The sequence below is a fragment of the Molothrus aeneus genome, chromosome 3 (genome assembly GCF_037042795.1).
Source record: "Molothrus aeneus isolate 106 chromosome 3, BPBGC_Maene_1.0, whole genome shotgun sequence".
NCBI lineage: Eukaryota > Metazoa > Chordata > Aves > Passeriformes > Icteridae > Molothrus > Molothrus aeneus.
The window spans coordinates 82,749,808-82,821,896 of record NC_089648.1 but is presented as its reverse complement, the minus strand read 5'-3'; positions in this window follow the sequence as shown (position 1 = coordinate 82,821,896).

Below are 72,089 nucleotides of genomic sequence, written 5' to 3'. Positions count from 1 at the left end.
AAAGTGGAATGGCTGAGTAGATCTAACTATTACATGAATAGATATAATAAAATAGTACATAAAATTTTAGAAAAATAAGAATTAGGGAAGTGAAATGAAAACAAGAAGAAAAAATAGCATATTTACTGAATCAGAATTCAAGAAGATCTGTGGGACTTCAACATACTGGAACTATTCAATTAATCTTTTTATTTTCTGGCAATGTAAGGTGACATTCAGACTAACATGAGAATTTTCAAAATCTATTACTCATGTAACGATCATGGACAGACAGATATCTTAGATTTAATTTGTCCTACAAATTAGGTGATGCTAATTGTAGATTTTTAACTACTGGCAGGAAAGAAAGTTTAGGCATACATGCCAGAGAAAGCAATTTTTCATAACTTATTTACCACCTTCTGAAATATGGTTTACTACATTCCTTCCTTCCTTCCTTCCTTCCTTCCTTCCTTCCTTCCTTCCTTCCTTCCTTCCTTCCTTCCGCCACTTCTGCCACTTCCGCCACTTCCGCTACTTCCGCCACTTCCTTCCTTCCCTCTCAGATTTCATGTCTATACTTTCAAAATTGATTTAAAATATGTTTTATTTAAAATTGGTTCCCACTTCAACTGTGATACTTCCCGTTTACACAATCCCATCCTTTGTTGTTGTGTACAATATGGTCATCTTTCTTGAATGTAGAAACAAATGTTCACTCTAGTTCTGGATTCTGACTAGATTATCTTTGGTACCTGTCATCAAGCTAATTCTTTCTTTCTTTCTTTCTTTCTTTCTTTCTTTCTTTCTTTCTTTCTTTCTTTCTTTCTTTCTTTCTTTCTTTCTTTCTTTCTTTCTTTCTTTCTTTCTTTCTTTCTTTCTTTCTTTCTTTCTTTCTTTCTTTCTTTCTTTCTTTCTTTCTTTCTTTCTTTCTCTCTTTCTTTCTTTCTCTCTTTCTCTCTTTCTTTCTCTCTTTCTCTCTCTCTTTCTCTCTCTCTTTCTCTCTTTCTTTCTCTCTTTCTTTCTCGTCCTTCCTTTCCTTCCCTTTGTCAGTCTGGCCACCATACAATCTGTTTGCGCTGTTGCTTTAATTCTGAAATATTTTTTCAAATAAATTTTCATCCCTCTATTTCTCATTTGCAATAGGAAAGAAGCAGAGTTGTATGTGATGTACAGTAGGAAATAAAAAATCCTCAAGAGCAATTTGTAAAAGTCTTCTGGTTCAGCATCTACAGCATTATACCTCTTGACTCTTAATTTCCCAGAGGAATTGACAGTGAAAAGAAAACTTGGAAAATTTGGAAAATTGCCATAGACACCAAACTTTAGCTGAAAATTACTTCTGGGGAAAACAGAATTTTTAAATTCAATCTTAATTTTACCCATAGAGTAGATAGAGTAAAGCTAATATTTCAGAATATATTTCACCCTCACTGGATTTAATATCTACTAAGAAATATGCAGCACTATTACTTTTTATTTTGTGCTACAACTGACTGTAAAACATATTTACTGTTTAGATTTACGGTAAGCTTTCAGACAATATTATTGCCTGAAATCTTTGCTGTGGTAAACAAAACCATAGAAAAAGGGGCGTGTTGCGAAGTGGCATAGTAAATTAAACTACAGCTAAGAGTCTAATCATAATTATATGAAGAAATTATCAGAAGTAGAAATGATTCTCCTAATACATTAGTGTTCAGGAATTCAAACCTATAAATTGGCTACTACTTATGATTATAGACTTCTTATTCTGCACATAAGCAAGTAATTAACTTTACGTTCCCTTCTTACGACTCTCAGGCTCTTGTCCTTTTAATTATAAGATCCAGAGGGTAGCTTTTATGTTACTCTTATCTCTACTAAATTTTGAATAAAAGCTGCATTGAAACTTGATCTATTAGTCATAGGTAATAGCCTGATAGCTTCTTAAAAGATGTAAAGTGCTATTCTGATAAAGTAGCCAGACACTAGGTACTTTTGTTTCCCCTTTGTACACATACAAATATTCACTTTTTAAAATGCCAGATTGATAATTTTAAGTAAAAGTTTTATGTGGATTTTCTATATTGGCATGTTATAGAAGGGCAATCTAAACTTGTTGATTTCTCATGTTTCTTTATGTTTCTATTCATGTTATCATAGGCCAAATTTCTACACTGAAATACTCAATCATTCAGTATGATATTACAGATTTGTGGAAAAGGACAATGAAAAGTTAAACTTCTTCATATGTCTGAAATACATTAATCTTTTTTTAACCTATTATATGCCATACATATATTACAAATAGAAATCATACATTGCAGAGCTGCATACCATTGCCTTTTTAAAAAAAAATGTAAATTTATTATTATTTGTTAAAGGTTTGTCATTGCTACTTTTGTTAAAAGGAGAAAAAGAGTAAATAGAAATATCTAAAAGTGTTTTTAAACTAAAGAAAAAGAACTCTATGAAATGTGAGCAGCTCTGAAGTGCGGAACATTTTCAATCTTAGTTTTTTCCTAACTAGTTTCTTGAATTCCCACAGATGCAGAGCAAACACATTTCTCAACATTCTTGGGACTGTTCCACTTGCTGAGACTATTGCTGTTTGCACTTGTGTTAGAGGGGCCTGGTAGGTGGCAAGTTCCTATCAGAAAAATAATCAAAGAACACCAAGAAAAAGCTTCCATTTTGTAACTTTCAAATGATTAAGATGTTCCTTCCATTTCTTAAAGACGAGAGACCAAAGGACAGCAAACATAAACAAGACAGCTTTAGCAGCTTCGTGGCTGGAAATTGCTACCAGAATGCCCAGAGTCTGGGTCCTAGTTCAAGGAATGCCTTTGCATTTCATGTGAAAAAAAAGATCTTCTGAAATACTTTTGTAACAGGGAGCAGTATCCATGCCTCCTATCCTTTAGCCAGATGTATTCTTCATTAGACTGTGCCACATGCTCCTTTCTTTGATCTTCTGTGTCTGTGACTCCTGCAATTTTCTTTTCAGGGTAGACAGTTTCATCAGAAGAGGCACAGAGATGAATAGACAGGCCCTCTGTATCCCTCAGAGGGCTCAAATGACAGAAGTAGCTGGGAAGTGAGCTGATCCCCCTTTCAGAGGCTTGAGGATTCCACAGGGCAACCAACCATCTGCAAACTCCACACGGAGGGTGCCAAATCCCAGACGTGTGCTCAGTTCTGTGCTTTGTGTGAATTAACTGCAGCAACTTCTGGGGACTATACATGGGACCTGACATCAGGATATAAGATCAGTAGGTATTGTGACTAGATAAACCAATCTTTCCTAAAATGCTAACAGCACCATGAGAAAACATGAAAAAGATGGTAAAACTAAAAGTATTAATGCTGTCTGCACCAAAACACTGTATAATCAGCTCTGGAGAGGGGGAAAGGTTACCTGAGGCCTTTTATTTACTGCTATAACTCATATAAAGCGTACTTAAACCAGCAGTGCTTGTCAAAACCATCCACAAAACCACTAAGTCACAATAAATACATGTCTACAGTGCCAACCACTGTTAGGGGAAGGGGAGTAGGAATATGAAGATCACAGAATGAAAATAGTCAGTTGTGCACCAGCCAAAATTCTCTTGATACTGAAGCTGTTCACTTGTGTTTTGACAGCTTTTGGGGCTGCAATGCCCTCCAGATTTAGGGCTGGATTGAGTCTCTGCTGAGCACTGATTTTACAATTTATGGTGTTTGCAGCAATTACATTATTTAGTATCAGTGGTGAAAATATGGGAGAGAAAGGAGAAATACAGCTAACCTTAGTATTGTATTTTTTACCTCATGAGAAAAATGCTTCAATAAATAATTGAAGTATGTTAGGAGAAGAGGAAGATTGCCAGGATAAAAGTTGTTGTTTTAATCAGAACCATACTGCTTTTAGTACTGCTTGATGGCAAAACACTTTAAATAAACAGATATAATTTAGATGAGTGTTCAAATGGTGGCCCTGTTGCTTGACTGTATCATATTTTCAGGTAGGTGAATTAAATAATTGAAGAAATCCCTGGCTGCCTTGGTCCTTTTAATATCTCGTAGTTTAAAGGGTAAGATCACTAAATTATTTATCTTAGTTCTCATATTTTTTCACTGGAGTAATAATGAACAGAATAAAATCACCACATAGTTTTGTTAATATGTATCATAAAAGGAGAAATTAAAGAAATGTATATCAGAGCTATACAATTATGAGGAAAACTCTGAACAGAAACACAATTTTACTTTCCCCAAAAGTATTTTGTACATACAGTCCCATGTATGTATTTCTTTGCCTTATATTTTTATGATTTTTTGAAGCAAGACTAAAAGAATATAAATGCCTTAGGACTACTTTAGGCATGTTTTAAATGCTGACTTTTAGCAAAGCAAAAAAATGAACACTCCATGCCTACCTCCCTTAGTATCTTTTGATGTCTACAATTTTTGTGCATCAGCACTTTATCTGGCAAGGGACATCAGGGCTATTAAGGAGTCACAAAATAGATATTGCCAGGGCTGTCCCCAAAGGGATCTTTGTTGATGGACATATTCAGAATCTCTTAGAAGACACTGATAACACTGACTTCGGAATGATGGGCATGCTGGGACTATCAGAATTTGGGAGATCTCGGTATTAAGCTACCTTTTGTTCAAACCTCCAAGGCTGAAACTCATGTGGCAGCATGTCTTGGTAGTACCTGGCCAGACTGAAGTGTTTGAGCACTTTCCCTATCCTCTGTGCTGAACCTGGCCTCTGCCACTTCATTCAAGATTTCTGCAGAAATCATTGCAGCCAAAGGATGAAAAAACGTAATTCTCAGGAACTAGGTCTGACTGCCACTACATTTTGCACAAGTATTCCTTAATGCAAAAGACAAGTGTTCTTCCTAGCACCTTTCTCACTGGAGGATGCTAGGAACAGCTTCACATTAATCTTATTGCAGTTAGTAATTATGCTCTCCCTGAGGACCCTAGGTTTGCTAATGTGCGGCTGTCCAAATTCTGCAGGTTTTCTTCTGGTGTTTCTGATCACCCACTTTCTGATCCCTGCTGTCTGCTGGGAGAGGAGAGCTGACTCACAGAGAGAGAAACGCCTCAAGCTTTGGTGTCTCATTTCTGGATGAATCAATTAGTCAATGGAACTGAAAAATACACATTGGTCCTGAGCCTTTGCCCATTATATTTCCAGTAGGCAGCATAGCTTCTACAGGAGCATTAGAAAAGGGGCCAAAAGCCACATATGTATATGCTGATTTTGGCTGAGATAGAGTTGCTTTCTTTCACAATAGCCAGTATGTGGCTGTGGTTTGGATTTGTTGAAAACAGCACAACCTGTTGATAATCCAGAGATGTTTTTGTTTATGTTGATCAGTGCTCACACACCATCAAGGCCTTTCCTGTTTCTTACCTCCCCCCAATGAGTGGGCTGGTCATGCACCAGGAGTTGGGAGGGGACTCTCCCGGGACAGCTGATCCCAACTGACCATGTGGATATTCCACACCATATGACATCGTGTTCTGCAATAAAACTAGTGGAAATGGTTGCTGGGGTGATGAGCTGCTCAGGAACTGAATTGGCATAGGCTGGTTAATACTGAGATATCATTTTCATTTTTATCACCTGCTTTTCTTGGATTTTATTACTCTGTGTTATATTATTAGTAGTAGTATTATTGGTTTTTTGTTGTTTTGTTGTTGTTATTGCTTATTATTATTTAATGTCAGTTTTTAAACTGTCTTTGTCTCTACCCATGAGTTTTATCACTTTTACCCTTCCAATTCTCCTTCCTATCCCACAGGGATGGAGTGAGTGAACAGCCATGTGCAGCTTAGTTGCTGTCTGGGGTTAAACCATGGCAATATAGAATGTGCCGGTAATTTCTTTACATGGTGTTCATATATTTTCTTTAAACTTTCAGTACTGTAAGTAAAAGCATATTCTCCAATGCACTGTGTGATAGCTTGTGTTTCTTACAGCATCAAAGAACCTTGAAAGGAATACAGAAGAACACAAGAGGACTTATGATCAAAGGTTGTGATTACATGCAAGTTCAAGAGATGCATATCTGAATTTTCTCACCAGACTGTGGGGTTTACTGTTCTGTCATCTGTGGAGTTGTTCTTGATGGTTAACTTTCAGCAGACTGATGCTTTAGAAATTATTTTGTTTGGTCACTTGTAGGAGGCTTCTCACATTGTGTCCTGGTACCAAAAAATTGTATATTGTGTTCCATATCTTTCATATGCCCATCTATTATATTTGTGGGGTGCCTCAAGGAAGGGAGCAATGATGAATCTGACTCTATGTTCTCAGAAGGCTAATTTATTATTTTATGAACTATATTATATAAAAGAATACTAAACTAAACTATACTAAAGAATACAGAAAGGATACTTACAGAAAGCTTAAAAGATAATAATGAAATCTTGTGATTCTCTCCAGAGCACCCACACAGCTTGATGCTAATTGGCCAGTAAGTCAAAATAATTCACAGCAGAAACCAATAAAACAATCACCTGTTGGATAAACAATCTCCAAACACATTCCACATGTGAGCACAACACAGGAGAAACAAATGAGATAAGAATTTGTCTTCCTTTTTCTCTGCAGCTTCTTAGCTTCCCAGGAGAAAATCCTGGGTGAAGGGATTTTTCTGAAAATATGAATGTGACACCCATCTGCCCAAGATTGTTACTGTCCCTTTAAGCTCCAGGGGCTAAAACCAGAATTGGAGTGTCCTGCCCAGTTTTGCAGAGATAAGGGATGCTGGGGTTCCTCTTAGAGTCAGGAACACTCAAGGAGGGCTTTCTTTTCATTCTTGCAGGGCTGCTGAGGGAGTTGCTTCTCTAAGCAAAGGCAGCACAAGGCAGAAGCCTTTAGTTTCTCTCTGAACCCCTTCCCTGGCCCAGGCCTCCAAGGAACTGCATTTCACAGTCTTAAACTGTTTCAGGGAAAATTTCCCAAACACTTGTCCAGCCAGGACTGGTGGGGTCGGGGCTGCTGTTTCTGGTGCCCTGGGAGCTGCTTCTCCCTGCCTTGATCCACAACATGGTAACAACTCAGACCTGCAGTGCGATGCCAGCAGGCCCCAGTGGCCAAAGAAGAGCAGAGAAATTGACACTGCAGGTCCAGGGCTGCTGCCACTGGGAGAGGCCCTGTCGGGTGGTGTGGAGCCAACATCTCAGTAGCCCTTGACTGGGTTTGGACTCCAGGTTTCCTTTGCTTTTGTACTTGTTCCCTCTTGGTTGCTGTTTGGAGGAAGAGGGAGTTTTGTTATTGTGGAAGTTTGGCTGCTGTGTTGTTTTATTTTTAACTCTCTCCCGCCACATGACTGGGAGATCTGCTATTTTGCCTTTGTCCCCTGGACCACACAGTCTTCTACAGAGGCCTCCATTTTGGGGAGGGACTTCTATGCCATCTTGTTTTCTTCGTTCCTGGGAGTCCAGGCCATGCCATCATGTTTATTTTAGTTAAACTCATATGCCTAGAGATGTACAGCATTGCAGCACAGTTTTAGATAAGCCAAGAGATAAATGAATTTACTAAAATAAAAGCTTATCAGATTAAGGTAAAAGCTTGAAGATGGACCAGGATACCTGAATTCTACAACATGGTGATCTTACTACAACACTGATGCTGGAAATTTTTACAGTATATTTTGTTCAATTAATGTAGAATTTTTTTTTCCCTATAAATCAAACAGCCCCAGTCCAAATTTGCAAGCTGAAACAATGGGATATGTTCATGTGGCCCTCAGGCACCAGGTGCTGAGTTTTACTCCAGCTAAGGTAAACCCCTGAGCCAACATCCAGCAACGTAGATGATTCAGTTCTTAGCCTCCTGAATTTCAATTATAGAAGTGATGCGTGTCAATTGTAGTGATGATCCTCAATACCTTTCTGCATTATTACTTTTTTCCAACTAGAGCCATTAAAAAAATAATTAGCAGTCTGTTTTTGGCAGCTGCACACTATTACCTCAGCAGAGAGGTTCAGAAATCTGATTTGTGTGTACTGTTTGCGCAGTATAGGCAGCCTTTATAAAATGAAGATTCGTGCTGTGTACTGCTTGACTTCTGCTGCGTTATTCCAATGCCATAAGAAATATTCATCAAGAATGACCTTCATTTAATTAGTCCTTTCAGTTTCCTCTTGGTATTATTTTTTTACTATATATATATGTATATGGGGTCTACATGAGTCAGCCTGCAGACTCTGGTACTTGCTGTAACCTGATATTTTAATTTTTTTTCTTTTGCTGCTTTCACAAAATTCATGCATTCTCTCTTTGGTTCTGGTTCCTCATACACTTTTTGTGTTGTTAAAGATTTAGGTCCACAAAGGCTTTAGGATGATAGAAGTCTTGCCTGGGAGAAAAAAAATTCTTTTACAAGTTAGGCAATTATAGTAATGTATCTCACACATAGTTTTTCTTACTGAACAAGAATAACAACAGGTGCAAAACAGCATCAACTTCAACTTCTACTTTCTCATGCAAACAGCAGGTTTGACTTTATAACAAACATGTGTAAGGCATTTGCAACCAGTTTAGGGGGGAAAAATGCAGATTGTCATTAGGACCAGATGACCTTAAGAGTGTCTTTTCAACTTCCCACAGTGTCTGAGCTTCCTAATTAATAATTTGGATATGTTAAAAAAGGACCAGAGGAATATTTGTGTGAATTGCTCACAAATGAGGAAATATCAAATGATGACAGAGAATGACAACATGAGTTAGAAAAGAAATCAAGTTAACTGGAAAATTTCCAACAAATGAGATTATATTTACATTGAGAATGCAAATATATGCCTATACTGATATCAGCATTCTTATAAGTCTCAGAATCATAGTATGCCAATATCAACTGTATCATGGTATCACATGTCATGAAAAAGAGAAGCATATTACAATAGATATTTTTGGACTGTAGGTCATGCTAAAAGAATACAGATTTAATTTCAATGTATACAACTCTGTATGTATAAAACTAGCTGTCTTAAAGATCTTGACTGCATTAAACATAAACACAATGTTTCCACATGACCAGCTTTCTTCACAAGCCCTGGGAACAGTTCGCTAATGTCACTTCCAGTCCAAACTTTAAAGACATGAATCTTATGTTTCCTTTTCTGTCATCGCAGATTTTTGACCACCTAAGGCCTCTTTTTCAGCAGTGGACATAGCAATTTGGTTTGCTGAAACATACCAAGAAATGCTGTGAGCCAGACTCCCTGCTCCCCTAGTTAGGCAGAGCTAGCTGCAAAAAAAAAGTGTGAAATAATCAAAACAGCTGAGAAAACACAACACAGTCTCCCTGGTCAAATCATATTTGCTCTTTGAAAGCAAAGAGTTGTGTTTCAGGAGCTGCTGGCTATATACAGACAGAAAAATGGCAGAAAAGTGCTTTTCCTTTACAGAGGCCCCATCTCTGCCACCTTTAACTCCCTGCAGCAGAGTAAACACACACACACACACACACACACACACAGTCGCACTTAGAAAAAAAAGAGTTTTAGTAAAAATGTTTTGTCTCAGCTACATTCTATATAACTACTTTTAAAGTGAAAAAAGGCATGGACAAGTCTGTGGAGAGCAGTGCCCCTTTCTTGAGTGAGCAGCTATATACTGCCACATTAGGAAGACAAGCGCACCCAAAATTTTCTTCTTGCCACTCCCCTCTCAGGTTGAAAATTTTGCATCTTTCTGTCCAGAAGTGTAAGTTTCTATCCCCAGCTTCTCTGGACTCCCCACTGAGGAAAGTTTTAACCCTAGAGCTGGATATTAGACTTCCAATCATGTTTGTAAATAAAATGGACTCTGTGTGCATTACATAGTCATCATTAGTTTATGCTTACCAGACTGTATTTTGAGGTGGTAGTTCAATACCTGCAGAGAAGTTTACCCTTTTAAAATTTTCTGGGGAAAACACAGGAGCTATGAGCTTTCTGGTATCAAAGAGCTTAAAATTTCTGGGTCTCATCTTTGACCTTGAATGCCTCGTAGTGCTTGTATTCTACCTTAAATACCAAGGGTATTTTCATGTTCAGTGCAATCAATATGTAGTTTGTTTGATTTTAACTGCAGCCAAAACACTGAGCTGCTTCTCAGATTGAGAAAGGGCAGAAATAGAGTAATGCATATTTTTTCTCTATTTAACTGAAAGTGATTTGTAAGAGATTTAGAATTATGTAATGCTAAAGTGACAGAAAGTGCATTCAGCATATAAGCACCTTTCTAATCCTACCCGGGATTGCAATGTTATTTGCACCAATGAAGATAAAATGTAATTCTACTGAAATCAGATGAGTTATTCTCAGGTACGTGGGTGGCTGTAAAGCACATAGAATGGTGTCATGGCCTCCAGACAACCAGATTTTTAGTATTTAGTACTTGATAGGATACAAAAGCAAGACTAGCTACGCTTTGCTATTTCCATAGTCAGAATTAGATGCTCTTATTGTAGCAGAACAAAATGAGAATAAGAGAACTAGAAGAACAATGTTTTCCTCCCCACAAAAATATTTCCAGATATGGTTTTGAGATTTAAAGAGAAATCATAGCAAATTTATAAACCAAACAGAAGAAATGCAAGTAACAAAGAATTTAAAACAAAATTACTCTCCTGTTTTTGAAACTTTTCCGTGAGACCAAGTTCTGAACTTCTATTAATGTTTCAGTGTGTCAGTGCAGACCTTTGAAGGCTCTTTAGGGGAGGAAAAAATTACAAATGGCTTGACTAGGAAAGATGTTTCTGGTTTCCCTTTCTTAGTAATTTAACAGAGAGTGTTTGATAAAAGGATACTATAAATGTAGGGCCAGGAGTGGAAGGAAGAGAAAAATCCCTTTTTTGAGACTTATTATGTCCACAACTGAGCTTCCCAGGAACATGAGAGCCTTGTTCACATGTATCACAAGCTGACAATTAAAGCCTGACCTGTGCTGGCTGTGTAGGAGACATAGCAGACCTGAAGCCAGAACAGGACAGAGAAAAAAGGACGAGCTGAACCCAATGACATGCACAGCAATAACTTTCACCACTCTCAGGTATGAAGATTACAAAAATATTGGATTCTGCTGATGCTGGGGCTCCCCCATGCTTAACAGTATGTTAGTAGAAGCCAGGAGATTTTTATTTTAAAGTCATGTCTGAATATTCAACTGAACAAAAACTTCAGGGCCTAATGCTCTGTTAGTCTTCCAGAATAGCAGAGTTACTGATGCATACAGAAGCTAAAGAAATCTAAAAGATAAATTGCCTGGGAACTGAAGCAGAGATAGTTATGAAAACTAAAGCCTTTGCTTTTAGTAGTGATTCTCTCTGAGAGACTCTTTAATTGCTTTGTTGAGCAATTCTGCAGGACAGTAATGTCTAACATGTGTTGGCTTGCACAATTAAGACATTTTGCTTGTACTTCTAGTACCTGGGAAAGCTGACTGAGTCTAAGCAACTGATTTCTAATTCAATTATATATGACAATATTAGCAGCCCAGATGTTTATTCTATATATTTAAATTTGTTTATACTTTCTTCGGACATAACCAGGATGCAGTGGAAACATGGCAAGTTTAATTAATTTCAAACTTTCAGCTTATTTCCTCTGTTGACGCTCAGCCTGATGTTAGAAGTAATGTACTGTGTTGTTCTTGGAACCCATTATTAGTTAAAGTATCTGATACTTATTTTCTTCTACTTTATTTTTCCTTGCTATTCTCAGATATAAACAGGCTGTCTTTCAGAGGCATGGGTTCAAATCCAGCCATATAGTTACATCATTTGCAATATGTCAAGATTTGCTCCACATTCTCTTCTGAAATAGTTTGTCTGGATGTTTGGATTCCTGTTTCATATTAGCCTCATTAATAGGCATGTAATTGTAAGATAATTAAGCAATAACTCTTCTATCTCAGAGCAAGTTGTATACATGCATTCCACTTCTATGTTTTTTTAATTATCCTATAAGAAATCCTGCAGTTATCATCCTCACTTTATTAGAGTAATTTGTTTTCCTTTTACATCAATCAAATGGAATTTACATGGAATAAATAATAGACAACTTTTTTTTCAATTAATTATCAAGTACTGTTTTCACAAAAATGTTTTTTCCTACTCAACTAACTCTATAGATGGTCAGACTGTATTAATAAAATTAATTATTTGCAATTCTGCCCATTATTTTGTGAATAATTTATCTGGAAATAAATGGTCCAGATTCTCAGATGCTTTTAATCAGAAGAGCTCTACTGGAACCCAGAGAATTTTACTGATTAAAACCAGCTGAAAATTTGATCCATCTGCTGTCATGGTGGCCTTAATGTTGAACATAGGCTTTAGAATAGTATTAATTTGTATAAGCTAAACTTGCTTTACTTTTATTTCTTATTAACTTTCTTAGCATGAGTACTCTCAAAACCATAATGGTATCTTAAAAATATAGCATTCATTTGAGTTCTAAATGGCTAAATCTTGAAAATCTTTTCAATAAGGCATCAGTTGCTCAAGAAAACATTCACTTCAAAGAAAACCACAGACATACCATGTCTTAGGAGCAGCATAAGGACAGTCCCTTTCATATACTGATCATGACACTCAATGTCGATGATAAATCCCATGCTTTCAGTTCCTGCTCTCCATTCTGTAGTTACTGTTGCAAGATTCACAATCAAAATAGTTTTGTCCTGGCCTTCCCCCGGCAGCACAGTGAGGAACATCACAGCTGAGAGTGTCTTTGTCCCAAATGTCTTCATTCTACCAGTAACAAATGCTGTCACTGAGCAGCTGCTCCTGTGGATAGCAGGTGTATCAGCATCTCAGCGTGTGCATTAGCTAATGAAGCTGGGTGATAATTTTAGCATGTAATTCAAAAAGATCACAAAATTCAGATCATGAGCTTTCTGGGTAATGCTATAACTTGCAAGCAGACTAGCAAAAGTCTGCTTTTGGATTTAATTGTGTAGATTTCTATTATATAGTAAAAACTTTTCAAACAAAAATGGAATAGTAAATAGTTTAAGAGAAGTGAAAGGATATTTTTGACCAAGACTTCTAGAATGTTCTCCTTCATTAAATTTCAATAAATTTCTTTTTCTGTCCCATTGTCACAACAATGGTGAAAGTGAAATAAACCATGGCATGAAGAACTTTTAACAGCATTTTTAAGGCTCCATTTTTGCTTCAGCAGGAAGGACAATATTCCTGCAAAGAAATGCTGAGATTGAAAGTGTCAGAATTTATTTATAAATGCTCTTCCTCAGTTTTATTCATGACGCGGGAAACTATTTTGTGGGACTTCAAAATAATGAAGTGAGTAGGGAGAGGAGAAGACAGTAGGATTCTACAGAACGGGGCACCAGAAAATAATTTTTTAAGAGGTAATTGATAGCCAGGGTATCGATGGTATCCAATTTCCATGTTCTTTCCTGTAATAGGAGCTTAGCACAAATTAGCAGTATCATCCAACTATTTTGTTTAAGAGTGACCTGCTAAATATTGAATAATTTTTTGTATTGTTGACCAATGGCAACTTAGTGATTACCAATGGCACAGTTAAAATTTCTGATTTCTATTACTTAAAATGAATTAACTTAATGATGACATTTATTGATGCATTTGATATTGAACATATCTCCTCCTTCATATTGGATGTCAGGTAGAAGGAACTGAATAATATTTTTGTTTTATCTGTAAATGTTTTCCTTCTTTTTTCTTCAAGGAAGGGGGTTCTTTCTCCTTTCTCCACTGTGTTAGCATCCTTAAGGACAACTTTCTTGTAGTAAAAGAATATCCTGATACTTAGGAACATAATTTTATGTGTCAGGACCTCAGCTTGATTAAACAGAAGCTATCAACATAGACCTGTATAAAATAGTTGTATTCAGCTGAGAAGCTGAATCTGGACAATCCAATGATGTTGCTTTTTTTTTTATTATTTAGAATGAAATAAAACCTTTTAATTTTTGTAACTGTATTTTGTTTTTGTCTTTTCAATTGAAAATAATTTTGTCTAATAATATGAGGCTTTCTCAAAATATGTGGTCAGAGAACGAGAATAACTTGGTAGTGGAAGGAAGTGAAAGACCAGAAATGCTTCCCAGGAGTCTTACTGAATTCACCTTTCATTTCACTGTGTTTCTGAGGATTTGGGATAGAAAATATTTTGCACTGATCTTTTTTGCATTAGCTAACTGCACTGCAGTAGAATTTTGCCCACTTCAGTACCACATATCTCAAGAAATTTCATTTGACTTTCAGTGAGTGAGAATTATCCCAATTACTCTGTTTTTGGAATGAAAAGTCAGCGAACTTTTCATCAAAAAACATGCTCCATAAATACCTGATATGGTAGTTTCAAACTTTTCAGCCCTGAAGCTTAATCCCAAACTGATTTTAATTTTCCCTTTATAAATGTCGTAGCTATAGACTCCTGTACTGTAGGAAACTTGCTTTCCCTTGTTCCTTTCTGTAACAGTTCAAGAACTGGTGACCTCATCATTACCAATGTAGGATGTTGGAATTTACTGTTTGGAACTGGTTGACTGAAAATTCGTGCCATCTAAACAATTTTGTTTTTAAATTTATTTTTTTAGCAATATATTCTTCATCCTAGACATCTGTAATAAAGGTGCTATCTAATGAGATTTCTGGTATTAAATAGTAGAGAAATTGTAGTCTGTTTTAAAGCATCACTCACTGCAGAAAGTGATGGTAGAGCTTCTAGAAGAATTAAGTTTACCAGAAGAATCTGAAACCTGCTTATTTGGCAAACAAATTACTGCCCGTGCAAGACAAGAACAGTAGGTTTCAGAAACAGGTGATCAAAAATGAAAAATAGGGCAGAGAAAGTATCTGAGAGGGTGCAATAATGAGCTACTTTTCAAAATATTTTCATGGTTGGGGGATTTACAGATGGACTGTTTCTAACTTTCTGGGTAGATCTTAACAAAATACCTGCTGACAATGTCAAAGCCAAGTATTATAAAAGATTTAATTGATAGAAGTAACATTACCTGTGTGTATTTTCCATTGTGAAAGGTTTTATTGAAATACAGTAATTCCTTTTTCTGTGCCTTCATGAACATGATAGAACTTTTCTGCTGGTAGACTTGTAAATGTGGGGAAAATACAGAAAATATTAAGAGATGTCAAAGATTTTTCTGTAAATCATGTGGTTAATAAATGAGCAAACCAATACGTACCTTGGTACTGGCAAAAAGTATTTCTGAAAATTGTATTCATGCTCTTCACTTTATCAGTATATTCTCAGAACCTAGTTTTGTGATGTTCTTCTGAACCTGTTTTGCATTCTTTCTTGCTTTGATACATGACTTTGTCAGTTTAAAAAACTACTCTGATTTTCCAGATCACTTAATATCTTTTTCTCTGAAAAACTCTTTATTAGAAACTTTCTGAGAAATCCTAAAAAGCACCAGACTTTTAAAATAATGCAAGTGTATAAGACCTATCAATTATAGTTTTGAGGAACAGTGAAAATTAAGCTCTTTTTTTTTGTGTGCTTAAGATTGAATTTCTAAAAAAATATAGGAAATTATATATGAAAAAAAGTGAAACAATATATCCTATAAGTCACTTTATGTATAATGTAGGAATTATGATGTCAGCCTCTATGGCTGTTACAATTCAGTTATTAAAATTGCTAGAGAGGTGCCTCTGCCTGAATTAAGGTGTAAACAGGACTGCTGAAGTCAATAGCATGGATTTCATTCAACACTAAATGTGAGGGAGAGAGAGAGAGAGAGAGGAGAGAGAGAAATAAGAAAAGGCAGGGGGGTTGGGGAGGGTGGAGAGAGAGTGACAGGAAGACTAATTAAGTAGAAAATATCACCACTCTGTGGATCCTGACGATCCTGTTGATTCACTTCTGATCTTCTCAGTGGTGAGGGTCCCACAAAACACAGAGTTCAAAGGGTTAATGTGTATTCAGGCTTGCTGGCAACACCCAGTGCCATCTCTTGCTGTGGATTCTGGATTGGTTGCATCACTTTGCATCATGTGCAGTCATGGACACCTGGAGCAAGGCATCAGGAATGAGTCCGGGGGTGCTTTGGGGGTCTTCGATGGTTTATGATCCCTCCTCAGCTGCCTCTCATGTGAATGACCCAGGTGTGTGCATGGCCTTCCCAGGATGGGGGATTTTACAGCCAGTAAGAAAATCCAGTCTGTGCAAGGGAGGATGGGTGTTTGCCACATCCCCAAAAGCTCTCTTCCTCTCCCCTTGGTTTGAGGGGAATGTGTGCAAACCTGGCCTCAGCAAATGAGTCTGTGGGCTATGGCCTCCCCGACTCCAGCTGAGAGCTGGTTTTCAGGACAGCTGCTGGGTCTGCCTTTCCTTGTGCATACATTCTTCTCCCTCAGCCTTGTTTACTTTTCCCCAACCTGAGATAACTGGACAATAGAGTCACTGTTAGGTGGCATAATTCACAGTCCAGTTCCAGTCAGGAGGCATATTCAGGGAAGAGTGGGCTTCGGTGGCCACAGCTCCTCTATACAGTTTTGCCATAATGGACACAAGTCCTTCTTAACAATGCTTAAACCAGTAATTTTCAGTCAACAAGCAGTCAACAGCAGTGATGTAATATTACAGATATGTGCTGCTGTGGTTTTGGCTAAGATATACAAGTGCCAAAGGGGATAACAAGGGAGAGTTGTTTGTACACACACTTATTAAAGATGATCTCTAAATGACTGCCACATTTATACTTCATCTTGATACAAAGAATGAGCTTCCCTATCAGCTACAGAAAGCAGTACAATTCTACTAGGCAGTCACTAATTTTAGACTGACCTTTGATTTTATATCCTTAACACAAATGCACATGCATTCCATGCTGGAATATATATAGACCAACAAATGTGGTAGTAATTCCATTGAGCATTTTTATACACTTTGCTCAGAATATTTAACCTAAGCTTGAAAAGACCATGCTGAACATGTATTTTCTTGGGCTGAGTATTATATGTGTGTATAACTTCAGACCACTTCAGAGTACTTTTAGAAATACAGCTATTTCTGTGTCTGCCTAGTGAGGTGAGCTGTTGATATTGAATGTAATGAATGTACAGGAGGAATGAACTCCTGATTTTTAAGTAATAGAGGTAATACTTCAATTTTTTAAATTCTGTTTCAGTGGGACCTGACTTTTTCCCAAGGTCTGTCTCCTGTTTGTTGTGTAATCCTTATTGAATCAACAATACTTTTTCACATTTAAATTGCTTACTGTATTCTTACCTCTTTCACACAGGTGATACACACATACAGTTAAATTTGGACTTTGGAGGAACCTGCTAACTTTAACGTAGCTCTTTTAAAGACTCATAGACTCATGGAGTATCTCAAGTTGGAAAGGGCCCACAGGGATCATCGAGTCCAACTCCTTGCTTCATATAGGACTGCCTAAAAGTAAACCCCAAGCTGGACTGAGGAGTCATCTGGTGGATTCTGTGTCTGCTTAAACATCATATTGACAGGTTTCTGTCAATTTGTGTCTAGTCATTTCTTGTGATGCAGTCTCACCTGAAGCACGTCACCTCCTTGGGCCCGTGGCTGAATGCCTCCATTAATCATGATATCCGCATTAGTCAGACACTTAGGTCACCCTTGCTAACAGCTAAATGTCAGCAGAGAAAATTCCCTGGGCCTAATGGAACTTGCATTTAGAACAGTAATATCTAAAAAACCCTTCTGATTCCCAATGTTATGGATTTTCTCTGTCAGTAAAAAACCCCATCTTTTAATACTTAAACACCGACATATTTAACCTTCCTTTAGCTAAATGGAAATGCATTGTTTTCTGTGAGTATGTATTAGCTGTGGTTAACAAATATTACTTATTATCTGTGTTTTAAAGCTAAGCCTAACGTTGTACAAGTATATAAAGGAGAATCGTGGAGAAACAGTTCTTGTAAATCAGAGGAAATATGCATGGGTATCTCCAAAACCGGGGCACACCCATAAAATACGCAGTGTCTGAATTATATCAATTATACCAGTCAAATTTGATTTGCTGTACATTCAACATGTATTTCAGTAATATACCAGTTTAGAGAAAATACAGTAACTGATCATTTATTACACTAACAAAACCACTTTTATTTGTGCCAGGAATAACTGCGTATTTTCAGCAAGAAAAAAAGGGAATGGTTTTCTGTGTAAATAATAGATAAAGAACAACAAAAAAAGCATAATCCAGCTATCTTCTCTGCAGGGAAAAATAAACCCATATAAGCCAAATTTGTGTAGAAAGACCCATTAGGCAGGAAGTTAGTAAGCCAGAGTCTGTCATATGGCTCTGAAGGGAATAAGTTAATGTTGGGAGTTTGGTGCCTTAAATAAGAAATTGCGGAAGGAAGAATTTTCATCATTTCATTATTTCTCATTAGCAATTTACTCTAAAAACACTTTGGACCAGAATTTTGCAATACTAGTGTATAAGCTAGAAGAACGCTGATTGTTGTAATAAAGTTATTGCTATCAAGAGGCTACCCTCTGACTCCCAGCACTTCCACTCCAGAGTGTTCCACATTCCCAGGGGATGGTGTCACTGCAGGGGTGCATCACTTCAATAGACACCAGGAAAAAAGAATGAAGTCTTGAGTATCATCTGAATGAAGGATGAATTCTCAATGTGGTTATGTACAAGGAGATTTGTAAGCTTCAGAAGCCTTACACTTTCTGGGTACCCATATGGTAATTTACCATTTCTGTTCCATTAAGCACTGTGGTCCATGCTCCCTCATTTTTAGGCACAAATCTGTATTTTGAATGCCTGAAGGAGTTAAGATGCATGTCCTTCCTGGATAGCAAAATGTGAAAGTAGTGGAATGCTCTGGGTATCCTGACACATTGTGTACAGAAAGTGTACCTCCCAAAACTTAAAAAAAGTGAGTAGGGTTTGTTTGTCATATAATATCGAGCTGTAAACCTAGCACTGCCAAGTGCAGCACTAAATTGTGTGCCTAAGTGTCAAATGTACATGTGGCTTATAAGCACACACAGTTCTTAATCTTTTCCACTGAAGATATTGCCAACTTTTCCACTTAGCTAATGCTGGCTGACTGAGACCATATATACATGTATGCTCATTCACAAGATGCTTTTAACTAGTGGATGTCTGATATTTATAATATGGCTGGCGTCTGTATTTTCTAATTATTCTTGTCTTTGTCTTTATCTCCTTTCAATCAGGAAATGGAACCTGAAAGAACTCTTAAATGAAGCAAGGTAAAGTGAGAATGGGATCAGGGATCATAAATGAGAAAAAAAATCAGTGCTGAAAAAGCTTTGTACAGCAAAAGCCCTTTATCTTGTAATTTAGGACAGGTTTCTCTAACCCAGTAGAAGTCAGATCCCCTTAGGTATTTTGAAAATCCCACTTTATCTGTCTCTACAAGGCTGCTCTCAGAGATAGGTATGATGTACTGCTGATTGCTTATGAAGACCTAAGGACTCCAAAAGGAACATGCCTTATAGAAAGCTTTTGTGAAAATTACACAGCTCAGATTTCCTGGAAATACAGTCACAGTAGTACACAGAAGTGTAAAGGACTACTGGTGTGATGCAACTCTCATCAAAATTACACAGTGATGGATCACTCCATAGAAATACAGTGGCAATATTCTCAAGAGAGATTCAGTGATGCATGTATTACAAATCAGTCCTGCAAGGATGACTGTGCATGGCAAACTTCTGCAGCATAAAGTTCAAAATATCACAAAATGGTCTTTGATATTTGTTGTGGACTGTTCAAATATTTAATGGTTTTACTCACAGTTACTGTACATTGTGTTTCTTCAAAAGGAGTAGGCCAGGCTGATGGGAGGAAGGCTGGGGGGTTATTTTGTTTTGCTGCTGCACACTGGATTGCTGTGCTGCATGCTGGGTTGCACTGGGAGCTGCCTGCAAGAAGGGAGATGTTCTTTGCAGACAGTAACAGGGCTGCTTTGTGGGAGGTCCCTTCAGATTGGTGAGGTGGGATGGGCAGAGTGAAAAGGGAGGAGTATAAATTATCTCAGCAGGTTGAATGCCAGAAAGGGCAGGAGTCATCTCAGCAAAGGAGATTGCAGGGGACAGCAAAAAGCAGAGGGGTGGATGGCTGCTCTGGAGTTAGGACAAGCCATGGGTTACTGTAGGACTTGAAGGCTGAGAAGGGTTGAACTTCTGTTCTTCGCAGACGACCACAAGTATAGTTCAAGAAGAAAAATTCAGCAGCCATGCATCTTCTCTTCTCAAACTGGTGTTAAACAGGACATAGGCTTGAACTCTTGGTGGTCAGTGTCACTGACAGGGAAGGGAGCTTTTGCCTTCCCTTTGTGCTTTGTCTGGCTCTAGCTTCTGGTTTTAAAGGAGCCTATACTCCTGTGTGTGGGATTAGCAGATTAACATGCTCCTTTCAGCCTTACATTTAGACTTGGAGTCCTTTTTCCACCATCTTCAGGACATTCTTGGTATTTTTACACCATGGAAAACTAGTAATCGATAGTAATGACACTTGTCTTTCCCCTGCTTTATTTTTAGGGGTAGTTTTTGTCAAAAAAATTTCAAAATGTAAGCATATTCTGGCTTCCACATGCATATCTTTTATACTGTATTGCTGACCTCCAACATACGAAATGTATTTCTGCCTTTTGACTCTTTCTATTGTATCTATGAAGGGGAACAGAGAAAACAAACAAACAGAAAAGATTTTGTTGTATCTTTGACACTTTCCCTGAGCTTTTTCTCTCTCAGTTTCACCTCCAATTATATCTGGAAAGTGGCAAGAGCCAATCCAACACTACTGTCAAACAATGCAGGGATGTAAGTCTGTGCTCACTGCATAGGATCCAGAATATGTTTTTCTTTAGGCAAAGAGCAAAGCAAAGCAGTTTGACATAAGGATAACTCAGTGGAGAAAAGAAACAGGAAAAAGTAAAAAGGAAACAGCAAGGACCAAAATTAAATCATTGGGGCAGAGAGATTAGAGCTAAAAGTAGATTAAAACCAAGAACACAAAATGAAAAGGTGAGCATATTTTTAGGGGAAAATTTTAATAATTTTACTGTATATATTCATTTGTAGTCATGTTTTGTAGGATCATAAAAATGCAAGTCAGAGTTGGACTAAATAAACAGAATGCTGACAGAAAGCAGGAATATTTGAAAAAGTCAAAACCTCAATGACATCCAAGACTGTACCAGGTGTTTTCCCATATTGCATATATTTTTTGTCTGGAATGACTAGCGTGCAGGCAATCTCAGAGAATTCAGGTACCTGTGATATTTTTTCCCTTTGAGGCCATTAGGGAGTCTTTAATTTCTCTGTCTTCCCAGTCTATGAAGCCTCTGGAATAAAAGTCCAATGTCTAGATGGAAAGACAGATGTGCAAACACTTCACAAATCAGTATCAACCATAATTTCAAAACAGACATGGTCTAACTATTCACAGATAGATGGACATCACACACCATTTCTTTGTACAGGCAATACATCAAGATTTCTCTCTGAAACTTCTAGCAATGGTGGTACAGTCTTTAAATGTATCTCATTTTTATGTTGGCAGCAATTAGGTCCCACACTTCAGGTAAGGACATAACAGCGTAGAGCTGGTTCTTAGTAAGAATTTTGTTTGTCCACACTTGGACCTATTGTATACAGCTAGATATGACTCAGCCTCAGTGTTCAGTTCAGAAAGCTGGAAACTTTTTGTAAGTGGCAGATCAGCTCTCTGCTAGAGGAAGTTTGTCAGCAAATGGTCCTTTGTTATGAGGACATCTTGCAGAGACAATTTTGTTACACAATAATAAACACACCATACTGAAATGATATTATCCTGCTTTTCCTGTCTTGGTAAATGCAAGAATGCTCTTCATCTTGCACTCTGAGAGGTATTTTGTTTGAAATTTGCATGTAAAACAAATATTGTTCTGCCTCCGGTTTCACCAGGGTGAATTTCCATTTGCTACATGAAGAGATGACCCTATACAGATGCAACTATTCTTTTATCAGCAATAGTATAAATTGAAATTAATTATGTTTGGTACTCATGAATTGAGACTAATGCTTACATAGGTTAATTGTTCCTTAAACCTCCACAAATATATCTCCTAGTGAAAGAAGTTTCAAGGAAAAAGATATCAGCAAGCCAAAATGAACTAATCCCAGAAGGTCTTTGCAAAGAACTTCTTGTTAACTTTTAGTAAAGAAATTAGTATGTTGGCTTTAGCTTTTAATAATGTTATATACAAAATAACATGAGGAGTGGAAACAGTTCCTTTAAGAAAAGAAGAATGAAGGTAGAGATTAATGTCAGTGACAGCTAGAGGGGTGTTGAACCATGAACCATGGTGGTCACAATCCATGAAAAACTTGTTAAAAATAAGTCAAAACCCAACAGATTCCTATCCCAGTATAAAAAAACCAATTCCTTAAATAGCTGGGTTTAACACATCTGAAAGCTCCAATAATGTTGTTTGTTCTAGAGGAATACAGCTGAATAAGCCATGCAATGGTGAAGATTGAAATTTTTTTCCCTGAGATGAGAGTAGGCTGTCCTAGCACTGACTGTGTCCTTGTTCATCACAAGGTGTGATCAAGCAACTGTAAGCTGCAGAAATTTCCTTTACTGTTAGCTGTGGCAGAAATAGTCTGTTTCCACAAAGGTTAAAAAATGCCCAGGTTCCTCTTTCTGGATCATCATAGACAGAATCAGTTCTTACAAACTACACATCTTGTAAAGAGCTATGTGGGAAGGAAGTGTGAGTCTTGCTGACAAGAAAAGTTTTGTAATTTTTCAGACTACGAGAGGTAGGATGATCACAAGTGACAGAAAAACACTATAGGAGTAAAGATTATAGAAACTGAAGTGATGAAATGAAATTGATGAATTGATGAAACCTATGGAAAATTGAAGCCCTGGACAGAAAACCTCAGAAAATGTCAAGTCTGCCAAGATCTTGTTTAGAAGATCACAGGATCACAGGCGGTTTGACAATTCTACACAAGAAGGCAAGGTAAACTTTATTAGACTGGGATATCTAAAAGGAAGCAGAACCAGCTGGGGTTCTTGAAAACTAGAAATATACATGTGATTCCATGTGACTAGTCCAAGGTTGGAACACCTAAACTGAATAGAGACATGATTCCTCATTGTTTAAATTTAGAAGAATCCTAAGATTTTACTACTTAGAACATAAAGCTATCTATATAAATCTAAAAAATAGCTCAAGAAACCAAAAGAACTGAACCAGATTTTCTAGTATGTGCAATGGATCCCCTGGAAAGTTTAGGTTTTCATCACAGCATACAGAATCCATATTTAGGTCCAAAGTGTCAATCTCAATTGTTCCTTTTAAACATTTTTTCCCTCATCTGCCCCATGAGAGTATTAGGGCTGACCTGAACATGTTCTTAAAAAGTGTAGTTTATAAAAAATCCTATTTTGAAAAAAAAAAAGAACTTTGCTTGTGACATAGAAATGAAGCAATAGTAAAAGGAATAAAATAAATAAAACCAGGAAAAATGAAAATGCTTAAGACTACTCTAAGTAAACATCAGGCAATCTGTTTATAAAGAGAAAGAAACAAGATTTTACCATCATGAAGTAAAATAAATTGCCCAAGCAAAATAAATTCACTCCTTGGATGAATGAAAAAAAGGAAGCAATTTGATAACTATAAATTGAAATTGTCTGTTCTTAAAGAAAGAGTAACTTCAGGCAATACTTATATTTATTTCCCAAATATTGTGATTTTGAGAATATAAGAATTGTTAAGGAGTTCAAAGATTTTCTTTAAAAAAGTGCTAGGGGAAAATCCAGCTGTGATCTCTGCTACATGCCTGAGAATAACCCACAATGCTTAAAATAATACCAGGTGCAAGGGCAATCATTACTAATGAAATGAGAGCTGCCATCAAAGATACAAAGGTAAAACAGAACTGGTAAACAGGAGGGTGTGTTAATTGAGGCAACATCCAGAATGTCGTTAGAAAATGTCCAGTTGGAAGAGTCTTCAGGTATAATGCTGCATACAAACCAAAGCTATGTGTTAAGAAATTTTTTTTCAGAATATAAGTAATTCACATTTAGAAAGGCTTCATGGTTATCAGTAACAGTACTCTGTGTGCAAGAATTTGACTGAAGGTTTGTTTGAAGATGCCATAACAAGAGAAATATTTTTAAAAAAGACTCCATAAGGAAAAGAAAAAACAACCAACTTTTTGTATTCTTTTCAGTGAGAGAGTGTAATATTAAAGGAAATAAATGTCTTACCTGATGGTGAGTGAAAAAAAATGTGCAGTTCAGACACCAGAGTTATTGAAGAACATTAGATATAGAAATACTACCGGTTGCAGTAGTAAACTGGTCCAAAATCCTTTGGAAAAGGATTGAAACAGGAATCCATTCATCATCATGAACTTTGAGGCAAGCACAAAGGTATGCATTCAGAGGCTGGTGAACTGTGGGGAGATGCTTAAATTTCTGTGTGCTTCATGGATAATGCTATTATGATGAGTCAGTAAATTGTTAAAATCCTTTTTTCACAATAAGAACAACTCTGCAAATCAGTACATCAAACGAAATTAATCTTCTTGCAGTGATCCCAGCTGGGGCCTGCCTGCCCAGGGTGACTCTGCTGAAGCTGTCCTGGGGGTCCTGGTGGGCAGCACCTGAGCCTGAGCCAGAGGTGACCTCCAGCAGCAGTGGCGGCCAAGCGCATCTTCTGTGCTGTATTAGCAGAAGCACAGCGAGCTCATTGAGGGAAGATCAATCTCTCTCTCTATATATATTTACTTAGCACTTGCTACTTCCATCCTTGCAGTTTTTCAAGACCTAACTGGATAAAGTCCTGAACAACCTGGCCTGATCTCAGAGATGACCCAGCTTTTAAGCAAGAGGTTGAACTAGAAAACCCCTGAGGTCTCCCTTTCATCCTTAGTTATCCCATGATCCTAAAATCTAATCAAGGGATAAGATATCATTTGTTTAATATATTGACAGACAAAAGGAGAGAGAATACGGATTCAAAATGGTCATTCTCCTTCCACGTAATGTACGTAGGGGAAAGACAACATATATCCTATATGTATAGACAACAGAAAACTATCCCCAAGAACCTCTGACTTTAAGAGAGATTTTAAAGGCTTATAATAACTTAGGCAAAAGGTTGGCATTCGTATCTTCTTATTTAAGTGAAACCAATCACAAGTTTGTGATCATTACTTAGGTTGTGGCCTAAAACCCACAAGGAAAAAGTCATATTTGTAGTGAATTCTTCCATGCCCTGCACCCTTTCAAAAGTATTGGAAGACATTGTCCAGAGGATCTCAGTGAAGAAATGTTCACTGACCAAGTATTCCATCTGGATATATCTATAATTTCAGATATCATACTGAAAACTGTACAAAACTTATCAGAAAGTGTAAATTTCCTTGAATCTGTATGTCTTACTGTGGAAGGAGAGTGTCAGATGGGGACTGTGTAATAAACCAAAAGACATAGCTGTTCTTCAGACCTTAAAACAAGATATGTCTTTTCAGTGAAGGAAGCTAGATAGATAAATAAATAAATGCCCAAGTCCTATGAGGACCAATACCTTATAATGCGTTTCCAATGTGCTTGGTTTTTCATTCCCAGATACTGTGACTTCTGTCTGGATCCTTAATAAAGACTGCTGTAGGATGAGGAGTTATTGATCCACACAGCAGCTGACCTGAGTAGGTTCAGGTTGGTGCTTTACTCCAAACAGCACTTGGCCTTTAAGGCTGTGCTAAATGGCACAAATTTCTTGACGTGGGATCACTAGTAATGACGCCACCAGCATGTCCTTGTCTTTATCTCAGAGTGAAACAGGATGTTTTCATATAAACATCCTTTTGCTCAACAGCAGAAATGATGAATAGAGTTGTTTACTTGTAGGAAAACCCAATAAAGGCTTTAATGCTGGTGAGCTTCACCGTGGACAGGTAATGTACTGTATGCAATGCCCTGTGCAGAGGTCTGTCAGATGCTGTGTCATCACAGCATTTCCAGAATCAGAATGGGCATAATATTTTGTAATTTATTAAATATTTTCTGGGATGTTAATAAAACAGTTATCTTCTTTGGAAATCTGTGTGACATTCTTATTTGGATTCAAAAATAACCAGCATCTCCTGGAGTAAAACATTGTACAAAAGAAAAGTTGTTATCAGACAACTACTGCCCAGTTAATTGTCAGCAAGACCAAAAAGCTTTAAAACAGCTGATTTACAGCTTCTTTAGTCTTGTAAGTATGGCCAGGCTCCAGGCATCTTATGTGCCCTTTCCTGAGTATGCAACCATAGGTTAGCCCACTACCAGTACTGAGAAGCTTTTTGTAACTGTCTACATCGATGTCAAGATCTTTAATACTTGACAAGAGAAAAGGAAAACAAGAGGCTTCAGTTTGAACATAGTCTAATAGAGAAGGTTTCAAAAATTGTCTCTTCTTCATCACTTGGAGTTTATAATGGCACTAACTTAATCTGTCCTATTTCAGCAGCTCAGCTAGATGGTTAGATGGATCTGGGAGTGCCCAGATTTTAACTTCACTGCCACTTACAATGCTGGCTAGTGAGGATGATAATCTTTAGCTGGCATAGGGCTGTATAACAGGCAGAATGCATGTGGAAAGCAGTCCTGAACTCTCTGCACACTCTCAAATCCTCAAATAGTATAGGGATTAAAATTAGGGATTACATGACTCAGAGATTTATAGTACCAAATAAAAGCAATGGCATATTGAGCTTGAAGAAAGAAATTAAAAAAAAAAAAAAGAGAATCCTGTGAAGTCAGAATTTCTGTAAGAGTGACCAATATTGTGCAGCTCTGAGGGTGTTCTGAGATGTAGGATGTAGGACCTCCAGGGCCCAGTTGAGCTGTTAAAACAATATAGGAAACTAAAGAGTTACAAAAAGTTTCACTTGGGAGCAAGCAATAAACCTAGCCAGACACAATGCTTTTGGCTTGCAATGTGAGAAAACATACAACATTTTATCACAAGAACTTATGAATGTGTGAAGCAGGAAGCATGGATACACTTAGCAGACATAAATATTATTTCCCCAACACCAACTTTCTTTCTAGCCCCATTGTTTCCTGGTTTGATTATGCCCTGAAGCATAAGAGCAGTTCCCCTTACAAGTGATTTTATTTGTGGTGACTCCATATAAAAATTCTTTTAAAACTGTTATACTGTTAAACACCATGTGGCAATTACATAGGTAATTTGCAGAGTTTGTAAACAAATGCTATCTTATGTTCCTTTCTATGCAATTACACTGAGGTAATGCTGAGGTAATTTAAATCAGAAAATATTATTAACCATTATTTTATATATTTTCTAATCTTTCAGGCTCTTCTTTAATAGAGAGGTTTCCATTACATTATTTTTAACATGTGCATTTCCTTACAACTCCACTGAATAATTATTCAATAATTTGTTTGAAGTGACTTGGTCAGACTTGTAAAATTATGGCATTGTTTAAGACATCGTCGTAATAATCTTTCATATGGATCAGTTTTCCATGTCAGTGTTCTAATATTTTTTGTTTCCGAATTAGTTGCTTCAGAAGTCTCCAAGAGGTTGCACAAAGACTAGAATCTGTTTTTACCAAGGTTAACTTCCCAAGAAACAGTGTCTTTAACAATTTTTAACATTCTGGATGAATTTTTTAATATTGTGGAATAATTTTTTTCTTTTTTTGCTTATATGGTTTTCCTCTTGTCTTCTTCCTTGTGTGATGAAAAGTAATTTTGTGGATGTATATGAAAAGACTGTTTAAAGCCCTTAAATCTGTAGATTATGTTCTAGTATATCTTTATTTTAGAAGTTGACCATTTTCTTACCTTGGAAATTCATTATCTCTTACCCTGTCTCTATTTAATTTCATAATTGCCTGTTTAGTGGGTTGTTTGAAATGGTTTCTGAAGTACAAATAAATTAGTTTGATATTCAACTGTTTAGTTGAAATATTACAACCATTATTACCCATTAAAAACCCACATGATTTTAACAAGGTGATTTACAATTTTCACTCCAATTACATTTTCAGGCTTCCTGTTCAGATTCATTCTGTTCACTTTTGGTGGTACATTAGAGGTGGTCAAAGATTTAATCCTTCATATTTGTCTCTAATTTTTGTTAAAAAGTATCTCAGCTATTTAACTGTAAAATACTTCCATCACTGTCAGAGGAAAGATGGCATGTTATGCCATGGGCCTCCTATGCTGCAATATTCATTAATCATCCAAAATCATAGAATGGTTTATGCTCCTTTGGGCCATAGAATGGTTTGTGTTGGAGGATACCTTAGTAGATCATCTAGTTCCAATCTCCCTGCAGTGGGCAGGAACATCTTCAATTTGGTCAGGTCGTTCATAGCCCTGTCCAACCTAACTTTAAATATTTCCAAGATGCGTCATGTACAGCTTTTCTAGCCAACCTGTTCTAGTGTTTCACCACCTTCAATGTAAAAAAAATCCCTATTTCTAATCTGAATATACCCTCTTTTAGTTTAAAACCATTACCCATTGTCCAATTGCTACAGGACCTAGAAAAAAGTCTGTTCACAACATTCTTATAAGCCCCCTATTAATATTGAAAGACTGCAATGAGGACTCCTTGGAGTCTTCTCCAGGATGAACCATCCCATCTCTTTCAGCCTGTCTGCATAGAAGAGGTGCTCCAGCCCTCTGATCATCCTTGTGTCCTTCCTCTGGACTTGCTCCAACAGGTCCAAGTCCTTCTTGTGCTGAGGACCCCAGAGCTGGAGGCAGCATTACAAGTGGGGTCTCATGAAAGTGGAATAGAGAGCAAGAATCATCTCCCTCAACCTACTGACCACACTACTTTTGATCCATCCCAGGTTATGATTGACCTTCTGGGATACAAGAGCACATTGCTGGGTCATGTCCAGATTTTCATCTACCTTAAGACCTTCTCCTCAGGGCTGCTCTGAATCAGTTCTCTGCCCAAACTGTATTTGTACTTGGAATTACTGTGATCCAGGTGCAGGACCTTGCACTTAACCTTATTGAATCTCATGAGACTCACATTGGCCCACTTCTTAAGCTTGTCCAGATCCCTCTGTCTGGCATCCTATCTCTGAGTCATGTCAATCAAACTACTCATTTTGATGTCATCTGAAAACCTGCTAAGGGTACATTTGATTCTACTGTCTATGTCATTGACGAAGACATTAAAGGGTATTGGTCCCAGTACAGGTCCTGAGAGGCACCACTCATAACTGGGCTCCAGAGACAAAGCCATTGACCACTACTCTCTTGATGTGACCATCCAGTTTAGTTGGATGTTTCTTAACTGCCTCTTTGTGTGTTTCTGTGTTAAGTAGGTCCTTAGCTCTATGTGAAAAGATTAGCTTCCATCCTGGGTATCACTTTCAACAGAGACAATCATGATAAAAAATCATTAGTTCCCTTCATGCCATTTCCTTCTTTTTTTCTTTTTTTTTTTTACTTGATTCAGATTCAAATCTTTTTCAAATTTTTTTTTTTGTGATTCCCAAATTCATTATGCATTTCTAATTCTAGTACTTCTCCAAAAGAGTTATGGATTGCCCTTACCTGATGTTGATATTGCTGCCACCCCTGGGCTAGAGTGAATCATCTCCTGGGAAGACTAAAACCAAAACTTATTACAAAAAAATACTCAATACTTAATTTAACTTTAAAAAATCATTGACTGATTCAGAAGAAAAGAGCTCTTCTGACTGGAAAGAAGATGCCCAAGCCTGGGCACCTGATCTTCTGTATGTTCAAAATTGTGGATGATGTAAACATACAGTGTGCTTGTCAGACCTTGAGGAGGCACGCAAAAGTGTGCATGTTTCCCTGCAGAGTCTTCATCAAGATGACACCTAAAAATAATTGGACAGCTTTGGGTTGTTAATAGGTAGTGAACAAGAAGATGGGGGTACCAAGGCAAAGATATTTCTGGTGGATGTCCAGCTGAATTTTGTAACATGCTCCTTTGGGCCAAGCAAAGATACAATTAACTTTAGAGCTTTCACTTCTGCTATTCTGTCAGTATTGGCTTGTATGACTTCTAGTACTGCCTTTCAAATTTCCTGTAATGTTGTAGTCTGTCATAATTAACATTGCTTTCTTTGCAATTTAATATGGTCCTTCTGCTTTTCCTTGAGGAAAAGATCTTCAGTTTCCATAAACTGTTACATTGGCAGACTGGTGCCTGTGGATCTGAATGTTCAAACACTTTAGCCCTTCCAAACCTTACAGGTTTTTGCCATTGTGCTGGTTTTGGCTGGAGTAGAGTTATTAAATTTTTTTCTTTTTCATAGAGTCTGGTATGGGGTTGTGTTTTGGATTTGTGGTGAAAATAGAGTTGCTTTTGTCATCATTAAGCAGAGCTTGCACAGCATCAAGGCCTTTTTCTATTTCTTACCTCGGCCCACCAGTGGGGAGGATGTGGGTGCACAAGAGGTTGGGAGGGGATGCATCTGGAACAGCTGATCCCAGCTGAACCAAGGGATATGCCACAACATATGGTGTTGTGTTCAGCTTATAGAGCTGGGGCAAGAAAGAGGAAGAAGCAGGGGGAGGGGATATTCACAGTGATGGTGCTTGTCTTCCCAAGTCACTGTTATGTATGATGGAGCCCTGCTCTCCTGGGGATGGCTGAACACCTGCCAGTAAGAGGGAAGAGGCAAATGAATTCCTTTTTTTGTTTTGCTTGTGTATGCAGATTTTGTTTGCTTTACTTAAACTCTCTTTATCTCAAGTCATGATTTTTTTTTTAATTTTGCGATTCTGATTCTACTCTCCATCTCACCAGGGGGGAGGGTAGTTTTAAGCAAATGTCTGTGTAGATCTTCGTTGCCTTCTGGATTTAAACCATGGCAGATATACACCATCAAATTCTCCCTGCTTTTAAAGTCCTGAAAATGATCTTGCATAGTGTGAAGAGAGATACCTTTAAACTATACCAATGGGTGTCTCCTCAAAATACAGAGTTTTCAGCAGATCAGATATCTGACCTGAACACCAGAATGTCAACTCCAGCTAGAGTCATGCTTACATGTTGTAAGCAAAACCCTGTTTGATACTGGGTAGAGCAGAGACTAAAACCTCAAGGAAGGCAAAGCCAGCAGGTGTAATCTGTGACTGCATACTTCATCAGTTCTTGCCAGCAGAAGCCAAACAGGATGCTAATTTTTCCAGAAATTGAAAACTTGAATCTTATCATCTATACAGAATTAAAATGGAAATTATTTGAAATAAATAAAGAAGAGGAAAATTGTTAAGATATTGGAAAGAGACAAAATAGATTCTAATTTATTCAGATTACAGAACTTTCGAAGTACAGAAATATGCTTTAACTCAAAGGAAACAGATGAACTGTTAGCTAAAAATGGCAAAAACTGCCTTGACTTTCTTGTTGAAAGGGTAGTTATTTTCTACAGTTTCTGCAATGAGCTAAAATGAGCAATTTATTTTGTATTTATTTGCCTTCAGACATGTTTCTATTTATGGCCACATGGTATGCTCAATGGAGTCTTAAAATAGTGAGGCTGGGTTCACAGGATGACTCAATGGATCAGCATGTAGAAGAGGGCGGATGCAGCCTCTCTGTTGGGGGCAGGAGGCCCACCTTGTTACTCCCCTATGGGTGTCCACAGGCTTCCGTGAAAGCAGCTGGTTCAGTCCCAGTATGACATTTTTGGAATAACCACAGTTAGTATTTGACATCCCTGTTGGTCTTACCAATTTAAAGGCTGAAGGCTAAGTAAACTGTGGTGAAAGATGTTGGCTCTCAGACTTTCTGACCACTGGGGTCAACTCAAACAACAGTGATGGTTAAGGGGCAATGCTCCCGTTACAGCCACCAGCAGCACATTGTGGACTAAGCACTGCATTCCCTATTTAATGATAATGTACAGGCTGTGGGGGACCAGCCCCGGCAGCAGCAGCAGCTCCGTGAGGGGAGCCAGGGCTGCCCCAGCCGGACACAGCCGGTTCCAGCCAGACACAGCCGGTTCCAGCTGGATCCAACCACGCACTGCAGGCCGCGGCTGAGCCACAGCTGGGGCAGAGGCACTGTGGGAACACAAAGTCAAGAATGGGCAAAACGCGACACAGAAGATTCTGAGGAAAAGGTAGACAGGAGAAACAGCCCCATGAGCAGCCAGGTGAGGACAGAGGGAGAGGGCGATGTTGCTCCAGGCCCTGGAGCAGAGATTCCCCCACAGCCTGTAGAGAGGACCATGTTGGAGCAGGAATTGTATTGGTTTTGTCTGAGGTAGGGTTACTTTTCTTCCCAGGGGCTGGTATGAGGCTGTGTTTTGGATTTGTGCTGAACACGGGGTGGATAATAGAGATGTTTTTTTGTTATGGGAGGCTGGGAGGAAACACAGCCAGGACAGGTGACCCAAATGGACCAGAGGGATATTGCAGAGTGTACAGCATCATGCTCAGGCGATAAAGTAGAGGGAAAATGGAGGAAAGTGTGGGACATTTGGAGTGATAGCATTTGTCTTCCCAAGTAGCTGTGATGAGGGCCTGCTCTCCTGGAGATAGATAAACACCTGCCTGCTCATGGGAAGCAGTGAATTAATTCTTTTGCTTTGCTTGCATGCCTAGCTTTTTATTTCCCTGTTAAACTGTCTTTATCTCATCCCATGAGTTTTCTAGATATTGCTCTTCTGATTTTCTCCCCAGTACTGAAGGGGAGGGGGTTGGGGGGAGTGACTTTGTCTGCATGGTACTTGGTTGCAGCATGAGGTGAAACCACAATAGTAGCCCGTGAAGGACCCCCACACTGGGCCAGGTGGGTATTTTCCAAAGGAACTGAAGCCCACGGAGAGCCTGTGGTGGATGAAGAGAAGGTATTTTATCTTTTTTTTTCTTCACTACCTCTTTTTTTTTAACTTAAAGAAATTAAATTTGTTTTTCTTCGAATTTAATCTGTTTTGCCCATGATGGTTGAAGGTAGCTTATCTCATAACATTTATCTCAACATATCTTTTTCATCTTATTTTCCCACTCATCTTTTTGAGGAGAGGGAGTGAGAGAGCAGCTGAGTAGTGGCCTGCCAGGCAGCCAAGTTCAACCCACCACACACAGCTCACATGAACACTAAATGAACTAATTTCTATTTTAAATAAATAAATTACTTAATCTTTAATTCAAGAATTTTTCAGTTCTTCAAAGTCGACATTCTTGACTGAGATTTAGCATTGAAGTAGAATCCTCGAGTTAGCATCCTTGCTTGTGAAGAGACTTTTTCTAGTCTGGCAGCTTTGGATGTCATGCAGGTGCCTTTGTAAGCCAGTATATGCCCTCCCTTTTCAGGAACTATGTCCAAGACATTGTCTGGTCTATTTGAGGTCAACCATTTTATCCTGATGAACAGGATAACTGTGTTTAAATGCCAACAAGACTTCTATTTGAATTTACTTGACTCAGCCCTCTTTTGTGGTAAGGAAGTCTGCCAGGACTTTACAGTTACTTTATAAAATCCAACAGACTTCTTATGCTTCTAAGCATATACTATGAGTGCACTTTAGTTAGAAAGTGGGCTATTTTAAACAATATTTTCTCATCAATACACTTTTTGATAAGTGTGGAGAGTAAAAATTCTTTGAGTATCCTCCTCTTCCATGTATTTCTCCATCAATTCTCCAAGTCAGCTGGCCAAGCCAGGTGGCTTTGTTTTGGAAAATGTGGCATCAGCTGATTAAAAACATAGTGGCCAACTTGTGAAAGTACCTTCACAAGACGAATACTCATCTATTTCATCTGTGAATCAACACTCCAAAATCTGTACAGTAAAGTTATGCATGTCTGAACAAATAAATTAAATTGACTACCTTCAGTCAAATTCCAATTTCTAAATAAATCTCACTTAAAACAAATCTATTTTTTATGCCTATGTTTCTATGAAATGCTTCCTCATATCCAAAACAAGACAGATTGCTGCTGGGCTAATACTGTATCTGCTGCCAGGAGTCTGTGAGATCCCTTAGAAAATGGAAGAAATTACTACAGTTTTATTAAAAACAAGCAGACAAACAAACCACAGCATTGCAGTGGGAAGATATTGTAGTGCTCACATCATTGTTTTTCTGCACTCTGCTGTCCCCAAGGAAAGTACGTACGGAACGGACGTCATTGGTGCAGATGCTCAGCAGCTACTTCCGGATATAATTACAAATAGACTGCTCTGCAATACTTTTTTAATGAATTACCAGGTGTATTTTTGATACAAGACTATTTTTTATATAGTCTTCTATTTTGTAAGACTGTTTTCTTACAATTTTATTTTATTTTGGATAAGCTGTCCAAATTGCTTTTCTTTACCCTGTTTTTGCTATGTTTTTATAACTTCTGTGTATTTGATATCATTCTTTTGTGAGTATTTGACATTATACCATGTGTTATGATTAATTTATTCAATTGCTCCTGCGTTTTGTTCTCACCACTACACATGCTTTTTTATTAGAAATTGACATCTTTGTAAATATTTTAATTTCTCCTCTCTCCATAATATTTTTAAAATTTATTGGGGAAGGTATTTTCATATTTACTGACTTCGAGACTAATCTTAAATTACTGATTAATCCCGACTTTGTTATGTATTTAAAAATAATTCTGTTCTTACTCAGACAAATATATAAAGAATTCTTTACAGCATAATAAACACTCTCCTGCTGGAGGAATAAAAAGAAATAAGTAGCTCCCATACTGCCAGTGAAATGGTGAGGGATGAAGAGTTGGCCATTTTATTGACAGTCAGGGAAATACTGATCTGGCTCTAGTGTTGTGATCAGCTGCATTCTGTGCTATTTTAAGGAAAATATGATGTGAAAGTTTTTATTATAGAATCTATAATCTATAGCCACAACCTCTAAAAATTATATAAAGCTACTTTAGTTCTGGTTTTCTTATGATATATATTTTAGTGGCAAAGTCTGTTAAAGCACATCTTGGCTGGACTTGTTTACGATTATGTCTTTCAGGTTATGATTGGTCACATATTTCATTCACCTCTTTTAGCCACTAATGAAACTGGTTTTGTGTCCTTGGGTTTAGAGAGAGCATGATAGAACATTTTTCCTGAACAATTATATCTATATTTTAGTAAGCTAATTTAGTTCTATCTCTGTGTTTGTATCTTTATCCTTGGTCACATCTATATGAAGTTCACCTGTGCTATATTTAGCATATTCATCTGTATGAAGACAGCTATTTCCTTGAATAAACTGACCAGACCTTTTAAATGTGACAACAGATTAAAAATAATTCTGACCAGTGTTTTCACTAACTGAGGACTTGGAGTTATGTTGTTAGAAATTACTGGCACTTAAAAAGAAATATGCAGTCATTTCCCACTGGATTTGTTTCCATAGCAATGAGAAGGTTATGGTGTTAGCAACTCTGTGGATATTTCAGATTTGGGGTATCATCAAATTCCTAAAAACACCAAGGTTTTGTATTCTGCTGGGATTATTCTAACTGTGTATAGCAGGACAATCTATGATCATTTTTCTTTGAAGACTATGATACAGGAGAGAGATTTATCTTAATAATTGTAGACATCAAAAATTTTAATTGATTTAAAATCTGTTGTCCAGGTCTAAAGCAATAATATTAAACTCCTTTTATATTCAATAGAAAAGAACCCCCACTTCCAGGGAAGTTCATCTTCTCATAGAGTAAACGTGTAAATTGCAAAGTATTATTTTTATTCAAGATGTACATCTTGTTTTCAGTGCTAAGTTACTCTGGGGTGTTGTTTATATTGCCTCTTATCTGACATATGGGGACACATGGGATTTTGTAGCTTGAAGTAAGTGATGGATTGCACTGGAGACAAATGTATGATTTGGTGTGGCTTGAGCATTGTTTTGATGTGTGATTACTCTGATTTAACCTAAGCTGTCACGAGAAAAGTCAACCTGTCCTTAGATAACTTAAGTCACACATTGTGCAGAAAAAATCCTAGGAACATAACTAACTCTGATCTTTAATTTTCTTTCATTGGAAGACTGACCTTGATCTGTCCTTGATCTGACCTCAGATCTGCTTGTGAACTCTTTGTGAATGATCAGGCACTCAAAATATTTCAGCAGCCTAACAGTAGAAGAGCAAAACAGTGAGTAATGATTTGGGAGTCATGAGAAGATGCTAAGTTGCCATCTGATGATCTACACATGGACATGATCAGCTGCTTGACTGAGCCCCACTGGCATATAGCAGTGAGCCATAGTCTGAGCTGTTCCCAGTTTCAGACCAGTGCCTTATTCCACATCTCATGCTCCCTGTTCATGAGAGGGATTTGTTCAAAACCCCATGCATATCAACTGCATGATGAGAAATGAGAGTTTGAGACTGGGAAAACTGTGGGCTTTGAGTGAAAGACAACAGGTGTTATTACTTTGAATAAATTCATTTAGTGTCAACAAACCTGTGAGATTTGGTTGGGGTTTTTTTCTTCTGTTTAGGAGCACAGGACACAGTGCCTTGAGCATTCACTGGGTGCTTTTACAGAGTTTCCTTCAGTCCAAATCATAAGTAAGAGAGCTGGTATTCCCTGAGCTAGAATTCCCTATGGGTTTTCTGTATATTCTGTAAAAATGCTAACCTTTCATATCCAAGGATAACATTTCTGCAGTATTTTCCCACAGAATTCAATCAGTAAATAAGTTCCATCTTTCTGATTTGTTGTGCTAAAACTGTTTGAGTTGTAAGCCATTAAAAGCTTGCTTAGCAACTCAGTTTCTTTAAGGAACCCCACAGTCTGATACTTACACTGCATTAGATTCTTACCATATGTTTTATTTGTTTGTTTGGGGTTTTTTAAGAGATGCGTAAGGTTCTTCTTACACGTATTCTTGAAGGTGGAGAAAGCTCCTTAATTAGCACTTTCAAGGGCAGTGTGAAAGCCCTGATCACAGCCCCACATTTAACCCAGAGTTGTTTCTCTAATTGTTTCTGGTTATCTCCATATTTGGGCCCTGGTATTTCTGTGATGTGAACACCAACACACAGAGTTAACCATGAACTGTCAATCTCCATTTATAGACAATTATCCAAACACATTGCTATGATATTTCAAGCTAATAACTCTCTTCAAATTATGCTATAGCTTCTTGTATCTTTCCCTCATAAGCATGTTTTGCTTAGTTGGTTTTTGTACACAGTTTCTAAAAAGCTTCTGAGGAGTCTACCAATGTTCCTTCCTTCCAAAGTGACTTTGATGTTCAATTTTTAATCAGCCTAATTTCCCATGAAGTTTTGCAGTGGTGTACTGCAAAAGCATGCATCACATTATTCAAGCAACCCACTTGTGTCTGAATAAAGGGAATCTTTCTCTACTACATCAGTTTTAGAACATACAGAAACTGTTTGGACAAGACTTAAAAACTGGAGGCTGCCAAGGAAAGCTATGAGCATGACCACTAAATTAAAAAATGTGTCTCAGCAAAAGAATTTAAAATTTTGGCTTGGTTACCTTACTTAAGGCAATGATACAGTATAAGTTTCCCTCAGACATTTCAGAATGACTATACAAGGAGCAGAAATGTTGTGGTAGAGAGCATTACAGTATAACATGGAGAAATGCTACAAACACCAGACACAACTCCCAACATTACATGAATTCAAACTATAGCAGAAATAATCAATCAAACTTGTAATTTAGATAAGAATTATTCCAGCTTCTTTTCTCTGGTAATATTCAGACCTTCTTTTTCTTGACACAAAGAAAACTTTCTGGATTTTTTTTCCTTCTCTGAAGGATTAGTTTGTCAAATAGAAAGAATAACTCCATGTTTTTTCTACCTACTTTCTTTTATTGTTTTGGAGGTGGGGTTTTTATTTGGTTTTGGATTTTTGGCTTTGCCCCTCATAACACAGCAAGTTTTCAAAAGTAATTTTTCCAGAATACATCAAGTGACTCTCATTCTCTGTTGCAAATATTAAAATTTGATTGATTGAAAATCTAAAATTTGTTCTAAACAAACAAAACAGTTTTGGGCTGGGAAGATTTTTTTTCCTTCTGCGTCCTGCTAAAGTCTACACAGGAGGAAACATGTGCCATCTATTTACATTTGCTTTGTTTGTTTGGAAGATTTGTACTTCACAGCTGTTGGCAGCCAGTTTACCATGGTGCTTTGCCTGAAGTAGTGGAAGAGAGGGGCAGAAAAAGGGCTCATAAGTACCCTCAAATTGAGATTAATAGGTTGTCATTCCCAATTTGCCTTCTATATCTGTAGATAAGGGAAGCAACAAAGAGTCCACTTGAGTGCCAATTCATTGCAACGCTTTTTGTGTCTCAATTTCACCACAAAATTCATACTTCTTTTTCGTTTGAGAGCTAAACTGAGCAGGAAATGAAATAGATGACTGCCAGGACATTCAATTGTTCATACCATGGACTGGAACAGCAAGAACAACAGAAGGGAATTCCAGCAAGTCAACTGTTCAATTGCACAACTGGGACCCATTTGGCAACCAGTCTTAATCACTATCCTTACTCTCCCAGTCACACCAAGGAACTGCTCAGTTTACAGCCTAATTCCTATCACACACATTCAGCAGCCCATCCTCCTTTAGGGTTTTCTTCCACCTGGCTATATAACCTTACAATATTTCTGAAAAGTCCCATGGTGTGAAAAAATGTGCTACCCAACATAAATCCCATCAGATCAGCAATTATGTTCCTTCTGATAAACCAAGACCATGTGACAGTAAAAAGTCTGCCAATCTCTTATGGAAATTATTCTCAGGTTTGTGTTCCATTATCCAACACACAGGGTTTTATTCTTTCTATTCCATTGAGATATGAACAGGAAAAAAGGAATGCACTTTCTGCACTACCCAAATGTCAGAGACAAATACCTTCTCAAACAAAAAAAAAAAAAAAAATCAAACATAAAACAAAACATACAAACAAGCAAACAAAAAAACAAACAAAAAAAACCCAAAAAACCCCAACCAACCAACCAACTAACCAGAAAAAAACAAACAAACAAAAAAACCAAAAAAACACCCCCCACAAATCCCCAAGAAATCTTGGAACAGCAGGATTGGGCTGAAGCAGAAGCAAAGGGATAAAGAAGGCTAGTGAAAAGGTACAGAAGGCATTTGAAAGTTGAAGAAGGTGACTGGGCACCCCTGTTGTGGCAAAACAAAAGGAAAGTTTACAAAGTTAAAATCATGTTACTGGGAAATGAGAAGGAAGATAAGGAAGGAAAATTTCCACAACTGTAAGCAAAAAATTAAAATATTTTAAAAACTTAACTATATTTAAAAATATTTATTTTTAAATTATATTATAAAATTAAAGCATCTAGCCCTATAAAAAATAATAGAAGGCAAAGGGGGTAAAAGGTCAATAAATAGGAAGGGCAAAAAGAAATGGTTAAGGAGAAGTGTAGAGGAAAATGAGGCAGCATATTTCAGTTTTCCATGTTATATGTATTCCTGTCACTTTGAATGACTGGGAGATAAATATACTGAATAGATTGAGCAAAACTAGACCACAAGTGTGCTTAAAACAAGTATTACCGCTGATAAATGCAGGAAATACTGCAAAGGTGTCAATGGATCTTTTCTAGATTGTTTATTTTCTGCAAACAGAAGTTTAGACAGGGAAATAACTCATGGATAATTATTGTCATTTTGAGGCTGTTACCTGAAATTAAATCCACCTGCAAGCTGCACCTGGTCAAATAGCTCTTTCTTATTAATATTTGTTCAAAGGGTAGTTTCCTGTAGCAGATGAACTTGTGATGAGCTAGTCAGGAACCTTTTTATTTCCAAGGACTTCTTGAATGTCCTCAACAAACACTTCACAGCTTTCTGTTTGCCATTGGATACCTGTGCTGGGTGAACAATCATCAGTAAAACTTTGGCATATATGAAGATGTTATTGGTAGAAGTGACCTAACCCACCTGATATAAGCATTTTATTTGTGCCTGGTTCTAAGTACTGAGGGAATGAGTCCTGTCATCTGGCAGTCACAGGTGAAGGGCTTTGGGGGTCTCCAGAAGGCTGTGCTGGACACTGCAGTTTGGCCACTCTGGGTCCATCAAAGAAGATGGGATTTTCATGAGCTGCATTGGCAGCTTTAGGTGCCTAAATCCCATTCACTTGGTGTTGTTATTAAGAATACAACCACATCCATTAAAAAATAAAACATATTTTATATTTGGATGTTTCCACTCTGTTCTCTTTCAGATTTACTCGTGACATTGTTTCTGATGACTAAGACTTTAAGATAATCTCCAAGCTGTTCTTTTCTAAAATTACTTTTTTTGAGGATATGTTGTATGGGGTTTTACTTTCACAAGTCTCACAAAATAGTGGATTTCCTAATATAAGGTATAGGTATTTTTGAACTTGTTGGGGTAAAATATATAAAAGCTGCATAGATGTGATTATTTTGGGAGGATACAGATGAATATTATAATGACTGAGAATTTCTTGCTTATTTTAACTGCTTATAAATAATCTCTGGGGACTATATATCCTTTATTTTAAAATGCAAAATATTACATGGAAGAAAGCAAAAAGTTTATAACAGGCAAGTTTTCTAAGTCCTTTGTTACTCAAATGAAGAATACAAGAATCCAAAAACAAAACCCCCTAGTAATCTTACTCAGATACATGCTTCCTTTGTAGGCCTCTGTATTGCTGAGAATTTGGAGTAGGTGTAAGATAAATAGACAATAAAGAATTGTCTATTCATTTAGAATCTTGATTGAGATCCGCATGGTTACACATGAACAATTGAACTCTCATCAACCACAGGGTTTCTGAATTTCAATTAGTGACCCTCAGCACAGGGTCAGGACTGTTTAGGCCTGCTGAAGATATAATTTGATGGCACCATCTCTCACAGCATAACAGAGCTGTGCAAAAAATTGGAGGAGATTCTGCCCCTCTGCTCTGCTCTGCTGAGACCCCACCTGCAGGGCTGCATCCAGCTCTGGGGTCCCCAGCACAGGAAGGACATGGACCTGTTGGAGTGAGTCCAGAGGAGGCCACCAAGATGATCAGAGGGATGGAGCACCTCTGTTGTGAGGAAAGGCAGAGAGAATTGAAATTGTTCGGTCTGGAGGAGAGAGGACTTCAGGCTGACCTAATTGTGACATTCCAGTACCTAATGTGAACCTACAAGAAAGCTGGAGAGGGTCTAAACATGGGCATGTGTAGACAACATGACAAGGGGAAATGGCTTCAAAGTGTCAGAGAGTAGGTTTAGATTAGATATTAGGGACAAGTTCTTTATTGTGCCGTTGGTGAAGTACTGAAACAGTTTGCCCAGAGAAACTGTGGATGCTTGGGAGGTTGGATGGGCTCTGAGCCCATCCATCCCATCCATCTTTGAACCCATTGGATGGGTTCAAAACCAGGTTGGATGGGCTCTGTGCAAAGTGATCTAGTGAAAGACTCTCTACCCTGCTCGTTGTAGGGAGACTGGAACTGGATGATCTTTAAGGTCCCTTCTATGATTTTATGATCCTATGATTATATTTGCATAACACATGATTGCAAATTAAAATCTCTTACTTTTATGGTATACTTGTGAATAGCATTCGGATTGAAGAAAGCCTTACATCTTAGAGCAGTTGAATTTTATTTTTTTCATTTTCCAGATTAGATAAAAAATTGACATAGGGCAGAAAGTGCCTTATAAAAATAAATCTGAAGGCTCAAGTAATTCACTGAAAATTCTCTATATAACACCCTATTTTAACTTTGTGAAGTGGCTGCAGCTACCTGTCAAACACCCACCCATCCCCTTGCTTTATCCCCTTTCCCAAGGGCCAGGATGAAAACAGAATGAAGGCAAGAAGACTCATGGATGAAAACAGTGATATTTTAATGGGGAAAAAAAAGATGAGTGTGTGCAAGCCAAGGAAAAAGAAGAGTTAATTCACTCTTTGCCTTTGGTAGGTGTCCAGGCCTATACTGTAGAGCAGAGCTTCCCACCTGTAATATATACTTGGGAATGCAAATGTCATTACCATGAGCACCCTTTTCCCACTGTGTTCCAGAGCTTGACACCATGCATTGTCGACAACCCCTTTGGTCAGTTGGGATCAGCTGTCCCAGCTGTGCTCCCCTACAAACCCTTGCCAGCCAATCTGTCACATCAGTAGTCACACAACAGAAGGCTGGTAAACAGCTCAAGGATTTTTTGTATGAAAGTATCTCCATCGGGAGTCTTACAGTTTTCATAATCTGTTATGAGCCATGACTTGAATAGCTGCAGACTAGATGAGAACATGTGTGTTGCATTTAGAGAGTCTTCTGTGAGTTGCTGCTGAAGAAAATATTTCAGTGAGACCTTGAAAATATCTGTCTCTCTTTAGAAACAGGGCTAAAAGAGATTGCTTAGAGAGTGATGACTTTAAGATTTTTGAGAGATGATTTACACCTCCACATCATGACTTTTATTTTCATTAGGCTGGATAATGTGACTTTTGCCCTAAGGAGAAATCCAGATTTCATATTTTTGAGAACAGATTGACAGTTATTTAGGTATCTAGTGTAATTTTAGAATAATGAGTTTTTTCACACACACAGAATGCACAGAAACCTTCCCAAATGACAAAAATGTACCCAAATCTAGAGTGTTTCTGGTCATTTTGCTTCCAGAAAATATGGGGGTTTTTTTGTTTGTTTGTTTTGGGTTTTTGTTTGTTTGTTTGTTTGGGGTTTTTTTTTGTCAGTAGCACAGAGACTTATGCATTCAGAATCAGGCAAAATGTGAGATGTTACACAAGTTTCAAGTTTCAGCAATACAGTGTGGGATGGCAGCAGTGAATCCCACTCTGAGAAAGATATGAGCTTTCATGAATGCGAGCTACTGGTAGCAATTCAAAACCTGACATGGAAGTTATCTCTTTATTCCTCAGCCTAGGTTTATGACTTAAAATATCACACATTTCATTAACATTGTGGATTTATTCACTCCCTGGCTATGATTGTCAGAATATAATTAAGTAAATAAATGTTCAAAGCAGAAAATATATCCTTGTCCTTCCTACTCTTCCATATTCTCTATGCTCTAAAATAACTCAAGTTTTCACTTTTTTCTTTCCTTCTATTTATTAAATCATCTTACCGTTAGATTAGCTCAGTTGGTAAGAGCGTTTTGCTAATGACACCAGGGTTGTGTGTTTGATCTCTTTATGGGTCATTCACTTAAGATTTGGACTTGATGATCCTTGTAGGTACCTTCCAACTCAGAATATTCTGTGATCTCTCCTTTTTCAGTCTCATCTGAGTAAAAGAATATTTAGAGAAAAAACTATTATAGACCTTCTAAGTCAGGTTACGTTGCAGAAGAGGAATACAGCACATTATTCAGATGAAATTCTATGAAGTTCTAATATTTCTTGAAAGTAGACACTCACCTGAAAGGAGCCTTATGAGAAGAGATAGAAAACAGCTAGTGAAAAAAGAAAAACCAGTAGACGCAGCTGCACAGACTATGCAAAACCTTTTATAAACCATTGTTGCTGCTTGGAGAGGGCTTGGATGTGAAATGGAATTAAGGAATCTGCCTCTCATCTTCCACTCCACCAACGTCCTCATCTCATACCTTCAATCATTTTCAGTATTACTAATGTGGCATAAGCCCTTTAAACATCTAACTACTTGATCACACCAAATCATGTCACCCTCGGTCACTTTTGTTATTGTTGTATAAGACCTGAGAAAATATGTATCTGTAAAATGAAATTCACTGTCTTTGAGGCTTGACTCCAGCCTGCATATCAATATTTGTAGGGTCTGCTGAACATGATAGTTCTGGAAAGAGAAAAGGTGTAGTCAGGCTGCTGTCCCAGTGAGATGCTGTGAGAAGATGCAGTGACACATTAACCTGCCTTTACTGCTTCCAGAACCTGAGCCTTTAATCTTGGACATACCTTTTCTTTAGGTTGCTCAGCAGTAGTTCAGCTATTCCTCTTGTTGTTCCATATTGCATAGGCACATGTAACAGTGGTCCAGAAAAGACAACTGTCTTACAAGAGGAGATATTTTTACCCAAAAAGGATACTCTCAAATACAAATATATTTCAGGCACATGGTGCTGGTATGCTGTGTAATCAACTGAATCAATACAGTAGTTCTGCTGAAACCTAGCATAAAGTAATGCTCACCTTGTTCACTTATTAAACATTTTGATTTCCTAAATGCAAACCAACACAAAATGGTTTTATAATTAGCAAAAAAACTTGCAGTGTTAAGATATATTCTTTCCCTCTTGTCTATTTTCTGTCCCTTTCCTGTTACAGATGTCCAGCAGGCAGAAAAGCCAACCACAGGGTGGCAATTCTGTTTTACAACAGCTTTCAGAGTTTTACAGTTTGCTTGTGGTCTGGTGCTCCATGAGAAAACATCTGGTGGAGCCATCATATGAACCACAGAATATGAAAGTGAAAATGGAGTTTTTCAGGCTGAGGAAAAGGCCTCTGCATCTGACTTGTGGAGGACTTTTTCCTGTTTTCCTGATCGAAAACAGGCAAGATTTTCATCTGAGTTTTTTCTGACTCACAACAAGGATGTGAGTTTTTTCCTTTACACTCCCCTCCAATGGCCTTTTAATTACTTTGCGATGCTTTTAAACATAATATTTTTATATTAAAATATAAACTTTATACTAAAAATTTATTTCAAGATCATATGCTAGCATGCAGGCTATTAAGATTTTGAAAGGAATATGGGTCCATGTGCTAATGTAAAAAAGAAATTATGTGTATACTAATGCCTGTAGTATCAAAGCAAATACATTTAGAATTTACAGACAATTACTGAATTCTGATTAAAAAAGTTAAATCAAAAGTATGTTTCAAGTACTAACTTTACTTCCCCTGCTGTCTAGTATTTCTCTTTGATATGCACATTAGCATATTTTATTGTGATATTGCATATTTTGTCAAATGGATCCTTGAACTTACCTAGTACCTTTTGACTCAAGAGACAGATAGCTCCTTCCAGCAAGTCATCACAATTGTACTGTAAAAAGGGATGTTAATGCAATGAAATGCTAAAGAATAGTAACAAAGGAACATCTGGGTGAACTAGGCTGTTGGGTACATGAAGGGATGGACATGGAGAACAGGAAGCCTGTATTCTAGAAGATTGATTTTCAAGAATTAGGTCCTAGCTTGGATGCGGGATCTGGAAGCAAGCTATCAAACTGACTCCCAAATTTCCAGCTTTTCAGGTGGAAAGGATGAGTTCTAACTGAAATGGTGAAAGTATTGCAGTTGAGGATAACTGAAATAACTGAATAACACTGAAATTGTATTTGATGTGCCAGACAGAATGAAAACCTTCCTTGCATTCTCATTCTAACAATGCACACTTTATCCCTGTATTTTGGTAAGTTAGTTCTTCTGCTCTGTTTGGAGCTTCATAACAAAAAAGTTAATTTATTTCTTTGGCAGTTGATTCAGTAAAATTGCTGTCACAATATCTGCATTATACTGACAAATTTTTTTTCCACAATACATGCTCCCTTTTTAGTATAGAGTAATAGCAATTTTTTTGACAGATGATTAATAAGACAACTGGAAATTATATCCTTAATATTGTTGAATTTGTTTTCTGATATGCTGGCCAATCTTAACTGCAATTACAGAGCTGGTCTTTGTCTTGGATACTTTTTGTGATACAAGATATAGCAAGGATGCAAAGTTGCACCCACCACTAAAATCTGTGATGAAGTATTTTATTACTAGAATGTTTCTTATTCATTACAAAGCAACTGCCTTATAGTCCTAAATTAGCAGCAAAAAATGGGTATTTTTAAATAAGCTGTGTATTAATTAATTGAGCTCAACTAAGAAATAGTTGCTCAAAAGTAATTTATTTAGTTTATCCAATGCTACTCCTATGCAAAAAATATTTTGTTTCTTCCCCAATTTTCTTCTGTATTTAAAATGTCATTTTGTTGCTTTTGTCATTCAGTCTGTGTATCCATATTTGAGGTGCATTTCAATCCACCATATTCTACGAACACACCTGTGATGCCTTATCCTGTGGATAAATCCTTGAAACTGCAAACCAGGTGAGGCAATAGGGATCAGTGTCTTTCATAGCAATGATCACTGTGACACAGTTACTGTTAAATGCATGTCTTATTATCTGCTCTTGGTGAACCATGGCTTCTGGACAGGCACATATCCTTGATTTGAAGGTATCAGGAGAAAGCACACACATTCACTTCTTTCATTTTATTTTCCTGTAGGTGTTTCCTTTTCAACTAATTGGCTTTGTCTTATATCTAGCTTATTTTGCTTCAGCCTTAAGAAAAGAAATATAAAAACTTCTAATTTTTGTGCACATGGTACATAACACATCTAGAATCATCTCGGTTATTAACGTTAGCAGCTTTGGTATGGCTAGAATTGTAAGTTTGCAGTATCAGTGCATGAGACTATTTGATTTTCTTAAATTATCATTGTTTTATTTGTTTGGTTTTTAATGCATACGCACAAACTGAAATGTAGATGTGCTAAATATTCCTAATGGCGCACATTTTATTTTGGGTCTCTGTAAATGTTATTGTCCTTTGGAAATCTTGTGATTCCTTAAAGTGACTTGATTCCTGAGGTTATCCCAATTCCTTTCTACAGACTTTTCTGTTTATTAAGCTGCAGCAGGCATGAATAAAAACAGTAGAATATGACCAAGTTTATCATCTAAAGCAAAAATCAGACTGATTTCTGCAAAGCTAATTCTAATTTATAGCACTACAGATCACATCCAAACTTGAACAGATGGTAATAATTATTAATGGTAAATACATTTAATGAAAAAAAAATAGAAGAAGGTTGTGTGGCAACAAATCACCTGAGGAAGTCAAGGAGATTAAATTTATTTCATTGTCTAAGAATCTCTCAGTGTGCAAGTACCTGCTTCCAGATGTATTATCCATGTTTGTGGATTTTAGGTGCTTTGTTCTTGATAGCAAAATGGAACTGAAAGTTGGAGCTGGACAGAAAATGATTTTCCCATGCCCAAAAAAAATTTAATATTTCAACATTTTTCCCAGACTCAACCAGGATGAAAAATTAGGCTGTCAAAAGAGTTTAAGAACTGAAATTAAAAGATAAAGAACAGATTTTGTATAAGGAACAATAAATAGAATTTCCAAGGGCTTTTCAGCTTAGGAAACATATCTATGACTGCCTATGATAGCTGCTGAGAAGGTAGATAAGCAATTATTCAGTGCTTCAAATGAAAAAACGTTGGGAGCATGAAATGAAGTTTGAAAGTGGCATAAAATGCATAGTTACACTTTAAATGTTTCATTTGAAGATGCTGTAGAAGCGAAAAATTTGCATATGTTAAAAAAAAATTGCATCCTGGAAGAAAATGATCCATGCTTATTAAATGTTTGGTAGTTGTTGAGCAGTAAAATCCTGAATTATAAAATATAGTCTGAAGAAGCAAAAATGTTTGTGTGTTTTTATACTCTCTCCTAAGGATTTGCTATTCAATACTTTTCATATGACTTAACACAAACAAATGCTTTTGCATTTTTTTGTTTGTCATATGTAAAATGCACTCACACAAATGAACATTAAAATGATATCAAATTACATTGTTTCCTTCTGCTAAGTTTGAAAAAAAATCAGAAGGTTTATGAAATGTTTTCCTAAGTTTCTAAAAATAATATTCTCTTAATTATGAAAAAATGCAGTCTTTTGCTTTGAGAAAATGTAACAGAACATTTCAGAATTTCAAAAAACCCTGCAAATACTGGTAATGGAAATTTGCAAGTTTTCCTTTCTGGTAAACTGTATCAATTTGGTTAAATTGATATTTCTTGGGGAAAAAAAATACTAAACCATTTCTTGGTTTAGATAATGGAGCAATTGTTAATATTTTAGCAATTCATTTAAATTTTAAAAATCCTTTTGTTCTAATGAAAACACTGAAACTAATAGAAGACACTGGAAGAGAACCTTGTCTTCAGGACATTTTTTTATTTTAAGACATGTCTGTGTCATGACTCAATGCTCTTGATTACCTAGATAACAAATCAGAAGACCTATGAACAGGTTAGAAATTCCTTCTTTGGGTAATGGTACCTATGGGCTTTGAAATCTATGACTAAACTCGTGCTGAGACTTTAAATTCAACACACACGTTCACACATATGGAACATATGTGCATGTGTATGCATGTGTATGCATTCTGTGTTTGAATAGGTGAAAGAATATCAACCTTGCTTTTGTATATGTCTGTGTTGAGCCTACAGAGGTGGAATCTAGGATGGGTGACCTGGGAAGAGTGCAGAGAGACTGACATTGTCAGTCAATGTATGGAAACATCAAAACATCAGTCAAGGGCATGAAAACACCAAGCTTTGTGTGGCGTGGTCACTAAATTGGAGGGAAGGGATGCCATCCAGAGGCACCTGGACAGGCTTGAGAGGTGAGACCTTGCAAACCTCCTGAAGTTCAACAAGGCTGAGTTCAAGAGGCTGCACCTGGGTTGGGGCAATCACAAGCAGAAATACAGGATGGGTGGAGAACGGATTGAAAGAATATTTGTTGAGAGGGACTTGGGGGTATAGGTGGATGTTGGGTGGTGTTGGTGGATGAGAGGCTGGACACAACCTGGAAATGTGCCCTTGCAGCCCCAAAAGCCAATTGTATCCTGGGCTGCACCAAAGCAGCGTGGGCAGTAGGCTGAGGGAGGGGATTCTCTCCCATTACTCTGCTCTCATGAGATCCCCCACCTTGAGTACTGGCTCCAGCTCTGGGACCCCCAAGATAAGAAAGACATGAACCTGTAGGAAAAAGTCCAGAAGAGGGTCATGAGGATGATCAGAGGGACTGAGCACACTCTGGAAATACTGGACAAATAGGCAAACGTGACTGCTGAGTAGGTAAATTGAGGCAATTTTGTAGGATAAAAAAAAATCCATATGTAGTTTTACTGATATTACCACTTCTGGAATAGAAGAATTTATCGAAATTATATCATTATCTTCAAATAGGCATTTTTAGGGTATGATTCACCTCATCTCAAATGTACAAAGCACACTGTGAATCACACATGAAAAGGAGCCCTCACTGACTTAACAAGAGCTTAGTGTGACTCCCTGGCAGGGAGCCGTCTGGGCTGTATTTTAAGTGATAGCAACCCCACCCGCTCTGTCTTGTTTTGGAATGTGTGGTCCACACTGACTGTTCATCACTGAGGAGTGTTCATGGAAGAATGATTAGAAAGCAAATGAGATGATGTTACTGTGCAGCACTCAAAGCACTCTGTCTCTTTCACTTACCAAAGAGCAGCACAAGGTGGGGGATATAACCATTTGAATGTAGCAAGAACAATCAATGAAACTGTAATGGCTGGAAGTCACAATTAGATAAGAAATAAGGTGCATATTTTTGGCTACAAGGATGACTTATTATGGGAGAAATGCATAGACATTGTCAGTATCTGGGCTTTTTTCACCGACATTGCATGACTTGGGATACTGTAAGATCTTTCCACTTCAAACAAAAATTAATTCAAAGATGCTTTGGAAGTCTCCTTCTGATAGGAGATTGTTAGATTGAAGAAATACTCTTTCTGACATTGTAATTCCTTAATTTTTGAATGTACTTTTGAAACAAATGTAAATATTACAAAATTATTCAATAATACCAAAAAACAAGTGAGGAAAATCTTAAAAGAAAGACCAGTTTGTACAAGTCATTATCATCTATCATTAGTACCTGATACAGTGAGTTTGTAGACTCAGCATCAAGCACCACCACCAAGAATTGTGCACATGACAGATGGTTTCTTCAGATTCTGAGATGTGATTGTAATATTAAAGTAGCTTTTACCTACATCAGGTGTCATAATATATAAGGATACCATCAGAGAATATGCAATTGTTAGGAAAAAAATTTGACTTCAGGGACCAGCCTTAAGTCATGAGTTTGTATACTGAAAATATTCTTGTATTATGCAGTGAAATTGAACGTTTCTTTAGTAAGACTTTAATGCTGAAAAATAGCAGAATTAATAAAAAAACTTGAATCAAGGTAACTCATAGTACTGTTTTAGAGTTTATACTACAGTTTACCAAAATTATTTGAGATGCACAAAGTATTTCCCAATTCTCTTCAGGACATTGTGGCTTTCCAACCCCCAGGGTACATTCTCCCTAATTAGATAGATATCCAAAGGTCACGTGAAATTTTTAAGGATTTGGATATCAGTCTCTTTAAAGCTGGCTGGTAGTTTCATGGATAGAAGGCAGTGATCAGAAAAAGCAGAGGAATCCCATCCTCTTCAAGGTGCAGGAGATTACAGCTGGGTGAAGATTTACCAGGGGACTACAGCTAAGAGGGCTACGACCTCTCCATTTCTGAGCACACAATAGCACAAACATGGCGCAGCACGAGGAGGGAGCAGGCCAATGACACAGCCCCTTCCTGGCTCCCTCAGCATTCCTGTGGCAGTGATACAAACAAAATCACGTTTTAGGCAGAAAATGAGCCATGGGTTTGGATAGCATTGATTGTTTAGTGTATTAGCAGAGGGCAGAGTTTACATGCAGTATCAATTAGAAAATACTTGGCAATGAAAACAAGGCCAAAGGCCTTTCTGATTTATGGCCAAATCCTGCTCATTTTCCTCACATGAGTAGCTCTAATGAAGTCAGTTATTTTACTCCAAAATCTCTTAAATCACTCTTAAATATCTTATAAGTTGTAGCTAAAATTTGAAAGTATTTTAAAGGGAAACTTTTAACCTCTCCCTAGTTACAGTTTTGGCTGCTTCCTTTATCATACTCTTCTCAGATCACCTCTATCCAAAAGTTCTAAAAAATCTCTCCAGACATTTTCTTCTTATTCTTTTTCTTTAAATACTATAATTCATATTTAATTCCATTAATTCTGCCATGGGTTTCTTAGAAATTCAACATCAGAGTGATCAAAGATGTTCTTTGAACTTTCCCACAATGTTGCAGGATTCAGAAATACTGAAGGCAGTCTCAGATTTTGTGTTAAAAGGTATATTTCATCCCTCTTTCAGGAGGCTGTGCTGTGCCAGCAAAGGTAGTGATTTGTCAGAGAACTTCTCTAGGGTAAGAGTTATCTGGGGTGGAAGGGGTGAGCTGTGTGATTTACCTTTGGTGCGTGGTGTTACTGGGAGGGTGCAAGTACCTGAGTGTGAATCCCCATAGTGGGGCAGTGCCTGTCTCTGCCCCAGGGTGAGGGCAGTTCCCCTGCTGCTATTCTTCTGCTGCCTCCCCTCTGTGCAGTCAGAAGAGTGTCACTTATCATCAAATCATGGAATGGTTTGGGTTGGAAAGGACCTTCAAGATCATCTAGTTCCTCTTGCCCTGGACTGGGAAATGTCCAAAGCCCTGCCCAATCCAGCCTTGAGCACTTCTAGGATTGGGGCATCCACAGCTTCTGTGGGCAACCTGTTCCAGTTTCTCAACACTTTCACAGTATAGAATTTCTTGTTGATATCTAGTCTAAACTTTCCCTCTGTCAATTTGAAGCCATTCCCCCTTGTCCTACCACTGCAGGTCCTTGTAAGTAGACCCTGTCCAGCTCTCCTGTAGGGTCATTACAGAAATAGGAAGGTGCTCTAAGGTCTGCCCAGAGCCTTCTCTTCACCAGGCTAATCAGCCCCAATTCTCTCAGCCTGTCATCATAGGAGAAGTGCTCCATCCCTCTAAGCATCTTCACGACCCTCTTCTGCTCTCACTGCAACAGGGCATGTCCTCATCTCTGTACCATTGTTCACCTTCACCACAGAAAGAAGAGACCAGAGGTAATAACAATGTTGTTTTTTCTCCTTACTCCGAGTTAGCAAAAGTTTGTCTATGTCTGTGATTGCTCATATTAATAATAAATAGAAATACAAATTTAACCTTTAAGTTTGCAACTGATTCAAATGACTTTGACTGTATTAATTATCAGGAATTCCTAATCAATTTTTGGTGATCCTGTATGCTGCCCTGTATTTGAATAAAGGAAAATTAATATCTAACTAGGACAGTTTTTTATTTTTAGAATGAGACTGCGATTATGAGAAACTATTTCATTGTCAGAAACAATTGGCCATTTTCTTGTAAAGAAGTGAATTACTTGGAAAATGTTTCAGACCTAACACTTTCCTAACACTTGGCTTGTTGTGTAACAGTTCTCTTTCTAAAATTCTTCACACAAGCTTTCAGATTTAAGGAGGAGTGAGCAATGGAACAAATTATTTTCTTGAGGTAATGTAGGAGAAACAAAAATCTGACTAAGTCTCTTGTACTATGCATTTGTGTTTTGTGTTTTCTATTATATACAGAGATTCTGCAAACCTTCACTTGGGCTTTGGATATTAAATTCTATGTGATAAAGAAACAAATATGTCACTAGAAGAATAAATATAGCACAAAAAGATTAAAACATCCAAGCTTAATTTCCATTGAAAAAATCATTCAGTAAGTTTGAAGTATTTTTGAAAAATAACTAAGCTAAAATACTGGTTTTTGTTTGGGATGTTTCACAGAAAAAAACCCCATAGTTAACCTATACCAGAATTTCAAAGTTTTTTGCAGTTGAGTTGCTTGCTTGAACTATGGGAGAAAAAAAATCCAGATTGAATAGAATAAGGAACTAAATATTCTGTGTGCCCTGAAATCATGCTTTGGTGAAATAGAACATTTTAGTTTTGGGGTTTTTTTGTTGTTTTTTTTTTTTTTTTTTTAATCCTGCTTTCCCTTTGTGTAAGAAATAATACACTGCCAAATCCTTGTCATTTTGGAGCATCAGAGCTGTTTCCCAGCTTTTCTAGCAGCCTGATCTCTCATCACAGTCTGTAACTGAGATCACATTAATCTCAAAGGTACATGTCTAGCTCTAAAGACTCTCTTTAAAGTGTTCCTCCCAAAAACTTCTATTGGCTTCCCAGCTTCTTAAAATTTGGATCTTGGCACTGCTGTTTCTAAGACCTATCTATAAGCTGGATATTGACCCAAAAGAGAAATTTCAAGCACAATCCTCTACCCAGAGACAGGAAACAGAGCTGTTCATGCTCCATGGTAATTTTCTTCTTCTATGCATTCCATGTGGTGGCAGGTCTGGTCTATATTATTTTACATGCAGAAGAGCACTAGGGAGTTACAGTTTGACCTGCAATGCTACCAAGATGTCTGAAATCTTTTCACCTCTAGAACAAAGAAATAAATTTCATCTGTTTTGCCTTATCAGCGCCTTCTAACACATTACCATCTGATAAAAATGTTTTGTCAAATGTTGTACTTGTAGGTAGCATGGGCTGTACATGTTTAGTTATTTCTTTTTTATCTTACAGCTGATAGGTAGGCTTAAACATATTTCATAAACATGTTATTTTTACAGCTTTCAAAATTTAAATACTGTGAAATCTGTCTGTTGTTCTGACAGTCTGTAAACTTTTAAAAGTTATCAGTTGTTACATACTGGCTTAAAACTGGCTTGAGGCTTTTTTATCATCACATTAATAAAAGCATTTCCAACCTGACAATAAAGTAATACTTTGGAGAAAACTGAGTTTTGTTGAATGTATCTGTTATGCCTCCCAAAATTTAATTTAGGCATTTGTTCCTCTTCATTTGCTTAAAATGGCTTCTCTTCAGGGAGACCAAGAAGAAAGTTGCATACCAAAATAATTTAAGTCTGAATGTTCTTTGTTTATGTTACTTCCATTCTGGAGCCCAATCTCTAGCCAAGTCAAGACTAATCTGCTTCATGCTGCTGAATTTAGTGCATCCTGATTATTCCAATCTGAGTAATTAGCTGCAGTAATCATCAGCCCTTACAGATCCATTAAAATGGTATAAATCTGGAATAAATCTCTATCAATTTAAAAAGTCTGGGCCTGAAGTTATATGGTTGAGATCAAAATAAAGTTCATAATTTTATGCATTTTTCTTATGCACATTACTTTGTTTCCCATCTCATCAGTGTTGAGTTATGTTAATTCTGATGTAAAAAATCCAACATGGCCCTGATATATATTTCTGATAGATACAGATTTACACTCTATATGTGCAGATGTGTGTATGTGTGGTTATTTCCTTGGTTTTTGAAAGGGTGGGGCTCTTTGATTTGGTACGAATTTTTCTTCTGCAGTACATGCTATTTTGGGCACATATTTTAAAATTGAAAATCTTTGCAAAAGGGAATCAAGCACATTCTAATAAAAGCAAAAATATTCAGGAAAATAGAAGGGAGAAAAGTGCTTTAAGCCATGGTGAAATTTTCTTTTTGGTTTTGAATTATTTAGTTTCAGGACTGTCTTCACAGAAAAGACAAAACACTCTAAGTCTCCTCATTTCCCTTCCTTGGCCCTAATTGCGAGTGAATGAGCCCCAGGGACACTGGGAATAATAATTCCAGTTAGTGGAGAGGGAACAGAAAAAGAAAATACGGTTTCACAGGTGTTGACAAAATCTGAGCCTGAGGCTAGCTCACTTACATTCTCAAAAAGAAAGGGAATCCCACAGCAAATCACCCAGATTCTCACAATACTAAAGTATATAGAACTAGAACCAGGGAATATCTGGGGAAGAATCCAATTTTCAACATAAAATATTGGTTTGAATCAGCTATACTGGCTGGTTTGAATCATTCATTTAATTTTGACCAGCATGTGAATTCTGTTGCAGAAACACCATTGTTCCTTTTTATAGGTGTGGATTAAAGCCCAGCTTTATTTCTGCTCCTCCAGGTGCCTGTTAAACCATGTCTTTGTGCTCCATGGCCCCGGGCCGCACTGTGCGCATGCTGTGAGTGGCAGTCTGTCTGTCTCAGTGCTGTACGTCAGTCCAAGCAGTGCAGTCACGCTGCTGCACCGCTACTACACCACCTCCAAATGCTTCCTCATGGGGAGAAGAGGTTGCCACACCAGTTGTGCATCCAGAGTGAGCAGCAGCTGACTGTGACACCGAGGAGTCCTGGCAATGTGGCGGATGCCCCACCTCAGACACCAGTTGAACACAGACTTCCAGAGTGGCAGCTCTGGTTACAAGAGCCTGGCTATGGCTTGGTTGTGCCCTCTGGCATGAGTGCACAGCTTAATAAACAATGAACATGGGCAAGCTCTGGTTTCATTTCTGCTTCCTTGCCTCTTAGTCCTGTGGGAGGGAAGAAAGGAAATAGAGGAGAAGGAGGAAAAGGCCACATGTATCTCCTGCAGCTTTCCCAGCAGCAGTAGGCAGCTGATGAGCCCTGCATTGCCCCAGGTGATGCTCTGGAAATTCATTTTTCTCAGTAACCCCAATATGCAATACAACTGGCTTAAGAAGAGTGGCTGGACAGCTACCTGGCTAGGGAAGGAATCATCTCCCTGTGTTCAGCACTGGTAAGTGTGCACCTTGAATGCTGTGCTCAGTTTTGGGCCCCTCACTACTACTTTATCTCATTAGCTGATGAAGGGTCTGAGACACAAATCGAATGGTAAGCAGCTGAGTTTAGCTGGGAGACCTAATTGCCCTCTACAACTTCTTGAAAGGAGGCTGGAGCCAGGTGAATGTTGTCTCCTCAGGTAGCAAGCAATAGGACAAAAGGAAATGGCTCCTCTTGCATCAGGGGAGACTTATATTGGGCATTAGGAAAAGTTTCCTCAGTGACAGGGTTTTCAAGAAGTGGAATAGGCTGCCCAGGGAAGGGTTTCTCTGGAAGTTGTGTTAAATGTTGTGTAGAGGTGGTACTTAGGGACATGGTTTAGTGGTGGACTTGGCAGTGTCAGATTTACAATGGCACTCAATTATTTTAAAGATCTTTTCTAATGTAAGCAATTCTATGATTCTGTGATCCCATATGAGTACCTACTCACAGCACAGAAACAGGGAACCCATACTGAAGGACATTATGCTGTCAGACGGTCACAGAGCTCTTCCCTGGCTGAGATCAGTATTTGGCTTTCACAGCTGAGGCTTGGTTGCACTTTTATGTTCACTAGTTCTTTCACTGACTTCTTCCAGTGTTAAGGAAGGTGAGTGCCAGGGTGGTAACAGACAATCTGGGCTCAGACCTGAGCATCAATTCAACAGTCTAAAATAAATGAAGAACATGTGTTTCAAGTCCAGCTGGGCATCCCAATTAATGTAACTATTTATCTTCCTAGATTTTGATTAAGGAAGAATTTTTTCCCCTCCTGACTTTTGTAGTTTTAGATTCAGAGCTTTTATATTCTCTTCTTCTCTATGTGTTTTAAGTTTGAAACAAAAATTGATCACTTCACTGCTATTTTATAATTCTTTAGCTCTCAGTGAGATCACCTCTACCTCTCTTTCTTAAATCAGACTAAACTGGAACCAGCTTTTTTTTCAGTGACTCAGTTTTGCTCTATTCTTTTCCAATGTTCCAAGTGTGGCTTTTTGCTTTGAGTATGTCATTAAATGTATATGTAAAACATGGATAGAATATCTCCTTTTAAAACAATACTGTGTACTGCAGTTAATTAAATCAATGTCAGCTTTCCAGCTGCATGATCTGAGCTGACCTGTATCAAATGAATTAAAACAGCAGCCATTGTGATGGACTTTGGCATGTTGTCATTGATTTATTTCCCTGTAGTCTTTCTAAACCTTTAGGGAGGTTTATGGGAGGTATTTCAGAAAAATCAGTGAACCCATCAATATAAGACAGAGCCAGTATAGTAAAAATAGTGCTTAGGTTTGGAATACCAGCTGATTTATTTAATAAATCAAAGAAACAATCTAACTCAGTTGCCTCCAGCATTTATCCTTCAGACATCATATATCTTTCTCTTGTCTAATTTAATTTTTCTTCTTGCTTCTATTTGACAGAAATATGAAATTTATAACTGAATACCTAGCTGGGGAAAGCTGAAATTCAAATGTATAGCACAAACATGATCCTCTCTATGGAAAACAGATAAAGGGTAGGCAATATCTAACATTTGGGTAATGATATTTTTGGCAGCTAGAAGGTTTTACAGAATTAGAAGGGCTTCTACCAACCTTCCCATCCCTAATGCATTGGTTCAGTGACAAATTCTGAGTCTTAATCCACTCTGGTCTGCCACTCTGCTCCTTCAGTACACAGGAGCTGCAGACAGGATAGGTACTCTTGAAAACCTTGCTAGTAATTTCTGACATTACCCTCAGGGATACATGGTCCAGGAAATCATGGGGGAGAGATTCTCTGTCTTCAGGCTTTCTCCAACTTTTGCATCACTTGGTGTTCTCCCCCTGGGAATTTTCCATGGCCATATATTATTCAGGTAAGAAACAGTTTCTGGTCTCTGTAATTCCATCACAGAAATTTTTTAATGTTCCTAAATGTTTGTGTAAGAAACCTCTGAGCACATTACCAAGCCTGAGAAACTACAAAAGCAAAATGAGTGCCAGAGAACAGGAGGACTCTGGAAAGTATTCAGGGTTTTAAAATGACATGATCTTAATTACTCTGAAGTCTGTATGTTTTCATTTCTTTAATTGGAAGGCGATCCCTCTTAATGAGACCAATTCCACATTTTCAGATTGTTTGGCTATAAGCTAGGAGAGGTGGTGGTGTGTTATTGTTATGGCTATTTCTGCTCATGTATCAAAATAGCAGACAGAAATATATAGAAATGGTATTGGCACATTTCAAATAAATGATCAAGGTACTTTCTTCTCTTACCATGCTTACTTGGATGACCCATTTGAACTGTTCCTTGCAAGTGAGCTGTAGTGTCAAGCAACCATGACCTTTTCTAAGAGTGGTGGGAATTAAAGGAAATCACTCAGCTATTTGGTCTTTGGAAATTCATAGTGCATTCTCTGCACTGTGATGGTGTTAGCATGTAATTTGATATTATGTAATGCCTTATAGAGAAAGGAAAAAAAGCTTAATTCAAAATTAAGTATTGTGTCCCCCAAGGAGACAGCTGGATTAATATTATTCACCATTACACTGTCCCTGGGAGATACCTTCTCTCCAGCTACAAAGATCCAAAGATCCTGGGTTTCCAAGCAGATTAAGATGTTGGTTTTTGGTTTTGTTGGGTTTTGGTTTTGTTTTGTTTTGTTGTTTTTTTTTTCCAGTCTGTTTAGGACAGAAGTATTAGGCTGTGTAGTGAATCTTCTGCTTAACATCAACAACATCCAAGAAGTTTGAACTAGCTTTCTAGATGTTACATACTAAGACTGCAAGAAATCTTTTGGCAATTTCAGACCCCAAATCTGCCTTTTTTTTAATTAAATCAGCAAATATCATCTACAGTTATATTATCTGGATCAGGTTCTAAGATCCAAATGATTATAAAAAAGCTTCCTTTATAATGAATGAAAATGATACCTAGATGCTTGTTCAAGATGCTATGGACATTAGGGTGACATTTAAACCAGCAAGCATATTATCACTTGGAGCATTTTTTTCTGAGTAAAAAATGAACTACATCCGAGTAGCATTTCTGACTGGTGTGACACCAATGGTTAGCTGTTTCCCAAAGTTCAGAGTTCCATCATGCAATACAAATAGAGAGTGAGAGCTGCAGATCATTGTATTGTCAACCAACAGAGACACCCTCACCACTCTTCAGGCAAATCCATTCAAAATTTAGCCATATCTGTTGAAGATTTAGCCATTTCCACTGTGTCTGAAAGCCACACTGAATGTTTCCACCTCCCTGTGGACTGAGAGTTTAGACCCAGAACTGTGTTGGCTACAGTGGGGGGAACTTGTGCCATGGACATGATCCTAGAAAAAGCAGTCAAAAGGACAATTGCCCATGTCCCATAACAGAAATGTAGCAGATATATCAACAGATAGGGCACTAAGGGCATGGCAAAACTGGCAAAAAACATTTTTCTAAACCTTTGGATAAACTATTGCTATCTAGCATGAAAAGGTTAAATTTTGACACTGATATGCTTGTCTCATACATTATGGAGCCATAGAAAGAACACTACTCTCTGAAATATCACAGCTGTGTTTATTTAGATTTATTTATATGAACTTTATTTAGAAGTGCATTTCTTTAGTTCAATTTAAATGAACTTACTTAATAAGCTTTTTGCCTTCATCAGACATCTCACCGGAAGACTGTGCTCATGGGATATCATACACCAAACAACTTCTTATTTCTCAAAAGACTTTCAGCTGCTAGAAGGGTGGCTCTACACAGCAAAACACAAAAAAAAATCATTGCCATTTTCAGGGTTTAAGGTCATAATAGCAGTTTCCATAGCTGCATATGCACTGTTCAGAAGATGTGTTTTAGATTGCTTTAAGTTCCCTGAAGCAGGACTCACTGCAAATGCTGCATTCATTTCCTTCTCAGCATATGCTTCATAGTCTGTTACCACCCACTGCTCTTGGACAGTTCTGGCCTCTTTGTAGTAAGAAAATAGTCATTGAATACCTCTGAGTGTTTGCTTACCTAAGCAAACCCTTTTCCTGTGAGTGGCCCTACTAATCTGTGCACTGAGGAAAACAACTCACTCATTCTACCACCTCCTACCATTTTGTGATTTCCTCTGGTTTCCTCCAAGCACTTCTGTTTTCTCATACCGTACACTCAACACAGATTAATCCTCTTTACCACCCTTCAGAAGTCTCCTAACTCACAGGCTGTCATGAGCAGTATCTCCAGAGGGAAATTCCTGTTAAATGTCCTTCTGAGTAAGTAGCTGAGTGTGATAATGTTCCACAGGAAACTATGGGGAAAATATCAGATCTGGGACATGAATTCCTGATCTGAGTGGATCTTCTAAGTTATCCAGGTGGTTGAAAGTGATTTATTTTACCTTTTGTTTCCTGAGTATCTGCAGGGTACCAGAATACAAATCCCACTATTAGGTAGTGTCCCAGGAGTACCATACAGTCTTTCATCAAGAAATGATAGCTGGTGTATGACTTCTGTGAATTGAACTGGAGCCTTTATAATGCTTCTTGTAGTTTGTACTGCTTGGATAACTGTGCTCAGAAAAGATTCCTTGCTGCAGGAATATAAAAGTGTGCTTAATCCAGGCACTCATTTAGGCCTTAGAACTGTGTAAAAAATTAATTATTGATAACTCTTAACATTTTAAACTAGAATATCATTCAATGTATGGGGACTGTGTCTTTTTCATCAGGGCTATCCACAAAGATTAAAAGATGAGCTTTTAAACTTTAATTGCTGTTGTTTCTGCTGCCAATAAAGAAAAATCCCAGGAAGAACAAAAGTTAAAATAATTTGAAAGACAGTAATTTGAATCTTTAGCAAAAAGACTCTATCAGAACAGGGGGACAACTCCACTTTTTATGTTAAATTGTTTAGTATATCGTAACATTGGTATGCAAAAAAAGAGTTATGATGAGTCATAGGAATGATTCATTCAGTCCCAGTTCTGGCTGCAAGAAAATGTAGATAGCATGTATTTTAGTGTCAGCAGTAGTTTGGATAACAGGATACTTGATTTAAAAAAGAGTGGTATAGAAGCAAGGGGAGAAGACAGCTGCAATGCCAATATATTATGTCATTTTTAGTTGAGTTTTGTAAGAAAGTGATGTATGTGGTCACGTATCCTGTACCTCTCAGCCTACTTCTAATACCTATTTTTCAGTAAAGAGTGGTAAATAAAAACTTGTTCCTGTCTTTTTTACTGGAAACTGTAATGTTTTTCATCTGACAAAGGAAAATACTTACATTGAAAAAGTATAGTTACTGGAAAAATAGAGATAAAATATGAAGAATAATCACAGAAACATAGGAGCAGAAGAAAATAGGGCAAGATCTTCCCTTTGCAATGGCATGCAAGGACATCTAATTGCACCAAAAGAAACCACCCCAACACCTCCCAAGCAGAGAAATCCTTATAGCCCTGTGTTATTCTATTTTCATTTTAAAATAGGGAAGAGCAGAAGCCTCTGAAACTCTTGTGATGAGCTTTTAGAAGCAGATTATAACACACCTCTTGAATTTCCTTCAAATTAGGCCTTAAACATGAGAAAGTAGAAATTAGTTGAATTAAATTAAGGACCTGGATTTCTACAGTTTTGAGAAGGTATAAACCGGACATATTAATTTATGATATAAATTATATGAGTATAACCTGGACATATTAATTTAGAGGAGACAGAAATATCATTGCTGTCTGCTATAGACCTCAGTCCATATATCATATTAAAAATACTGGAAATTTTTCCCTAGCAGTTGTTAGAGCTGCCAGAAGATGGTGAGCTCTCTGAAAAGGTCTTCAGTTGAGGTTAAACTGAATGAAAGGCATGTGGAGAGCTACTGGCTATGAAATGAGACATTGCTGGCCAGGACAGATAACTGTGGGGAGCTGGCCAAAGCTACAGATGCTGTGACTTTTCCTGGATTTCCCACCTGTATAAAGGGTTTGCTTGAAAAATGATGACATTTCACAAACAATTGAAGAGGGGTGTCAAGTACCTCCTCAGGGCCAGTCTCTTGCAAAGCCAGCAGTACCTGGGATGTAATGTCACTTATGCCATATAAAGCGTTCAACCTGGGATATTCTATGATTCCATGATGCTCAAACACAGGAAATACTCTTTAAATGTAAGAAAATATTCATTTTCCCATGAGGGCGTTAGACACTGGAACAGGTTGCCCCGATATGTTGTAGAGTTCCCGTCCTTGAAATTCAAAATCCATCCATATGCAGCCCTGGGCAGCCTGGCCTGGCTGGCCCCAGTCTTAGGCTGTTGGACCAGATCATCTCCAGAGGTACCAGAACAGCCTCAGTGGTTCTGTGATTCTGTAGAAGGATTCTGAGCTGATTGGACACTTGTGTACCTGACCAGTTCACCTGCATGCTTAATCTTTATAAATGCCAACTCATTTTGCTCAGACTTGGATGATACATCATTTTAATGTGGTCTGAGCATGCATGAGGATATGTTTTCACTCATTAAAACTGCCATAAATACAGTTTGAAAAATCCAGCATTTACAACTGGATGGAACAATTTTTAGTCAAGGGTACTGGAATGTTTATTATCACACAAATATTCCTACATCATGTATAGCTTTGCCATATCTCTGAAATTTTCCCTTTCCATGTGACATATCAGGTGCAAGCAGATTTGTGACATTTTTATGTAAGCCCTTGGGAGGCCTCAGAAAAGACCTTCAGTCATTATAAAAGCATGGAATCAGCTGCAGCAGTAGCTTTCAGCTGATGAACACTACCCGCTGGTTATCTTCTCTTACTTCATAAGGTATTTAATGTCCTCAGAGTGTTTGTGTTCACTGGATGTATTTTCTTCATCTGATGTCTTAACAGAGTAAGGGCATATAATATTTTTATGCTTTTATACTTTCTGGCTCACTTTGGAATGGTTTTCAGTATGAGTTACTATAACCTGTGAGTTAGGTTAGAGGTGGGCTAGGAAGAGGTTGGAGGCTACACTGACATGTATAAGAGTGGTGCAGATGACATTGGGATCACACATTACCTGTGAATTACCTGTGGTGATTCACTAGGTTCTCTTCTTTCTAGGCAACTGAGTGAGGTCTAGGATAAATGTCTTCTGTCCAGTTTTCTTTTTGCTGTTACTTGGTTGGAACCTTATGGCCTCAGGGTATAGAATTTTGGATTGTGAGAGGTTTCCAAGTGAATCTGGGAATGTGTAAGACACTAGGTCCTAATTCTTGAACAGTCCCTGGGATCTGAATTCTTTTTAGCCCAAGGTTGGCCTTATCACATTTTTAAAGAAAGTTAAGTTGGTCACTGTAAAGCAATGCAGAACTAAGTTCAGTGATGAATTAAATGTTTGAGGAGCATCAGAACAGTTTGCTTTAGCTGGGACATGTTGAAGTGCCGGATTAATCTTAACATATTCATTTGTTAAAGTTTAAGGATGGCAATGACAAATGAATTAGTTGTAGCACAGCCTCTGCAATTTTGGACAATTAATCTTTCTTGCAAAGTTTAGAGTGACAATAATTTGTCTGGATAGCTAATTCTCTATCTTCCCACACCAAATCAATTCTGCATTAAAAGGAGATAAATAAAATATCTTTAACTTTTAGTGGGAATTTTTGAAAAGTATGCTAAAGATAAGGTTATTGTGTTATTTTCCTCTTCAGACTAGGATAGCACCAGTATTTTGAATCTCTGTGAGTTGGAATGTGTCCCTGGAGCCAGATGGATGTTTGCTGTGAGAAGCAAGATGGATTATGATGGTCACATTTTGAAATAAAGACATACAACGTGGGCACTGTGGGAAGTTATATCAATTCTGGGTCCATTTTATGGCAGCAGCTTTATTAGCAGAATCACTATGATCTCAGCATCTTCAACTGAACTATAAAGAGTTGGGAACTAGGAGGGAGCTATAACTGTAATCTGCAATTGGCTGGTCTTACACCAGTTTCCTCTTTCATAATAGTGAATCTTATGATATCCGCTCCCTCTCAAGCCTTTTTGATCCCTTCAATCCACTCTAACTATAATTTGGCAATTATCCTTTTTTTCTGATATTTTTCTTAATGTTGGAGAAATTATAGCTATTTTTAAGTTGAAGATGAAAGCAACTGATCTAACAATCTCCACCAATTTCTTTATGTGACTCTTACAAGATGCTGCTCAAGGTAAGAACTGAATCTGCTGACTCATAAATACAGCACTGTCTATTACTGTAGGTGCCAATTGGCACAAATGGCATAACTCACCACTGTGGTCTTAACCTGATAAAAATGCTCTGTAAGAGACAGTCAGACAACCAAATCCCTCACTAGAGAACAATCAGGAAACCTCAGAGGGGCTTGGCATGCACATCAGAGGTTTACAGTTTTTACACTGAATTTCCTGTTTCCAGTATCTCCTGGAAATCCAATGCCCAGGGAGGTGGTGGAGTCACTGTCCCTGGAGGTGTTCAAGAAACAGCTGGATGTGGCACTTCGGGCCATGGTCTAGTTGACAAGGTGGTGATCAGACAAAGATTGGACTTGATGATCTTGGAGGTCTTCCTATCTAAATGATTATGTGATTTTGTGATTTTAACTTTTATGAGTTTATGAAGCAACACCTACCCGAAATTCTATGAACATCAATGTAAATAAGCCATTTTTTACAGCTTTAGGTAACAAAGTTTCACTGCAGCAATAAGGCTAACGATTGAGTAAATGACATTTTGACACCTTAAACACTCTATATACTTAGACAATGCCATGTCAAATATGGCTCTGGTGGTGGTACTTTAAAATTCAAATTAAATATATGTTCTTAATTTATGGAACTGGTTCAGAGAAAATGTTGTTCTGTTGTTTGCCATCCACCACTATGTCAAGAATGTGCCTCTGACACTGAGACAGTTGTATGAGAAAGCTTCTTCCAAAAATACAAGGTCCACCATCAGTGACTTAAGCAAAAAGACGGTGGAAAAGGGATATAAACTTCTTTATTAAGTCTGAGAATCCTATGTTTAGACTGTATAATCCTCATGTGGCATAAACTTGGATGGATTCTTCAAGCGCAGTGACAGATGTATTTGTCCAGACTGCTCAGAAGGCAGTTATCTTACTGTCCTTACTGGCCAATGCTGCAGCTTTTCTTAATGCCAAATAACAGAGTATTTATTGAAAAGCTGTTGATTTTGAGGACCTAATCAGCTTTACAAGCAGCAAAAGATGAAGATGGTGTTTGTGATTTATTAGCTGAAACCAACATAACAAAGAATGTAGCATATAACTATCACAAGACAAGTACTGCATTCATTTGCCATCACCAGACATTGACCTGTGCAGCTGACACCACTGTTTCAGTTACTAAGATTTACAAGTTTTAATAGAGTTCACACATTGTATGTGTCAGATAAAAAGCCTGGCAAAATGGTAATTGTGTGTTATTGTTGGCTGGAATACTGTCCTGTGTGTAAGGCACAAGACTGGGACTCAGGCATTGTATTAACTTTCATTCTCTCTTATGTTTACCAAAATAGTTAAAGGCCGATTATTTACTCTCCTTGGGCTTTTTTCCTCATTTGTGACATAAGAAAAATTATGCTAATACTATCAGGAGTGACAGGAGGTTAAACTAACATTGCTGAACAAGATTGAATTGCAGTATGTAAATATAAAATATTACTATAATTCTACAAACAGAAAATCTTATGGGTTATGAAATATTTTTGCATTTTCTTCTCTCTTACAACCTGCCAAATCATGACATTGTGAGAGTTCTGAGGTCAAACTTTACTCCTTTAGTCCCCAGTGTCAAGGAGCTCAATGGCCATGGGCTGGATTTGAATGAATCATCATTTTATGATCTTTTAAGAACTTTTACAGAAAAGCCATTTCTAGAACTCCAAAGAATTTTAGAAAAAAAAAAATCCCAGCAACCTATAAATAGTCTACTGATAAAAAGGAAATTAATAGTCTTATTTTTAAAAATGTATATATTTTAATAGTGATTCAGATGTAACTGGCCTGCTCAGAAATTCTTTAGAGCTGTGAGGTATATCAAGAAAAAAATCAGTCTATACTTAATGCTCATTCCTTGAGCATTTCTCATGTTGATCTGTATTAAAAAGTGGGCTTGTTGAAGCTAAAAGACCTCCTTGGTTCTGGAAAGGGAAGTGCTAAAATCATATGAGAACTTAATTTGGGATTTAAACCATAAAAAATTAGTGATCTGTTTAAAGCAAAGGGTCTGGGATAGTCTCTAGAGATGTTCAGGTACATGGCTTATGCTCTCAGTATGTAAGTACATGAAACTTGACTGCTCAACTCGTGGTGCTATCCTGTACCAGAAACAGGTATTGGATCAGCTGGATCCTTGGTCTGACCCAGTGCAGAAATTATTATATTCTTATAGACCTGAAAGTAAACTTGATTTTATTACTGATTTTCATCTGTCCCGAAGAGACACTTTACAAAAGAAAGATAATTCTTCTGGCATGTGACAGACCAGCTAGCACTTACCTTGTTGTCTGGGAATTTTAGTAGCCACAGTCCTTCTCTTTGGCCTGGGGAAAGCTGGTGTGGATGTCAGCTGTTCCCTGTGTAAGGCTGCCCCAGTCATGGCACCAGGGTCCCCTGGGACAGTCTATGCCTGGCTGTTCCACCCAGGGTGAATCTATCAGAAATTTGACCACCAGGTGGCATAAAAACTATGTAAAATATCACTGAGGTGCTGCAGATATTATGATAAAATTGCCTCCTTTTAAGAATATTCAAATACTTTGTGATCCTTGCTATCTAATTTGAGTTTTATTGTTTTAAAAGTAGCTAATGGCTTTTAAAATTCTCTAATTTGCAATGTATCCCATAAGAAAGAGCCCATATGGGCCACAAATTACTTAGCTTTTAAAATCACATTTTATCATATTCTTATTCATGTTTTTTTCATGTCAAAACCAAATAACTTCACTTATAGAAAGGAAGAGCTTATATTTATTTGCATAGAAACACAAGCAACCATGCTTAAGAAGTAAGTTTAAAACCAACTATTATCCATTGTTGAAATCACATTTTATGAAACTATCTCTAAGCTGTAATATAGCTTCCAATGTAACAATAGAAATTTGTTCTATTGTAATGAAATCAGTTCCTATGTTCTTGCTACAGGAAAAGAAAACGACTTTTTGGCACAAAAGAAAGGCAAAGTAAGTGTTCAGATGTGTTATTGGCAAGAAAGCAGAGGACCTGATGTGGCAGACAAATTCTGCAATGAAGGTGAAGATTTTCCTACAATGAGATTTTTGACAGAATTTCATGTAGGGTTTTGGGATCTTTCCCACCTTGCTTTCATGGATGGGATGTATGTATTGAATAAAAATTCCACAATGACACAGTAGTCCATTATATTCTTTTTACAAATTTCCTTAACTTTTGCTCTTTTTTCTTATGATTTCTTTTTTCTCGATCCTCTCCTCTGCATTGCTGGAGGTCCCCTTAGCTCCAATTTTATAATTTTGGCTATAGTTTTAAATCATGCCACTGAGAGGTCAGAACTTTTCTTTTTAATCAGCTTTTCTACCTTGACTTCCTTTCATGACTTTCTCTTCTCTGCTTTTGAGCTCCCATGCTTTTCATTATTTTATCCTGACACTCTGGGTATTCCTGTAGTATCTTTGTTAGAGTCCTCTGTTTTCCCAACCTCGTTAACACTTTTTCCTTGAATTTTTGTTTTAAGTTCCTTTCTCTTTTGTTTTCCAATATTAATTATTTATTTGTTGTAGACTCCTCTGTCATTTCCACTACAAGTTGTTGCTACTTGTGTTTCGACCTCGTATTTCTGGGTAATCAACAAGTGAACTTAACATCTTCCCCTAGAATTCCCTCCTCCCCCTTTCTTTTTTGTCACCATTAAGAATTTGTAACAGATTAGTTTAATCCATTCATCATTCATGTCTGATACACTGCTGGATTAATGTAGATAATGTAGTATGAAAATTGCTTACAGCTTTGTAAGGGAATGAACTGTTTTGAGGATGGCACCTTCAGTCTAGACCAATAGCAGAGAAAAATATGATATATAGTTGAAGGTTTACAGTAGAAGCTCTTCCTAAGGAGAGGTTAATCCAAATAAAGATAAAAAGACATCCTGGGTAATATATATTGTCTATTTTCACTTCCAGGAAAATCCATTTGCAGACTTTTCTGTCTGCAAGAACCAAAATAATTGTTCTGAAGGCATGGAGGTCTCAAGGAGTGTGTGGTTCCTACGAGACTCAAAAAGATTTAATGGCATCTCAGAAGCTCATGAAGAGGCAAAGGTGCCTCACAGCAGTGACCATATCTCTGCTTTCCTTGCTTCCAGTGGAGCTTAGGATGGGGCATGCAAGGGAAATATGGTTCTTCCTGGTGCTCTCTAATAAAGTCCAGGTGGAGATCCTTGAATTCAATTCGCAAGCTCAAAATCAGGCATGTTAAATAGACCTTTTTTTCTGATGTGTTTCTCCCAAAAAGAGTTCTACTTAGGTATTGGAGGTACTGATGGGAAAATTGTAGGTAGACAGAAAATTGAAATGAGCTGTAGCTTCTAAGAAGAGATCATAAAAGAAGGGAGCTGGCTAGAACTGCTCAAAAGATAGGATTGTAACAAGTCCCAGTGTAGCTACACAGCAGACTCTGGGTACTGATTAGTTTCCATTGACAAGAATAACGCTTTAACAGCCCTTAGAGGTACAGCACCACTGTTTTACAGGCCTCTCTCACAAAAACAGCAGGAGCTGTTTTTTCCCCATGAGCTGACAAGAATATATTAGTTTGTTCCACAGAGTGCTTTCTCTTTGCGTGGCCTGTCTGATGCCAGAGGTCAGTGTTGGGCTTCTCACTTTCCCCTGGCTTCTATGGGCAAAGTCAGATCATTTGCTATTAACATTGCAAAGCACTGCATACACCTAGGACATTGTAGAAATAATAATGTTGATTCATAAGTGTCTGGAAACACTCAGAAGTGATTCTTCTTTTTATTTGCTTATTCTTTTTATTTTATTAGATCTTTGGGATCAATAAAAGCAAATGCTTAGTCAGAGCTAAGCACACAAAAATGACCATAATTTCTTTCATATTCTTGGTGATGAAAAACCTCAGTGGGGAACTTGGGCACACTAAAGGGACTAGCATTATCAGATTTTGTAAGACCTCAATAAAACATGCAGTCACATTTACATTACTCATGGATAACATTTTTCTCATGTCACAGCATATGCCACATATGTCACAGCATAAACAAGGGTGTATGAAAGTATTGCATCTGATAATCAGTCCTTCAGTCCAAAAATATAAAAGAAATGGGAATTGAAAATTGCACAGTGTTGCCGGTAGCTTGCTATGTTTTATTCCTATGGTGTCCAGGACAGTTCTCCTCAGCTGACAGCAACAGTAGCATTAGAAATGAGCTCCTGCTGGAAGCTTTAAGTCTGGTGTTGTGAGGAGCAGGTATCCTTTGTTAGCTCTACATAAGCCAGGACTGCCACTGGAAGCTGTGAAAGTGTGTCAGGGCTATCTATGTTCACTCCACAGGCATTAACTCAAGGACAGGCTTCATATCCTCAGACCTGCATGGATGCACATGAGTCACTTAGAAAGTCTGAATTGCTACACAGTGAGTAAATAAAGGGATAGCACTGCTTGCTGCTGGCCCAGGTACTTTCAATTCTAGGGCATTCAGACTCTGAAGAGTTGTCCTTCATATTTGCTTTTGCCATATTTTATGCTGTGGGCAAATCTTCCACCCTGCTGTGACCCCAATGTTTTTATTAGATAACCTGTCCTTTTACTATTCCTGTTTTATAGATATTAAATACTTACATTTTCATTAAAAAGCAGTTAAAACAGTTTAATAGTAGTTTGGTCAGTAATGTTTTCTCCTTGGAGGCAGGCCCTCTCTTGAGTTTTGCATCAGCTCTTTCATCTGCCTGTGTGATACATGTGGTAAAAGAAAGTCCAGAATTTATAAGCAAGTTTTGTCTCTTGATCTTAGCAATGAAGAAAATGAAATATTTAAAAAGTAGTACCTATTTTTCTTTACATACAAGTTGATGTTCAGCACAAAAAATTTTAATCATATTTTACATTTTTCTGTTCATCTTTCACAAAGCCATTCAACTGAGGGGTCACCTAGATGGTGTAATACAATTTTGAGGTATTATATCTTTGTGTAAGAGGACACCAGCCAGCTGAGCAGCCATAACTTACTGTTTCCTCTTCCAGGTTCATCAAGAGCTGTTCCTCATGGGCAGAATTCCATGGCTGGTTAGAGGAGCCAGGCTGGCTGCACTGCTCTTACAGTACACACCTGGCACACGCCCCATGGGGCACAGGGCAGGGACTGCACGCTCAGAATTGTGTGCACAGTAGACTTGGGCATGGAAAACAGTGATAACTGTCACATCTTTGAGATTACTTTTGTGCAGCAGATGAGAAATAAGGAAGGATAACCACCAAAGGACAGAATGATGTGTCCTAGGGTAGGAGGAATTACTCTGCAGAAATGCTTTTTTGTTGTTCTATTAAGTGTCATTGACAAACTTGAACTACATGTCTTTCTTTTAGATACTAAAATTACAGGAAAAGAAAATGACATCAAAATGTGTCACCTTTCCAGTAGATGAGGTAAAGAAAAAAGCATTGTGATACATTATACTCTCCAGCTGGCAGGAGCTTATTTAACTGTAAGAGATTTTTAATTGTTTGCAGTGTAATCAGCATTTGAATAGAATTCATTACTTTTGAAACCTCAAAGGTAAAAAATCAGAATATGAAATATTATTATCGAATTATATGTGTAAAGCAGCATTACCCTATAAAAGCAAATAGTCAACAGAATTTGCCCTTAGAGGCTTATATTCTTCACAAAATATCTGACTACCCGATGAGAAAATATCCTCATGACTTTCAAGTTACAAAATCTTGCAGCATCATTTTTCAATACAAAGCACTGAAATCAAACCATTTTACAGTTCTTCTAAGGTTTCTCAGATGCATTTTGTCCTTGTAGCTGAGACTCTCTCAACAATTTCTGTAGTTTGCTATTAACTGGTCTCTCAGCATGCAATCTTTCAATGGCCAGCTCTTACTTAAGTCTGTGGTTAAGCATGATAGAAACAGAATTTAATTGTTACAATGCAAAGAAACTTACAAAAACTATTTTTTGAGCAATCTGGTTATGACATAAAGGAAAAAGAGAAATTCTATTTGGCTGGTACAATCAGGAGGAATGTAAAGCTCCCACGCCTGCCTTCAGTAATTGATGAAGTGGGTCAGTGACATTTTACAGGGATGCCATTGAATTGGACCCTTGAGGATAAATAGCACATAAACTTCTTCCGCCAGCTCTTTGGTAAGTTAATATTGGCAATTCCAATTTAACACTTATGAATGAAAGTGTTGCAGGCTAAGTGAAATTAAGGAACAGCCCCTGCTATTGTTTCAGCCGGTGCTCTTCCCTGCAAGCACTATTTAATCCAATGAAAACCAGAGACCTCATCTGTCAGAGAAATACATGTGACTGGGCTGGTTCTGGGAAGAAGGGAGTGTTCTGGAAGAATTTAGAATTGTTGTATAACTAAAAATGCAGATTTTTAGCAGAAGTGTCTGTCACTAGCCCATTTGGGAAATACTCTTGTTGATTTCTTGGTGAGGTGGAATATTGAATGGTCGTAAGTTTTCAGGTGCATGTCAGTGTTAACAAATTCTATTAATAATTAAAGTAAAAGGAAATATTTTATTAATGCCATCTGAAATCAATGCACAAAATTAAAATGAAGCATTCCCAATTGCATAACTAAGCTATGGGACATGGCTGGAGAAAACAGGTATTTAATTTTTAGAATACATTGTTCATTTATTTTTAAACGCTTCATTTAGGCATAAAGGAAATTCTTTCATGCTGTCATAATGAATATTTAATCTCTTCAGTGTCACATATAACTTTAATATAAACACACATAATTAGCTTTTAGCTTCAACTGAATGAATCTGGAGCTTACTAACAAATCTTCATGAGTGTGTACAAGTAAACTGGGCTTTGTTGCTGCTATTGGTGGTGGTGAGCGAAACAGAGACAGGGCTTAGGCTCAGCTGCTGGTCCAGTGGGTATCTGCAGTGTTTAGTGCTAATGCACTACTTCATATAATTTTGTTCTGTTGCAGGCATCATTTTCCCAGAGTGCTTGGGCTCAGCCCGTTGGTAGCCTGGGGCTCTTCCAGGGGGGTGTATGAGCAGTGCTACTCTGCTGGGGGGCAGATAAAGCTTTAGCCAAATGGATGCAGGACACTCCATGTCACTTGTCCTTAGGCTCAACCCAATCTGTTTACAGCAGAGGTGCAGCCATACCCCCAAAGGGCCTTTTAGAGCTGCAGGTTTGTTTGCAGGGATGGCTGTACACCTGTGGCATGCCATGAACCAGGTGGGAGCTCCATAGATCTCAGCTGATGGATGTTATGCTGCGGCTGTTGTCCCTAAAACTGGCTGAAGAAATGCTGTAAGGTTTAATGGAAAGCTTTGGGGACATAAGACCAATTGCTATAAAGTAATTCAGGCAAAACTACTATTGAATTCAAGAGAAAATTTTCCACAATAAGGTTTGGGGATTAGCTCTGTTGCCATTAAAAATGTGAAGCCTAAAGCATAAGGAATGGGATGTGCTCACAAATAACTGAACATTAACCTACTCTTTCTGCAGTAA